This window comes from Stenella coeruleoalba, assembly GCF_951394435.1.
Source record: "Stenella coeruleoalba genome assembly, chromosome: 15".
NCBI lineage: Eukaryota > Metazoa > Chordata > Mammalia > Artiodactyla > Delphinidae > Stenella > Stenella coeruleoalba.
In genome coordinates, this window is record NC_137161.1 from 26,267,077 (window position 1) to 26,326,922 (window position 59,846).

General features: G+C 46.4%; 1 protein-coding gene across 1 annotated transcript; it reads right to left on the reverse strand.

Moving 5' to 3' along the window:
• Positions 1-2,293: 2,293 nt before the first annotated feature.
• Positions 2,294-59,026, reverse strand: TM9SF4 (transmembrane 9 superfamily member 4). Its single transcript, XM_079945752.1, has 18 exons — positions 58,806-59,026; positions 35,308-35,421; positions 30,560-30,659; positions 25,642-25,810; positions 25,413-25,542; positions 24,046-24,169; positions 22,466-22,584; positions 22,252-22,363; positions 20,854-20,924; positions 16,322-16,454; positions 14,816-14,897; positions 14,644-14,719; positions 11,732-11,815; positions 10,014-10,189; positions 9,455-9,518; positions 8,152-8,271; positions 7,251-7,340; positions 2,294-4,229 (listed from the first exon to the last, which is right to left on the reverse strand). The coding sequence occupies exons 1-18, from the start codon at positions 58,818-58,820 to the stop codon at positions 4,080-4,082; spliced, it is 1,929 nt and encodes a 642-aa protein (XP_079801878.1). The 5' UTR covers positions 58,821-59,026; the 3' UTR covers positions 2,294-4,079.
• Between the last annotated feature and the right edge of the window lie 820 nt (positions 59,027-59,846).

The following is a 59,846-nucleotide window of genomic DNA, read 5'->3' on the forward strand; positions in this document are numbered from 1 at the left end:
AGAATGGCTGAAATTAAAAAGATTAACCACAGGAAGTGTCAGAACGTGGAGCAACTGGAACTCTTATATACTGCTGATGGGAATGTGAAATTATACATACAACCACCTGGGAAAACAGCTTGGCAGTTTAGCTTAAACGTTCCCACTATCATATGATCCAGCCATTTCACTGCTTCACTTATTCACAGCAATTTTTTTTTTTTTTCTGCGTTACGCGGGCCTCTCACTGTTGTGGCCTCTCCCGTTGTGGAGCACAGGCTCCGGACGCGCAGGCTCAGTGGCCATGGCTCACGGGCCTAGCCGCTCCGCGGCATGTGGGATCTTCCCAGACCGGGTCACGAAACCGTGTCCCCTGCATCGGCAGGCGGACTCTCAACCACTGCGCCACCAGGGAAGCCCACAGCAATTTTCTTTGTGATAGACAAAAACTTGAGACACAAATGTCTGTCAATAGATAAGTAGATAAACAAATTATGGTATAGCCATACAATGGGATTTCATATACCCTGAAATATAGAGGAATGAACTACTGATATACATAACAATGTGGATTAATCTCAAAATAGTTACGCTGAATGAAAAAAGACAAAAAAAGCATACATATGATTTCATTTATATAAAGCCCTAGGAAAGGTAAACTAATCTGTAGTGACAGAAAACAGGAATGGTGAGAGGCTGGAAGCCAGGATTACAAAGGACATGAAGAAACTTGGGTCGATGAATATGTTCACTATCTTGATTGTGGTGATGGTTTCATGATATATAAATATGTCAAAACATGGGACTTCCCTGGTGGTCCAGCGGTTAAGACTCCACACTTCCACTGCAGGGGTTGCGGGTTTGACCTCTGGTTGGGGAACCAAGATTCCACATGCTACACGGCACAGCCATAAAATAAATAAATTGTACACACACACACACACACACACACACACACACACACACACACACACACACAACAGAACATATCAAATGGTGTAGTTTCTATCAATTATAATTTATATTAAAAATATAAACATAAATACACTTTTTTTTTTTAAATACACATTCTTTTAAAAAAGCAGCTATAGTAGTGTTTGGAAGACCAGGCCTTGGAGTCTGGCTGCTTCAGTTGAGTACTACTCCAGCACTCACTTGCCATGGGACCCCCCCCAGCAGGCTACCTGAACTACTGGTGCCTGTTACCTCCTCCGTAAAAGGGAGGAAAGAACGAATTGATCATTGGACTCTTTCAAATTAAATAACGGAAATTAATTTTTTAAATGAAATAACGGAACATGCTTCAGAGGATCGTATTCAAGATTAAATGGCCTAACACATGGAAAGTGTTTGTAACAGTGTCTGGAACACAGGAAGTATCCCATGAATGGCAACCAGCACCTTTCTCACTGAGGTTTGGCGCTGGAGTGGGTGGGTCTAACAGGCAAATGTTGTTTTTGTTTGCTGTGCATACCCTACTGTGGTTAACTGTTCTTTCCTCATCACCCATTCCACGTGACTCTGGTGGGCTGAAATTCACAGTAGCCAGTACACTTGGGGTATGAACCCTGTAATAGGACTCTATCACCCAGGATGTAGTGATTGGTCCAAGATGTATGAACAGTAACCCAAGCCGGGCCCATCAGAGACCTTTCCTGGGATTTATCAATATTGAGTGTACTGACATAAGATGTCTTTCTTTTTCTTCTGGGCTTTCTAAACTGGCTAATGTAAGCCTAGAGTGACCTGTGCCATGCTCTCCCTGCCTCCCCCACAGGAAAGAAGACTGTTGACAATGGGACAAACGATACAGAGAAAAGCACAGTGGAGACAGGGAGAATCTTAAGGCTATCCTTTGTGCCCCTGGATCTACCCAGACCTGAAGCCAAACCACTCCTTTCCTTGCTGACTTATGAGCTAGTCAATCCTCCTTGGGGCTTTAGGCTGTGTGACCCATTTCCACTGCCTGCAGCTGAAGGTGTCTTACATGACAGAGAGGTGAAGTGAGTTAGCAGCAAAATACTGGAGCTGGAAATCGTTTAAAAGCCAGGTCTCACTGCTACCAAAGCTCACACATGATTACCACCTCCTACTTGTGGGACCAGAGGGGCATGCTTAGTGATTCAGTATCAAGGGGCTAAGCAGATGGCAGAGGCTATGAACAAGCACCAGGCAGGGGAAGAGCAGTGGCCTGGGCCCTAGAGAGCCTTGACACGAGACCGAGCTTTGAGGGAAACCACTCAGCTCAGCACATTTGGGGAATTTGTCTCACCTCAGACCCTTAAAGAGGTTCAAGAGACATGACAACAGGACAATGACATATTTATTTACAATTGGACCAAAAAAAGGCATACAGGCGTCTTTTAATTAAAAATAATGATGATGATGATTTAAAAAGTCAGAAAAATCGATGCTGTTTGAACCCTTTATGAGGAGTCCGTTTCCCCACTCCCCCCAAAAAGAGAATCTCTTAGGGAAAAAATCCAAAATTCGAATGAAGAAGACTCCATTATCATACTCTACTGCTTGGGTTCCCTTTCCTCCAACCTGATTCTTGGTGGACGCCGCCGCTTGGCACTGCGGAGTCGCTGTGAGGCAAGGTTGAGAAGATCACCGGTTTGACTGGTGGAGCTGGTGAGGGCTGCTGGGAGAGTGCGGGGGGAGGGCGGCGGGGAGGGTGGTGTGTTCCTAGCTCAGCCAGCATCCTGAGCTTTGTCTTCCTCAAGGGGCTGCAGCCAGGGTGAGTGGCTGCTACTTGAACCCTAACCCCAGGGTGGGTTTGGTCTCTTGCAGCTTAAGAGCAGACGTCTTGTGACACGCACGGGGGCGGGGGGTGGGTTAGGAGAAGTGGGCGCTGACAGGGGAGCCAGGCCTGCACGTCAGCTCCTCTTTCTTAGGCTCCTTGCCTATTCCTGGGACTCGGGGAAGGAATGACAGAACTTACTTTCCATCTTCCTTCTCGCAACCAGTGTTCTGGGTGTTCCTCAAAGGAGACAAGAACTCAGACAGGAGGTGGAGGGGAGGGGTCTGGCTAAAAGAGCTGTGTATGGGCACTAAGGCTGGGGGATGTCAGGGAGAGTGCCTCTTCCCAGCCACCTAAAGGAGGGGATCTGCGGTCTCCAGGCCTTGTCCCGCCCTGGAAATGGAGGAGAGGGCCCACCCTAGCACACTCTGCAAAGAGCAGCGACCCCCACAAGGGAGGGGCTGAGGAGCCTCCTGTGGGGTGAGGACCCTCAGCCCAGACACACACACATGGATGCTTGGTTTGGCTCTGGAAACACTTGGCCCTGGATCCAGGGTTTCTTGGCACGAAGACAGTTCATTGCAAGTCTCTCCTCCGGTCCAGAAAACTCTCACTGCTCTGAGCAGGGGCAACTCCTGCTGTCCTGGGGCATTTGGTGCCCAGTACTTCCAGGGGATTTCCTTGTAGCAACCAAGACCTGGGCTCCCAGTGACAAGATGACCGGAGGCCTGGCGGGAAGCCCCACCTCGAGCAGCCCTGGGAGGAGGCTGGGGAGGAGAGAAGAGGGAGGAAAAGGGGCTGGAAGAGGCTGGTTGGCACTGAGGATGCGTGTCCGGGCTGAGCTGTGCTTTGTCGCGGCATCAATGGCGAGGACGGGCAGCAAGAGGCTCCGAAATCTCGCTGGAGCCTGGCAGGCCCGGCGTTTCCTCTTCCAGTTAGTCGTGGGGTGGCCAACAGCCCTGAGGAACTGAGGTGGAGACAGTGACCAGAACCCAGTGTCTTGATGGGTTTATCCATCCTGGATCCATTTGTTAAAAAAACTAAGGAAAAAAGTCCAAACCAAAAATAAACCTGAATAAACAGGTCTGAGAGTTCCTGCTGGAGGGATCTTAGCACTGAAGAAAAACAACCCACAAAAAACTCATCCCCAACAGAACTGGAATAAGATGATGAAGAAAAATGCAAGATTTATCTATAGGCCCTCCCGCCCCCTATGCAGCCCCAGGATCCAGGAACACTGTGCCAGGAGTTACATTCCAAACGAGCAGGAGTTATTTTATTTTACGTGCCTGCAGTTCCCCACGCGGGGTGGCTTCCTGTCCGTGGATGGAGTGGGCCAGGCCACGGTCCACCCCCATCAGTCTATCTTCACAGCAGCGTAGATCTTGCGGACAAACATGTAGGCTGCATAGAAGCCGATGGTGCCCGTGAGAAGCCAGAAGGACAGGACCATGAGGGCCGTGTAGCCAAAGTAGAGGAGCGAGGGAATGAACTCGACGATGTCCAGCTGGGGCATGAGCAGGGGAGAGAAGAGAGGGGACACGCTTAGTGCCAGCCTGCCGTGGCCAACTGGGTGTCCCCCTACCTTCTCACTGATCTCGTGGTGAAGCTGAAGACTGGCAAGGGGAAGGGGCCTGCCCCAGGTGGGCAGCGAGGGGCAGGTGGGTCTCACAGTCACGGTGGACCTTCAGCAGTACCAGGGCCCGTGCACTGCCTTGGATGCTCACCACCACCATGGTAGGTTATTAACCCACTTTACAGATGGGGCACAGTTACACAGCCGGGAAACAGAAGGAGCTGGGATTTGAACCTGGGGCTAGAGGGCTAAGAGCCCAAGGCCCAAATCCATTGACTCAGGACATTTCCTGCGGGGGTAGGAGGGAGTGGGAGTCTTCCTGGGGAAGGGCCTGGGAGCTCGCTGGGAGATGGGGCTGACCTCAGGGGCCAGTGCCAGAATGACAAAGGCAGCAATGGCCATAGCTGTCACTTCCTCACTCGCCACAGTCCCCAGAACAGTACAGTGAGACTCCTGGATGCTGGAGCACAGGAAGTGGGGGCAGGAGAGAGGCGTCCAGGGCTCCTGGCTTTAGGAACAGAGAGCCACCATGAGCCTGTCTCAGCCTACAGTCCTGTCCATCTGAGTGCGCTCTGTCACTTTCGTTACTCTCTCATGGGGATTTTTATCTTGCAGCATTTGAACTCCTTTGCAGAGTTCTGAGGCCTGGGCAGGGATGCTAGGGAATCTGGGGTGTGGTGGGGTTTGCTGGGCCAAGTGGAACTAATCTAGGACCTTGGTATTAAGACCTGCCCAGCCCACCAGGGCCTGAGTGGGGCCTGTTCTAGGGCTCATGGGAAGACAAATGGCCACAAAATGCCAGGAGCCCAGAAGAAAACAATAAGGGTCACTGTTTGAGACCGTCTCCCTGAAGTCAAATGTCCTCAAACTAGGGGTGAAGGCCATGTTTTCCAGCTCAACTGCCTATGTCTCCTTTTATGAGCTTTCTTACGGCTGAAGATGGGGTGAAGGTGAGGGGGGAAACAGGGCAGTGGTAAATCCAGTGGTAAAACCAGGAAAGGGATGAGGCAAAAAGGCAGCGCTGGAAAGTTCCTTAGAGTTCAGACAGGCCAAGGCCACCATTTTACAGACAGGGCTCTGGGGCTGGAGGAGGTTTTTAGAGCAGAGAAGAAAGGCTGGGCCACAGGCAGGAAGGGCAGGAGGCTGAAATGTGACCCTTGTGTAGGCGGCTATGGTAGCAGGTTTTGCTTGCCCAACACTGGCTCCTGTCTTCCTTCTTCCTGGTGTCTCGGGTACCCACTCCCTACTTTGTGGTCCTATTGGGGCTGTCGGTCCTAATACAAAACCTAAGCTAGTCAATCAACGTATGCCATCCTACTGGACATGAAGAACAGTGAGGGATGGCATGTAGCCTGGGCGAATGAGTGTCTTCCCTGGGGTTTATAACATAATGATAGAAGAAAGATGTTCTTTTAGTTCTAGAGCTGCAAAGCTGAGAAAAGGAGACTCTAGGGCTGCTATTGGTCATCCTTCTATTTGTGGAAAGATCCTGCCTACAGATTGAAGCCAAGAAAACACACACAGAGCTGAGGAATAAACACAGAGCCCTGATACCATCTGAGCTGCTGGATCTAACCAAGCCTGAAGCTAGAACTCCAACTTCTTATTAAACTTACATCAGCCAAAACATTCTCTTTTTTGCTTAAGCCAGTTGGGACTGGTTTTGGTCACTTTCCATTCAAAATAGTTCTGATTAATAAGGGCTGTAGAGAAGGGAAATTAGATTTGTTCTGCAGGATTCCAGGAACAAGACTGTGGTCTGAAGATGGAATTTACAGGGAGGCAGATTTCAGTGTGACTTAAGGAAGGCCTTGATAATGACAGGAGCTATCCAAAGAGAATGGGAGCATCAGGAGGGAGTGACTTCTGTTGCTGGATGTGCCAGGGCAGAGGTCAGCGAGCTTTTTCTTAAAGGACCAGATTATAAATAGTTTAGGCCACGTGGCCTCTGTCAAAACTACTCCACTCTGCCATTGTAGTGTAAAAACAGCCTTGACCATATGTAAATGAACAAGCGTGGCTGTGTGCCAATAAAACTTTGTTTACAGAAGCAGGCCTGCTGGCCCATGGGCGTACAGTTGGCTGGCCCCTGAGCTAGATGATCACTTGCTGGGATCGCTGGAGAAGAGGGCAGTCCGCAAACTGGAAGCGGGGGTGCGGCACCGCACTCAAATATCTGGACAGTCCTTTCCAACCTGACGTTTTTGGGAAAGGGAATTCCAAGCTTCACCCAGCTGACGTATGCCTCTAGTGTGGGAATACACCCTGGTTATGAGCAGAGGACTTCTCGGTTTGGGGTCCTGGATACCCAAAGTACAGCGGGTAAAACTGTCTTCAGCGTAAGCTCCAGAGGTAACATGGGGTCCGCCAGAGTGACCCCAGACTCCTCTCAATGGCCCATCTGGTTTGTGTTACACACAAATCTAATAAGCCTGCTGTGGGGATCTGTATTCTTACTCTTACGTCACTCTTTGGGGACGGTGAGCTCTGTGAGTATAGCCGAGTTCCTAAATCTGGGCGCTAAAGCCTACTTCAGCAGTTTCTGCTTTTACCTTTATTAACTCTTCTCATTTACTTTCATTCTTTCAAGTTACTGTTCTTTTTTTTTTTTTTTCTGTCATCTTGAGGTGAACACTGTATTAGTCTCTCTTATTTCCTCTTAAAAGCACTGTAAGGTGATATACTCCCTTTAAGTTCTGCTTTGATTGTATCTCACAGGTTTTGCATACAACATTCTCATTGTCATTTATCCTGAAGGCTTTTGTCACCCAAACATACTCTCTTTCCTAAAAAGATTATGTTCTAAGAGCAGTAACAGTTCTAGGATGACTTTGGTCCTCCTCATTCTTGGCAGAAAAGTAAGACTTAGACACTTAGGGTTTTTCCCCAGCACCCTCCCCGCCACAATCCTGCCCTGAAAGGGCTAGGGGGCTCCCTCATGCAGGGTGGTACCTTGTTAACAAAATAAAAGATGGCATAGACCAGGACATAGAATGCAGATCCCCCGGAGACTAGGAAATTCCTCCACCACCAGCGGTAATCCTGAGGAGGAAACAGAGAAGGGTCATAGCTGTCTCCAGGCAGAACCTCTTCCCCAAGTTTCAGAGCTGCCTGAGGAACTAAAGACCCTGGGTAAGAACTGTAATATTTGGGGTGATGCGAAGCTTTTTATACCGTGACTGTGATGGTGGTTACACAACTGTAGGCATCTCTAAAAACTTACAGAACTGTAGATTAAAAAGGGTGAACTTTACTGTTTATAAATTATATCTCAATTTAAAAAAATCAGCAACAACAAAAGAACACTATTAACAACATTAGCATTTCTTGAGCAAACGCTCACCACGTGCCACATATTGTTCTAAGTGCTCTATGTGAATCAGCTCATTGAATCTTCGCAGCAGCCCTGTGAGCTAGGCCCGGAAGGCACACGGAGGTTAAACGACGGCCCGAGATCCAGAGCTACTAACAGAGGAGCCAGCGTTTCAGCTCAGGCTGTCTGTCCCAGAGCCCTTGTTTTGCCCATCAAGAGCTAGTCCCCACATGGAGGGCAGGTCACCCAAACTGCATCAGCTGTTGAAGAAACCACTACTGGAGTGGACTCAGTACGGACGAGTCTACTGTCGTTAGGTCGTGGTGACTTCCCTGCAAGACTATGCAGTGAGGTAGGGATCATTAACTCTAGTCTACAGCTGAACAAATGGAGGCTCTGCAAGGGGAAGTGATGTACATGCCCAAGACCTCATGGCCAGAAGAGGCAGGACCACAGGAGAAACCCAGACAGCCTCACTGATCCAATTCAATACTGGACCCAGCTGCCCCCACCCCAAACTGCCGGCCCAATTCCCCTCACCTCTGCACACAGCTGGAAGTATACCATGACGATGCTGATTTGCGAACAGGACACCACCAGGATGATGAAGACGAGGAACAGGAAGCCGAAAAGGTAATAGAACTGATTCTCCCAGATTGCCTGTGGATATACCGCAGCCGGCCTTCAGGTAGCCTGCCCCCACTCCCCTGGCATTCCCTGCTTGTGCTCGGGAACTCCATCCCTTAGTCAGGACTGGCAGGATTGGAGACACCATCATGACACCACTGGGGCCTGTGAGCCTGGCTCGTGGCTGACTGGTCTCTCCTCCCTGGAGCAAAAGGTTCCTAGGGAGGGGCTGGGGCATGGCTGATCCTGAGATGGGTGGCCCCCGCCTGAACTCAGCAGCTTGCGGAAAATAATGAATCCCACCCCAATCAAAATTACACGGCAGCCGCCATGACCTGGGGCAGCTCACCACGTGCCAGGCATAGTGTTACGTGCTTTACGTACACCACCACGTGTCAGCCTATGAAAGCATGGCATTTTACAGTGAAAGACGTCACGGTTCAGAGAGGCTGGTGATTGGCCCAGTGTCACACAAACAGAACAGATGTAGACTCCCTGCCCAGGCAGCCAACCCGTCCTAGGCAGGGCTGGGTGGGCGAGGGGGTCTCCGTAGGGACAGGCTGGGCCACTCCAGAGGAGTGGATGCTTGTCCAGCACTGACTTATTGCAAGACCCTCCCTCCATGCTAGGCGCTGAGCTGGGTCAGCTGGACTTAGATGGCTCTGAAGAACTGTTCTGCCAACTTTGGCATCTGCCAATCTTGGCATGCCTGGGAGAGGAGTAATCATCATTACAACAGCAGCTACAAGTTAACAAGCATTTCCTGAATGCCAGGCGCTGTGCCTTTTATAGACGTTATCACGTTCCAGCCTCATGATGATCCTGGGAATTAGGCATCATCCCCCCACTTTCCTAGGAGTTTTGAGTAACTTAGGTAAAGACACGTAGGGACCCAGAAGTCAAAGCAGACGCAACAATGATATTAATAATGGTGGTGACTGACTGCAATACTGCTAAAGCAGCCAAAGCAGCTTCTGTTTACTGAGCCCTTCCCACACCAGACCCCGTACATGTGGCACATCTCACGTACCCTTCCAAGCTGTCCCGAGAGGCAGGACTGTTACCCTATTTTAGGGCAAAGAATGGGGGCTCTGAGAGGCTAAAAGGTCTGTCTGAAATGTCACAGGCGGTAAGAGGCAGAGCACCTAAGTGGAGGGGTAGGGACTAGGCTAGTGCGGGTGAAGGTGAGGGGTGGGGAGCAAGTAGCAGTACTCACACTGAAGATGAAGAAAAGCTCGATGAACATGGCGCCAAAGGGCAGGATCCCAGCCATGAGAATGCTGCAGAGAACGGGAGGGTTAACAATGCTGGGAGGCCTGGGCCGCTGGAAGCTTCGGGCTCCCTCCTGAGCCAGCAAGACTGAGAATGCTTCCACTGTCTGGTGGGTCTAAATCTTTCGGCATGCTTTTGTACCATTATAGCCTCTCAAGAGGTGGGCATCATTCTCCCTATTTTATAGATGGGAAAACTGAAGTACAGAGAGGTGGCGCGACTTGCCCAAGGTCCAAGGTAGTCTTTACCTGTCACCCTGCACCTTTCCACTCCACCCCTTCCCTGGCCAACACCGAGTCTGGCTACAACTTGGTCCTCTCTATCTTGGAGTGAAGCTAAGCTTTCAGGAAGTCTACTAGAGCCAGCCGGGGCTGCAGGAGCACCTGTCATAGCCCCCACAGGGGGAGGGTACCCCTGTCCATGTCTTTCCAAGGAGATGGCTCAGGGGAACGTTGGCCTTGCCTACTCCAGAAGCCCCCGCCCGGCCCTTGCCGGAGACTCACCCCACGAATCGGTTCATGTACCACCGCTGCTCAGGGATCTGCCGGGGAATCTGGTTGGTGCGCACAGGGTTGTCATATGGCTGCTTGCGGAAGCCGAAGTAGTAACCCAGGTAGACAAGGGGCAGGGAGATTCCGAACCACATGCATAGCAGGGCCACCATGGTGGGGAAGGGCACCTGTGGGCACAGCACCGTGAGGCTCCACAAGCCCTGAAGCCCAGGCTGGGGTCGTGCAGGGGGAGGGGGGACCTTCTGGGTCCCAGGGCAGGAAGGGCACAGCAGGACCACCATGGTGGGGAAGCTCCTGCAGACACGCCCCCCCACAGGGCTCCTGGCCAGACTGTCCTGGGGCTGACCCCAGCCCCGGGAAAAGCAGAGGGCAGATGGAGGGCCAGTTGAGCCATGAAGTGAAGGAACCACGGCATCCTACAGGAGCTTGTCACCAGGGAGGACGTGGGGAAAGAACAAGGAAGGAGGGGCTGAGAGCATGAAGGGGAGAGGAAGGGCCGGAATGAAGAGAAATTACGTGTGGTCTGTTAAGTGAAAACGAAGGGGAAAATACAGAAGTGCACAAATAGTGCATTCCCAATTTCGCTCAATGAAAACACCACAATATACCACGAAGTGAAAAAAGCAGGATATAAAACTGTATGTAGAGAACTCCATTTTAATAAAAACACCCCAATACTTATATGCATACATGCCTGGAGAGGCCTACACCAAACAGTTAACAGCATTTCCTCAGATGGAGTATGGGGCTTTGGAATTGATTTTTCATTTTTTTTTAAATTCCCCTCTGCACAGTCTGAGGTTTTTACAACTCACACAAAATGGAAGAAATGAATTAATCTTTGTAAAGTGTTCAGAACAATACTTATTCCAAAGTAAGCACTATAAAAATGTTTGCTATTAGTTTATAATTTTACGATTACATTATTCCATTTTAAATATATCTAAAAAGAGGTTAAAAGACTGCAAAAACAGGGAATTCCCTGGCAGTCCAGTGGTTAGGACTCTGCGCTTCCATTGCAGGGGGCACGTTTCCTTTCTAAAATTTCTGCAATGAGTGTTTATAGTGAGCAGCTGGTAACTGGGAGAAAAATGTTGAGAGAGAGAAGGGAGACAGGTATAAAAAAGAGGAAGTGAGAGGAAGAGCATGACCCTGTCTTTCCTGAGGGCAGCTCCCTGGACCGCTGGGGAGGACCCAGTGCTCCGGCAGCCCGGACTGCAAGCCTCACCCAAGCACCTTCTGTGGGCACCTGCCAGTGGAGGGGAGGCCGTTCTCTCCGCTGAGGCCGGGATGGCAAACACCTGCCCCACCTCTCCCGCAGCTAACCCATCAAGACCATCTCCCCACCCCCAGCTGAGTCCACAATCCTCACGGGGGGCTGGTGCTGAGCTCGGGGCAGGGACACTAGGAGGAGAGCGTTGTTTTGGGAGACTGACCTCATCAAGTCATACCAAGCAGCTTTCCCTTGGTTGAGACGAGGGAAATTCCCCAGTTGGCCCCTGGACTGTGGAAATCTCCCTTTAGAGAAGTGAGCTTTGGTCAACTGTGTGAAAGAGCCCACAGGAAGGGCAAGACAGATGGACGCATAGGGATGGAGAAAACGTGGCCAGCCCTCTGGGGCTTTAGAAAAGGGAAGGAAGCAGCAGGAAGTGACCTGCAGGAATGGGCCTGAGCACAGCTGGCCCTCCCTTGCTGGGGAGGGCACTTACCGCCCCTGATGAGTGCTTTCCCCAGATGAAGCAATTCAATACGAAGCAGATGCCAAAAACCACGCCAGGGTACAATGTCGCCGTCTGGAAGCAAGAGAGACCAGGCTGGGGAGCTGTATCTAGGGAGAGCTCCCACCTGCCCCATCAGGGCTCCCCGACTAGAGGTTCTCAAGCCCTCCCTGTCCTGTAGGACTCAGCTCAAGGATAAACCCTTCCAGAAAGCATTCCCTGACCCCCAGACTAAGCAAGCCTCCTGCTCTCTATCCTTTTGGATCCCTGAACCGCACCGTCCTCGCCCTCATCCGTGTTCGTAATCATGTGCTGTTGTTACCCCCACAGACATAAGCTCTTGGGAGGATCAGGTCCTGCTCACTGATGTGTTCCCAGCACTCAGAGCACAGTAGTGTTCAATAAGCATTTGTTGAATAGGAATGATCAAATAAAAGTTTTACTAAACACGTAGGTCTGGGCCTCAACCCAAACTGTCCAGAGTGGTGGGTAAGCTTTCACTGAGTCTTAGGGGCGGTGGGTGCTCGCCTCCACATGAATCCATCATCTCACCCAATCCTCACTACAGGCCTAGATGGGAAGCACTGTCACTACCCCTTTTCAAGAAGAGGACAGAGGCCCAGTAACGTTAAATACCCCACACCCCAACTTCACACAGTCAGTTAAGGGTGGAGCAGAGATTCAAACCCAGGCAGTCTGACTCCAGAGGCCCTGCTCCTGACGCCCTGCGGTGTATTCTATCCAGTCAAGACTTCTGGGGCTGGGGCTCAGGCACTGGGAACCAAAGCCCTAGACCTACAGTGAAGCCTCCTTTACTACTGCGGCTGCCGGAGCACCCAAGAGGGTCTGCCCGTGAGGCCTGAGGCTCCCTGCAATCTGGTGCTCAGCTTCACGGCCAGTTTTATTTACCTTTAGCCTGTAGCCTCCCACACCCACTAACTGGCCACTGCTCTCCACGTCCCTGACCCCGGGCCTTCATGAGGTAGAGTCATCAGCATCTCAGGGATCTGCCGTCTGAGGGCCAGTGCTGAACCAGTGGCCTTCTGTATACAGTCTCCTTCCAACCACACAACGACCTGAGACTTAGGTGCAACCAGTCCCCACTGGAGAGATGGGGAAACCGAGGCTCAGAGGGCTGGTCAAGGTTACCAACCAAGGAAATAACGGAGCCAGGACTGGGATCCCGGAGATTCCAGAACCTGAGGCCTCCTTGCTGGCTGCTTCCATCCAGTTGAAACCCTCCTCTCCGAGGCCCAGCTCAAATGTCATTTCCCCCCTTCCTGTGTGTTCCTACTTTACTCTGCTGTGTAGCAGAGAACTCCTCGTCTGTCCTCCTGGCTGAAATGTATGGACTGAGCACTGTGCTAGATACCAGGAAGAACAGGAAAAATGTTCAGACCCATAAATGGAGAACAACATAAGTGGCACTCATAGGCACAAGGCTCTGCCCAGGCCCCCCTGGGGTGCCAAGGGGGACCCTGAAGTTAGAATCGGTGGGGGAGGAAGAGTGACCCCGGACCTAAGACTTAGCTGCCCACGCAGAGGCTGGAGGAGAGAAGAGCAGTTGTACACCTGCACGGCTGCGGCTGCAGCAGAGGCCCGCCTGTGGAGCGATGCGGAGCTCCACACCAGGGAAGGGTCAGAATCTTGCAGGGAAACTGAGGAGGCCTAGGACGGCCAAGGGCCCAGGCAGGAGGGAAAGATGCCTGAACCTGGGCAGGAGTCCTGGGGATGGAGATGGGAAGGAATTCGTGGACTATCTGGCAGGAGAACCATCCACACTTGATGTATGAGAGGAGGCGGGGGCGCTAGTGAGTAGGAGGAAGAAGGGGAGCCACCCAGGTGACTGCCTTGGGGGCCCGGGTGGATGATGGTGCCACTGGATGCAGGGAGCAGGTTTGGGGCAGAGAGACAGGGTTTGCCGTGGCACCAGTACAGGGAGACTTGGAGGGTATCTGGTGGGAGACCTCATCAGGGAAGTCTCACCAGGTGAGGAGAGGGCTGGGTTTTACAGCTCTGAAGATCCCTGGGTCTTAGCACACAGTAGCCTGAGAAAAACACCTGATGTGTCAAGAATTTAGGAAACTCTTTTTGATCTTTCTAGAACAACCACTGTCACAGCTCTTCTATACTGAGGGCTTATTAACTGCCAGGGGTATTTGCCAGAGCTGGGATAGCCTGAGTTCCCCTGCTCTTTTGATAGCTGTGAGAATGGTTTCAGAAGGCCTGGGTCTAGAGGCTTCTCTGAATTTGGCACCAGGGGTTTCCCTGGTCCTCTAAGGGCTCACTTGCTCTGGGAGAAGGGGCTCAGGGCTCCCTGGGAGGCAGGGTCCACTCCCAGGCATCCTCTGGTTTCTGTGGTCTTTTCTGCAGCCAAGAACTCTCCTCACCACCAGGAGGACAGTGAACACCAGAAGCTGACCTTATTGAAGAGGCACAGAGGCCCCAAAGTCTGGAAAACAGGCTGACGGTGACGTGGGGCCTGGCTTCTCCCGCCCCTGGCAGGTAATTCTCTCCTTACTCTGCTGGGTAGGGTGTTCTCACAGCTGCCCTGCTGATCAGGTTTTGACCTTAAACTTTGACACCTGGGATGGTGTCTAAATCCTGTTATTCTGAATCCCCTATTTCTTCTTGTGCTTGAGCCATGGGACAATGTAGGCTAAAAATCATCTAAGTTCAATTCCCTCTTTTCATGGATGCGGCTACTAAGGCCTCAGAGGTAAGCACCCAGGGGTGAGAGCCCAGCTCTCCTGGCCCTTGGGTGTGCTCCTCCCACCCATCAGGCTGCTGCCCAGCACCTGGCCCTAAACCCCCACCAGAGCCTGCTTATGCTGCTCTCGAGGAGCCCAGGAGGAAGCTTCTTGGCCTCGCAAGAACACGGGGAGGAGGGTTGGGACACTTACACAGAAGGCTCCTTTCTTCCACCGATGGCCTTTTAGAGTGCGGTACAGACGGCCGGCGGAAAATCCACCAAACACCCTGTGGGGAGATGGAAGGGATCCACACCAAGGGGACCTGTTAGCTGCAGTGCAGGCAGCCGGCGCCAGCCCTGGGACCCCACTCATGCACACGTACCCCATGAACATGAAGAGGAAGCAGGCCGTGGTCATGAGAGCTCCCCGGCTGGAGGGTGACAGCATCCCAAGCATGGCCACAACTGAGGAGGGAGGGGCAAGAGAGGGAAAGTCAGGGTCTCTAGGCCCCAAGGCCCCGTCATGGGCTGGCTCACAGAGCCCCAGGGCAGGTGAGGCTAGATAAGGCTCCCTACTCCCTCTCCCTACTTTACTGGAGAAGACTGGGTCTTAGTTGGGGTTCAGAGGGGTGCAGCAGTTGCTGGGCCATGGCTGGCTGCGTCTTTTTCTTTTTTAAAAAAATTTATTTGATTTTAATTTATTTTTGGCTGTGTTGGGTCTTTGTTGCTGCGCGCGGGCTTTCTCTAGTTGCGGTGAGCGGGGGCTACTCTTCATTGCAGTGCTCGGGCTTCTCATTGCGGTGGCTTCTCTTGTTGCGCAGCACGGGCTCTAGATGCGCGAGCTTCAGCAGTTGTGGCTCGAGGGCTCTAGAGTGCAGGCTCAGTAGCTGTGGCGTGTGGGCTTAGTTGCTCCGCGGCATGTGGGAATTTCCCGGACCAGGGCTTGAACCCGTGTCCCCTGCATTGGCAGGCGTATTCTTAACCACTGTACTACCAGGGAAGCCCCATGCATCTTAATGGTAATGGCCAGCCCACAGAGCACTTGCAACCAACCAGGCACTGAGCTGAGAGCATTACGAATGCCAGCTCACTGAATCTACCTCATCAGCCCTCTGAGGCGGTTAGTTCCCACATTCCTTAGATGAGGAAACTGTGGCTCACGAGGTTAAATGAGAGGCTCACAGAAGTTAAATGACTTGTCCAAGGTCACAAAGCTTGGAAGCATGAGGCTGAGACAGAAATTTAGGCAGATAAGTTGCTAAGAGATTAGATTTTGAAAGTTCTCATCACAAGAAAAAAAAATTGTAACTATGCGAGGTGATGGATATTAACTAAACTCACTATGGTAATCATTTTGCAATATATACATATAATATCAAATCATTATTTTGTATACCTTAAACTAATACAGTGTTATATGTCAGCAAAAAAAAAAGTTAAAATGGTTAAAAAAAAAAATTTAGGCAGATTGATTTCAGAACTGCCTGTAACTACTATATATTCATTTTTGGGGGTGTTTTCTGAGAAAAAAGACCTGATTCCAGTCCTAATCCTGGTGCTGAAATGGGTAAGTCACTTAATGCCTGGCTGCAAAAGGAGGCCAACCTCAGAGTGCTGATACATGGCTTCACTGGTGGTGTGGATGTCGGGGGCTATCGATGGTGCTGGCAAGATCTGAGGAGGAGCAAATCACCAGGGCCTGTGGCTGAGAGGACCAGCCCTCTTGCTGGGATGGACGGCTCTGTCTGGCCCAGAGATGTTGACATGCCCCCCTGCCCCAGGAAGGGAAGCCCACCCTTTTCTCAGACTCAGGCCTGTGCTGCGCTGGTGAGCACAGCTCACCCTCCCCAAACCCCCAGCCCACCTCCACCCCTGCCGGGCTTACTCACAGATGACAATGAGGATCATGCAGAAGAGCTGAATGCCCGAGCCCAGCAGGGAGCTGAGGATCATGGGGTACTGGGGGGGCCTGAAGACGTCGCCATGCACTAGCTTCCACCCGGACTCCTCCATCGTGTCTTCCTGCAGCAAAGGGCCAGAAAGCGAGGCTCTTCTTGGGCTCTGGAGAAGGCAGCTCCTGCAGGGACCACCCCCAAGGACCCACATCCTTGACCAGGGCTGAGGGTCCCTCAGGTGTCAACCAGCTCCACTCTGACACAGGAGTATAAGTGACATGAGAACGTATATCCCAGAGAACTGTCACACGGAAAAAGGAGGGCACAAACATGGGCTTACAGCTATACAAAAGGAAAATCTCCTCCCCACATTCCACAAACCAAATGCATGGAAAAATAATGTAAACCAGTACACTAAAATGTTAACTGTGATAGTTTTTGAGTGGTGTCTTTAGAAGCAAGTTATTATTTTTTTAACTGATTATAAAAGTAATATAGGCACACCTTATTTTATTGTGCTTCATTTTACAGCACTTCGCAGATACTGTATTTTTTACAAATTGAAGGTCTGTGGCAACCTGCATCAAGCAAGTCTATTGGCGCCATTTTTCCAATAGCATTTCCTCATTTTGTGTCTCTGAGTCACATTTTAGTAATTCTCACAACATTTCAAAATTTTTCATTATATCTGTTATAGTGTTCTGTTATCAGTGATCTTTGACTTTACTACTGCAATTGTTTTGGGGTGCCGTGACCTGTGCCCATATAAGATGGCAAACTTCATCAGTAAACATGTTCTGATTGCTCCACCAACCAGTTGTTCCCCCATCTCTCTCCCTCTCCTCCAGCCTCCCTATTCCCTGAGACATAACAATATTGAAATCAGGCCAATTAATAGCCCTATGCCTCTAAGTGTGTAAGTGAAAGGAAGAGTTGCCTGTCTCTCACGTTAAATCAAAAGCTAGAAATGATTAAGCTTAGCAAGGAACACGTGTCAAAGGCTGAGATTCCTGAAAACTAGAACTCTTTCACCAAATAATTAGCCAAGTTGTGAATGCAAAAGAAAAGTTCTTGAAAGAAATTAGAAGTGCTACTCCAGTGAATACAGGAATGATAAGAAAGCAAAACAGCTTTATTGCTGTTATGGAGAAAGTCTGAGTGGTCTGGATAGAAGACCAAACCAGCCACAACATTCCCTTAAGCCAAAGCCTCATCCAGAGAAGGCCTAACCCTCTTCAATTCTATGAAGGCTGAGAGAGGTGAGGAAGCGGCAGAAGAAAAGTCTGAAGCTAGGAGAGGTTGGTTCATAAGGTTTAAGGAGAGAATCCCATCTCCATAACATAAAAGTGCAATGTAAAGCAGCAAGTGCTGATGTAGAAGGTGGCTACGCTAAACATCAGATATTCCATGTAGACGAAACAGCCTTCGATTGGAAGAAGATGCCATCTAGGACTTCCATAGCTAGAGAGGAGAAGTCAATGCTTGGCTTCAAAGCTTCAAAGGACAGGCTGACTCTCATTAGAGGCTAATGCAGCTGGTGATTTTAAGTTGAAGCCGATGCTCATTTACCACTCCGAAAATCCTGGGGCCCTAAAGAATTATGCTAAATCTACTCTGCCTGTGCTCTAGAAATGGGGCAACAAGCCTGGATGATAGCACATCTGTTTACAATATGATTTACTGAATACTTTAAATCCACTGTTGAGACCTACTGCTCAGAAAGATTCCTTTCAAAATATCAAAGCTCATTGACAATGCGCCTGGTCATCCAAGAGTTCTGCTGGAGATGTACAATGAGATTACTGTTATTTTCATGCTTGCTAACACAACATCCATCCTGCAGCCCATGGATCAAGGAGTCATTTTGACTTTGCAGTCTTATTATTTAAGAAATACATTTCATAAAGCTATAGCTGCCATAGAGTGTGATTCCTCCGATGCATCTGGGCAAAGTAAACTGAAAACCTTCTGGAAAAGATTCACCATTCTAGATGCCATTAAGAACATTCGTGATTCATAGGAAGAGGTCAAAATATCAACATTAATAGGAGTTTTGAAGAAGCTGATTCCAACCCTCATGGATGGAATTGTGGGGTTCAAGACCTCAGAAGAAGTAATTGCAGATGCAGTGGAAACAGCAAGAGAACTAGAATTAGAAGTGGAGCCTAGGGCTTCCCTGGTGGCGCAGTGGCTGGGAGTCCGCCTGCCGATGCAGGGGACGCGGGTTCGTGCCCCGGTCCAGGAGGATCCCACGTGCCGCGGAGAGGCTGGGCCCATAAGCCATGGCCGCTGGGCCTGCGCGTCCGGAGCCTGTGCTCTGCAGCGGGAGAGGCCGCAGCAGTGAGAGGCCCGCGTAACGCAAAAAAAAAAAAAAAAAAAAAAAGAAGTGGAGCCTAAAGATGGGACTGAATTGCTGCCATCTCATGATAAAACTTCAACGGATAAGGAGTTATTTCTTACAGATAGGCAAAGAAAGTGGTTTCTTGAGATGGAATCTGCTCCTGGTGAAGATTTGTGAAGATAGTTGAAATGAAAACATAGGATTTAGAGTATTACGTAAACTTGGTTGATAAAGCAGAGGCAGAGTTTGAGAGGACTGACTCCAATTTTGAAAGAAATTCTGCTGTGGGTAAAATGCTATCAAACAGCATTGCATGTTTACAGAGAAATTGTCCATGAAAGGAAGAGTCAATTGATTTGGCAAATTTCACTGCTGTCTTATTTTAAGAAATCGCCACAGCCACCCCAACCTACAGCAACCAACACCCTGATCAGTCAGCAGCATCGACACTGAGGTGAGACGCTCCACCAGCAAAAAGATTAGGACTTGCTGAAGGCTCAGATGATGGTTAGCATTTTTAGCACTAAAGTATTTTTAAATTAAGGTATTTTTTTAGACATACTGCTACTGCACACTTAATAGACTGCAGTATAGTATAAGCATAAGTTTTATATGCACTGGGAAACCAAAAAATTTGTTTGACTCCCTTTACTGTGATAATCACTTTATTGTGATGGTCTGGAACTGAGCCCGCAATATCTCTGAGGTATGTCTGTATGTGCTCTTACTTGTGTAATAAGTAAAAAAATTTTTTTGATATATGGCATGATATTCAAATGAACAAAAAGTAGTAAATGAGTATTGTAGACAATTTTTTAAAAATCCAGAAAGACTGAACAAAAAATATAAAACTCATAAACATTCATAGATTAAAAAATAAATCAGAAAGATAGAGAAAATGATTTATATACTTAATAATACCGCTGTTTTGACATATTTCCTTCAGTCCTTTATGTATGTACATGTGCATATGTATATATAATTTTTAACAATAAAATACTGTATTTACTGTGTAACAATACTTTGTTATTTTAAGCTGATGTATGATCATGAGCATTTCCTTATGTCAATAAACACTCTCTACAATTACTATTTTAATGTTTGTACAATTTTTCATTGTATGGCTGTACCATAATATAACCAATCCATTATTATGGAATATCAGGCAATTTCCAGTTTATTTAAATGATAAGAAAGGCTGCAATAAATATTTCTAGACCAAATTTTCTTTTTTTAGACCAAATTTTTGTGGTTTTAATGCTTTCCTTAGGAAAATTCTAGAAGATAGTGTATCAAAACAAGTTAACTAGGACTTCCCCGGTGGTCCAGTGGTTAAGACTCTGCTTCCACTGCAGGGGGTGCGGGTTCGATACTTGGTTGAGGAACTAAGATCCCACAGGCCGCACCAACAGTTAAAAGTGCAGCCACATGTTAAAAACAAAACAAACAAACAAGTTAACTATTTGGCAGTTCATGATATGTGCTGCCAATTAATAACTTTTCAGAAATCTCCTAGTTTACACTTGCACGGGTGGCATGAAAAGGTGCTTATCTCACATTAACCCTGCCGGCAATTAGTACTATGTGTACGAATCTGTGCTAATTTGAAGGTCCAAAACTGTCTTCTCATGACTGTTGGACACTGCACGTTGGGGGCTTATCCCTGAGGTAAAAACAGTTTTTCACATGTTTACTGGCCATGTATGGTTCCTTGTCTGTAAATTTTTTGTTCATTATCACATTAGGGATTTTAGTGGTTTTTTTTTTTAGAGATTTTATACCAGTTCTTTTAACTATCATCTTTTAAAAAATTTGTTGCATATATTGTTTTGCCATTTCACTTTTCTGTTGTTTACATATCTTAACATGCAGGATTAAGGTAAAATTAATCCAGTTTTCTTTCTGTGATTTCTTCCATTGTTTTTACGCTTAGAAATTAGAAAGCCTTATCCCCATCGCTTTGGGTCATTAAACATTTTGTTTTCCTTTTCAATATTTGGTTTACGCTATGAATGATAACACACACACACACACACACACACACACACACACACACACACACACACACACACACACACACAGGCACGTGCGTGCATGTGCGCGTCCTGGTCTGGTAGGCCCAGAGCCCCACTGCTAGACTGCCCTCCCTCTGCAAGTCCATCCCTCCCCAGCCATGACCTCGTACAATGTCATCCTCCTTATTATAGTTGGCGATGTCCTTCCGGAGGGTCCGAATGATAATCATACTCAGGATGCCTGAAACAAACAGGGGCGGGAAGAAGAGGAGTGTCAGCACGGCCATCTGAGTCTTCTGTGCTGCTTGCCCTCCGGGCACACGTGGCTTCCTCTAGTGGGACCTGGCTATGCAGCCGCCTCAGGTTCTCTCCTGGGCATAGCTCCACCCCAGCTACAGGGCAGGGGAAACAGAGGGTCACCCCCCAAGAGGGGAAGAATGAGCTGCTGGGATGGGCGGAGGCAGTCACAGGACACCGCTTGTATTCCAGGGAGAACAGCATCCCAGCTCCTCCAGGGCTTGGTCCTTCCAGCCTCTCCAGCCTCACCTCCTCCCAGGCTCGCCTCTCACTTGCCTCTGGTTATTTGTTGCTTTTAGTTACCAGGTCACAGCCCCATCTCTCTCTCACCTGCGTGCCTGTAACCCAGGCTGTTCCCTTTACCCGAATGCCCCACTCTGTCCTGACTCCTACTCACACTTCAAAACATCTTCTCTTCTCAACACCCCAAACAGCTCAGAGGCACCCCCGTTTGTACTTGCACAGCACCCTGTTTACCTATCTAGGCAGCACAGCGTAGTGGTTGTAGGACCTTGAGCTAACTTAACACTTTTTGGCTTAGCTCACGGGGCTGCGAGGATGGGGATGCACTTAAGTGTTCATTAGCACAGCAGCTGGCCCCTGGGTAAATGTTTAATAAAGACAGCATTATCTTTACTTCTCCTGATACTGAAACGATCAGTTTCATTCTACCTCTGACAACCACCCTCACCCTGCTCAATGCCCTCTTGCCATCTGGCTTCTCACCAAGCCTGTCTCACTGCAGGGCCGTGACCCTTGCTGGAACCGTCTTTCCCTAGGTCTCTGAATGGTGGCTCCTCATTCAGAGAGGTCTTCTCTAAAGCAGCCGTCACCCTCTCCTCGACAGCCATGCATATGCTTCACAGCACTTAGCACTATCTGGAACCCTACTACTTCTGTGCTTTTCTGTCTCTCTCCTGCCACCAGAATACAGACCGTGAGGGCAGAGACTGGGTTGGGCTTGCTCAACACCATATCCAGCACGCGGCATGGGGCCCGAACAGGATGAGCAATGCCGAAACACTGTTGAATGAGTCAGTGAAGGTGTGCGTGAAGAGGCGGCGCAGCCTTCCCCTAGGGAGCTCTCCGGAGTAGAGGGTGAATCTTGTTTACCTCTGTGTACTGATGCCTTGCACAGAGCCCTAATGTCTGTTTTTGACCTATGCTTGGCTCCAAGAACACCCTAGAAGTCTCCTGGGAGTGATGTGACACCTCAGCCCCTCATCCCTCACCCCCTGTCCTCTCCACCCTCCAACCCATAGCTCTCTCACCTGACAGGAAGAAGACCACCACGACGGAGTTAATGATAGAAAACCAGTGGATCTGTACATCACTCATGGTCAGGTAAGTGTCCCAGCGAGAGGCCCATTTGATGTCACTCTCCTGGTGGTGGGAGGAAGCACTTGAGAGTCAGGCCTCCACCTTGATAACTGCTGCTTGGACCAGAGCCCTCCTCCCCTGCCGTGGGCTCCAGCCCCTTCTCACCTCCCAGTGCACAGAGTAGGTGAAGTACAGCTGATTCGCCTTGGTGGGGTCAATTTCTTGGGGCGAGGAGTTGGTACCCTCAGGCAGGGTGCATGAGCTCTTCTCGTCTGTTTTGAGGTCTGTGAGAGACAGAGACTCAGTCTGTTCCTGCAAGGGCTGGTGCCACTACCCAGGGTCTGTTCTGCGGGTGCCCTCAGAGGCAGCGTGCTGCGGAGCAGTGGCTGGGAGAACAGCTGGCAACTAGAGCTTTAAAACTGTGCTCCCTTGGGTGGGGTGGGGAGGGTGGGAGGGAGCCCCAAGAGGAAGGGGATATAGGTATATATAGAGCTGATTCACTTTGTTGTACAGCAGAAATGAACACAGCATTTTAAAGCAATTATAATCTAATAAAGATGAAAAAACAAAAAAAAAAAGAAACAAAAAACTGTGCTTCCCACAGCCCTGACTTTCCAAAGGGCCTTAGGGGCTGCAGAGAGGTGTATGTGGGGAGGGGTCTGAGTCCCTATTTAGTCAAACGAATTCTTCCTTCAATCAATTCAAGCATTCATTTGCTCATTCAATCAGTCCCATTCAACAGGCAAAAACAACACTGACTCACTCTCTCATACGTTCGCTCACTCATTTAGTCCCCAGAGTCCTGGCACTTTAGTAATTCAATCACTCCGATGCTTCCTTCCTTCATTTACACATTTGTTCATCCTGCTGTCTGTCCATTCATTCAACCAACATACAATAAATAAGCACCTACTATGTGCCAGGTACTGTGCTGGAGAGAAAGTGGTGAGAAAAGGAGACAGGGTCTCTAACTTCGAAGGGCCAGTGGGGGAGCAGCTGCTGTCAAACACGCACACAGTAAATGTCAAGCTGTAACCATGACACAGATGGGAGGGGAGGCAGTATGATGCCCCGGAAGGGCAGGGTCTATGTTTTACATAAGACTTCTGCGTATGACTTTGTTTGACTATGAGGTTCCACAGCTTAAAAAAGCTCCAGAAACTCACCACCACTGTGGACAAAAGGCCAGGCATGCGAAATGGAAGTCGCCCTGTGGCGAGCTAGCGCTGCCAGGCAAGGTGAGGCCGACCAGATCCCGTCAGGCCCACAGGGCTGCGCCTGGGCGCCCAAATTCCTGCACAGCTGTTGACCCGGGGCCAATCACTCACACAGAGGAGCGGAAACACTGAAAGCTGCTGCCCAGCAGCTCTGTCGGTACCCCTGCCCCTTGTGCTTCATCCCTTTGCTCTTGAGCTGGCTGCGTCTTGTGATGGCCCAGCAAAGCCCCAAACTGCTGTTTGGTCTTGGCCAAGTCACTGACCTCTCTGAGCCTCTGGTTCCTATCATAATCAGCACATTACCTCCCGGGGTGGCTGGTAAGGTGCTGTGCCAGGCCAGGAGACACCATGTCAGCTCTCCCATTGCCCCCCACCTTCTCTAATGGGAATGTAGTGACTCTACCTTGGCTGGGCCCAGATGCCACACTGGGGCCTATCAGCCATTTCAGGAATCAAGGGTGCAAAGACCCTGGGTGTGAAGCCCAGGCCCGTCCAGCCCTGCCCCTCTGGTCACACCTCCCCACTCACCCTCCAGCCTGATGCTCTGGGGAATCACCTCGAAGCGGACGACGCGGTATGTGTGCTCCTGGTCCTCTTCCAGGTCCTCCCGGTGGTAGTAAAGGATGAACGAGAGGTGATTGTGCAGGTAGATCTAAAACAGCGCAACAAAGAGAACAAAATAGCTAGGAGCCAAGAAACCACCAGAAAAATCACACAGGGTGACCAGCCAGGTATTAGGTCCCTTCCCTCATCTAGCAGACCCAACTGTACCAGTATTCCAAAAACACTGCTCTTATAGCAACCCGCTACTCATGAACCCTCCAGGGCTCTCTGGGGCTTACTAGGTACAAGTTCAGACCCCTTAGGCTGGTATTCAAGGCCTTCTGTCACCCTAACATACCCAGCTGCCGTCACCCTCCCAGACATGTTAGTTCGCCTGGTCTCCCTGGGTCCCTCCCTGCCCCGTGAACAGTCCCCACCCTGAACTCTGTTCACGGCATTCACTTAACTAGAATGCTGTCCCAACTTCACTCAGCTCAAGCCTACCTATTTTTCAAGGCCCACCTCCTCCGTGACAACCTGCCTGCACATTAGCTCCCTCTGAACTCTTCTGGCCCTGACCGTCAAAGCACTGGCACGGTCAGGATTGGGACTTAAGATCCAGGATCTTACACTGTCAGTTCTCTTCCCAGTTATGAAAAAAGCCCCTGGAGGACAGGGACTGTGCCTCAAAAGAAATGCTTTTGTTCTTTATTCCCTAAGTAATATGTGTTCAGTTTAGAAAATGACAAATGTAAGAGAATCACTGTTACAATCAACGCCATTAGCATATTTCTCAGTGGCTGTGCTGTAAAGTGCTTACACAGATTATCTGACTTACTCTGCGTGACAGCCCCAAAGGCAGGCATGGCTGCAACACACATTTTACAGATAAGGGACCCAAGGCTTAGAGAGGTGAGAAAGGTAGGCTTAAGGTCACTCACCAACTAGTAAGTGGTGACGGCAGGATTCAAAACCCAGGGAACCTGCATGCTCTTGACCACTGCTGAGCTCTCTCTCTTACATACTGATGAAGTTCCAGACTTCCTTTTTTTTTTTTTGCGGGGGGGGGGGGGGCGGTGGTTAATCTTATAATCCATATAATCATATATTTATGTGGAATCTGAGTTTTTAGGCACTGTGCCTTCCACCTCCTGTGTAGCATCTGCCAGAGCCGGGCCCACAGCACTCAGATCTGACAGGCCATGGCCAGGGGCACCAGGGGGAACTTGTCTTGGCCATCCCCACCTTTCCTAAGCCTAGAGCTACATGTTTCCCCCTCCTCTGTGGCCCCAAGTGCTCGTGACTTTGGGGAGTGGCTCCCCCAGCCCTCTGAGCACATCAAGACACTCTACCTTGTTGACATCCGTGAAGCCGAGCCGGTAGCCGTGTTCAAACTGCACGTCCTTCTCCTTCTTCTTGTCATCGCCGTCGCGGTTGGAGTAGAGTTCCAGTCGGGTGGCCACAGGCAGGTTGTCTGCAATGCTGGAAACCCAAGGCCCCGCTCAGTCCCTCAGATCGCCTCTCCCTCAGTGCCCTCCCCTATGGGAACTCGAGGCTGGCAGGGAGCAGAGGACAACTCACAGGTGGACATAGTAGTCCTCTGAGATCCGCTCGGCCACGAGCCGGCTCTGTTCCACGGTCAGGGTCACTGGCTTGTTGGACTGGCTGCACAGAACCTCACACTTCTTTTCACTGTTCATGAGAACCTGGAAAGGGGTGTTGACAATCCGGTCCCCTCTCAGCACCTCTCCTGCCATAAGAGAGACAGATGGAGCTCAGAGCTTCAGCCCTGAGGTTGCTGAGGTCAGCAGAGACACAGGGCCCACCTGCAGGGCCTTCAGCAGTCCTGCAGCCTGGCACTCAATGCATTACCCTGCCTGTTCAGGCCAGGCTTGCCCACCTGACGCCCCCCTGTTGTCCCTCCTCTCCCTTTGTGCTCTAGCACCACCAGACTCTTCAGAGCACATCAAACATGCCACGTCATTCTGTGCCTCTGGGCCACATGTCGTTTCCTTTGCCTGGAGTGCCATTCCCTGCCCCGTGTTCCTGGGAAACTCTTCCTCACCCTTCAAGCTCAGCTTCTATTCCACTCTCCGGGAAGCCCTTCCTGACCGCCTTAGGACTGAGTTTGTGACTCCCTCCTCGGATTGCCCTCTGCACAGAGGCAGCATCGTACAGTGGTGAAGAGAGGGCTACTGAACCCTGGCTCTGCCACTGACTAGCTTAGCAGTCTTGGTAAGTACCTTAAGCTCAATGAGCCTCAATTTCCTCATCTGTAAAATGGGGATAATAGTACGCATCTCACAGGGTTACAGTGAGAAATAAAGTACCAGGCATAGAGTGGGAAGACAACAAATACTATTTTTATTACCAGCATCACTTCTGCACCTTTTCATATGTCAGTGATGTGACTTTGCACAATATGTTGATAGGTTAAGTTTCTGCCCTCATACCTCATTATGAGCTCTTTAAGGGCAGATAATGTTTCCTCTTTATTTCTGCATCTTCAGATCCTGGTTCAGGGAGGAAGGGAGGTAGGGTAAAATCCAGCACCTGAGATTTTCAGCCAAAACATCTTTTTAACTTAACAAACTGGCACACCCCTTGCATGCCTACTGCCTCAGAGAAACCTGCTGCCAGACGTTCCAAGAGCAGGCACCGAGCAGTCAGGGCCTGTCAACTAAACCCAATGGTGCTTTCCTTCTGAGCCATTCTAACACTTCTACTGGGATGAGGTGGAACTGGGGCAAGCTGAAGGAGACCTACCAAAGCCCACAGGCGGCACTAATGCCCACATACGCCTGGTCTAACAGCTGCCTACCAGTGTGGACCCACTTGATGTGGGACTCTTGGCCTAGTCATTCATTCGTTCATTCATTCATTCCTTCCCAAACATCCACTAGATATTGGTTATGTGCTGGGCTCTGAAGAAATAATGTTGAACAGACATACGGAGCTTATGGTCTAGTGGGAAGACAGACTGATTAATCAGGATAACGAGAAGGTATAGTACAATATGAGGAACTTGCTCTAGGTGTGGGGGAGTAGGTCTAGGACAGCTTCTCTGAGGAAGTAATGCTTGAAGTGAGCTCTAAAGGAAGAGAGCCTTAACTAGGCAAAGAGATAGGGGAAAACTATTCTAGACAGAAGGGAACAGCACGCACAAAGGCCCCCTGCCTGGTTGGGGGGCGGGGGGAAGGCAGGGGGATGACGCGGTAAATGTAAGAGGCCTGTGCGGCTGCAGTGCACATGGCAAGGGTGACTTGAGGCACGCTGGAGAGACGGGCTAGAGCTGGACTTCAGGGGGCCTGTGGGCCAACGGGAAGTTTGATCTCTATCGAGAGAGCCACAAAAACCAATAAAGGGTTTCTAACAGGGGCGGCAGAAGACATTATCCAATTCTGGTTACAGATCACTCTGGCTGTTTTGTGAAGAAAATATCGAAGATGCACGGAACTGGCCGGGGGCGATGGCAGTCAGCTACGCAAGTGGGCGGTGACGGTGGCTGGATTAGAGGGTATAGTGAGGGCGGAAACAAGTACACAGACTCAGGAGCTACTGAGGAGGTGAAATCTAGGGGGGCTGGTGCTGGCTGACAAAGGGTGAGTGAGGAGCGGTGCATATCGGGAAGACCATGGGGCTTCTACAACCAAGTTCCAGTTGGGGGGAAAATGGGAAAAACAGCAAATTTAGACTGAAGGCATTTTTTCAGTTTGCATATGTCAAGTGGCTATGTCAAGCAGGCAGTCAGATATCCAAGTCTGAGGGTCAGAGGAAAGGTCAGGGCTATAGATAGAAGCTGTGAGTTGTTGGGATACAGATGGTAAGTGGCAGGGCCACTAGCTTTACCACAGTGGGGAGAACCACTCAGCTGTGCAAAGTAGCACTCTGACAAGAGTGGATGAGGCCGCTCAGGAGGGGGGGAGGGTGAAAAGGCGCCTGGATGAAGGTCTCTACACCTCTCCCCCGCTTTCCCCCTCTTTTAGAAGGCTAGTTATGCAGGTGAGTCTGCAAAACCCAGGGAGGGACTGGCCAGTGGGAGGCCAAGAACACCAATGAGATATCTGCATGGTCCACTGCTGAAATGATCTGGGTCATCCTCTGCCATTTTACATATGACAATGCTGAGAACCAGACCCAGATAGTGACTAGCCTATGACAGTGACTGTGGTAGTGCTAAGCCCCTGGGCTCTTTCCTCTACACCATGCCTTACCACTCACTTCTTTTCAGGAAGGTCAATAGGGAATTCACTTGAGGAAAGGAAGAACATACAGAGAGAGGAACAGGGCTGAAGATCAAGTAAGGTGGGTATCACTTCTTGATATTTAGAAATTATTGATACATTTAAACCAAGAAAGAGGACACACTGGCCTGGAACAGCTCAGTTCTAATACAGAAGTATTCATTTTAATTTTTAAAGCTGGGAGCACACAGCCAGCCACACTAGACGAGCAACACGCTGAGTGGACCCTCTAAACGAGTCTGATGTCATACTCCAGTACAGCTGCCGCAGACATGCCCCCACCCCCCCGCCACGATATGAATCTCCACCAACATGATAATCGGGAGCACAGCCCTTGGACAGCCCAAATGAACCTTTCTGGAAAAGGCAGTCTGGACAACAGAAAGAATTCTGTTTTTAGAGTTAAAAAACCTGGGTTAAGATCTCAATTTCTCTACCCATTGACCATGTGACCACAAGCAAGTTTTTCAAACCTCTGAAGCTGCTGTGCCCTCTACTATGGCATGGGGGCCATCATACCTGGCTTTGCTGAGTTACAGTCGGAACCAAGTAAGACAGTGCGCAGAGTGTACTGCTTAAGGCTATGGACCCTGAAGCCAGAGTTCCTGGGCTCTGCCACCAACTCGGCGAGTGACCTGTAGCAAGTGACTTCACCTCCTGTGCCTCGCTTCTGTTATCTGTGATAAGGGGATAGTAAGAGTAGCTACCTCAGAGGGCTGTTGTGAGAATTAACTAAGGTAAGCACAGACGTGCTTAGAACAATGCCTGGCTCACTGTTAGAGCCCTTTAAGTATTAACAGTGATGATGATGAGGACGTAGAGTACAAGGCTTGCGACCCAAAAGGCATTCAATCAAGGCTGTTTCTGCTCCACTCAGGGAGGACAAAAACTTTTACTGAATGACAACTATGTGTCAGACACTGGGTCAGAAGTGGCAGAGAGAGACACATGGAAGACATGATCCCGCTGCTCAAAGAGCCCCTAGGCCACAGAGGGAGGCACTACACAAAGCTGGAATGGGATACAGTGTGGCAGGATAACTTCTGTACATGGAAATTTCCATTTCTACGAGGCAGGAACATTCCCCAGCTTCACGGAGGTTAAGGTCACGCAGTATCACACTGAGGTGTGCCCAAGTGCTCAGCCTTGGGCTGTAGATGAATCCGCACCAGCTCACAGGGGGAGGGAGGAGCTGCTGTGAGGGGTCTGGAGGACACAGCAGGTCAGGCTTCCCAGCAGCGGCAAGGTGGCCGGAGCACGGCATGGTGTGGAGAGAAAAGAAGGGAAAGCGGCAGGCAGCAAGAGCAGCCCAGGCCCCGAGACCGACCTCCGTCCAACTGTACAAGGCGAGACTTCGGGACTGGCGGTGCTGCCTGCTTTTGGTCGAGGCCTGCCCCAGCTGGTCTGGGACATCCAATACCTGGCAGTAGGTACACCTGTTGGCTAGGGGTTCTGGAAACATCTGAGCCATGGGTAGCCCTGATGGAGAAGGCAGCCCTTTCAGGGGACTGCTCAAGAGCCAGTTCTCTCCTTTCCCCTCCCTAAGCTATAAGAGAACAGGAAAGTCTCTTAAGTTCCTTGAAGTCAGGGAGGGCATAGTTCTAAGTTTTTATCTCCAGGACTTAACACTGAGATGGCAGAGTAAGTACTAATAACCATGTCCTCAGTAGAGGCCACCAAATGCCTTTTCCTTTCAGCCTGAAATTCCACCAAATGAAGAATTATTTGAATTAAAATAAAATGGCTGCTATTTATGAACACATATGCCAGACACTGCACTGGGTGCTTCCCACATTATTTGAGGCAAGGCCTGCACAGCTTAGCAAGAACTATGGTGATGTCCCTGATTCCATTAGGGCCAGAGATAATCACTCATTCTTTTAATTAAAAGCAGAGCAGGTTACAGAAGCCACAAGAAACAGAAGGGGCTATCTAGAAATCAAGGAGAGCCAGTCGGAGCAGTAGCCAAGGGCTCCAGCTCTGAAGCCTGACTACATGGATTCCAAGCCCAGTTTAGCCATTAATTAACAGTATAACCAGAGGCAAATCACTTACCCTGTAAAATGGGAATCAACACCACAACTACCTCCTTCGGGATGTTATGAGGATTAAATAAGCTAATCTGTATATAAACTATGTAGAATGGTGTCCAGCACACGGTAGGTGCTATATAAGGGTTAACTGCTATTAACATTATGAAGAGATCCGGGTTCCTCTTTGGGATAGCGTGACAGCAGTGTGAGAGAAGAACTTACCCAGATTCTCTGCCTTGTAGGTTATTTTGCTGGGCTGGCAGAAGGGCAGTGAGTAGTATTCATAAGGCAGCTGGGTGCGAGAGCTGGTGAGCTTCACAGCCTAGTGGAAGAAGGGAGGCCATTATTCTTCAACCCAGAAATCAAGATGACTGTTTCAGTAATCCTCCCTGGTACCCACTCATCTTTAGTATACTCGGCATTATTACCTACTAAGCAAACTAACCGCAGCAGACACAACTCTGGTATACTATACAATACAATTATTTCACAGTTCACTAGTTTTAGATTACATTATAGATTTTGTTTAAAATCACAACCAAATCCAATATATACTCAGAGTCCTTAACATGCTGACATCCTTTGACCCTATAATTTCACTTCTGGGTATCTTTCCTAAGGAAATAACTCCAAATAAGGGAAAAAACTTCAGGAACAAAGAGCTCACTCCTCATTCCTAACCACAGTGGTCTTCTGCCTCTAGTTCCTTGAGCCTGACCAGCGCTCTCCTGCTTCAGGCTTTGAACCTGCTCCTCTCTGCCCGACTCTCTGACTCCTTCTCACATTTGGTCTCAGCTTAAATCCCCTCACCTTCGAGTCCTTTCCTTATCATCTTATCAAAGGAATTCCCTCATCTTCTGTATTTCAACACTTCTAGTTATCTTTGTAGCATGTCTGATAAAATGTAATTATTTTATGTTTTTGTTTTCTTTTTCCAGAGAAATCAGCCTCCCCTACTAGAATTTAAGATTAAACTCCATGAGGGCAAGGACCATATGCGTCTTGCTTACCTATGTAACCACCGTGCCTAGAGATCTAGGTACATAGTAGGTGCTCGATAAATGTTTGCACAATGAAAAAAGAGAAAAAAATGGAAAAACAGCTAAAAGCTCCGTAATGGGAAATTGGCCAATAAACCACAATATATTCGTTCAATTAAATATTATGCAACCATTAAAGATGAAGTTTAAGAAGACCATGAAGAAGAACATTTAGGAAGTGATGCAAGCACACAGAACGCAGCTCTGGAAACAGTGACAGCCACAGACAACTCCCCAAAACATGGATAAAATAGAACCAGTCAAAATGTTGCAAAAAAAAAAAATTAATTAATCAATTAATTATTTTAAAGTTTTTTTTGATGTGGACCATTTTTAAAGTCCTTATTGCTATTGTTACAATATTGCTTCTGGTTTGTTTTGGTTTTCTGGCTGCGAGGCATATGGGATCTTAGCTCCCCGACCAGGGATTGAACCCACAACCCCCTGCATTTGAAGGCGAAGTCTTAACCACTGGACGGCCAGGGAAGTCCCAAATTTTAACTTAAATGCAACTAAAATTATCTTTGCTATTTAAAAACTATTAACCATTCCTCATACACCATCTGAAAGTATAAATAGTTTTTAGAATCCAGATCCACAATCCTTACTTAAAATTCTTGCTTTGGAATTAGGATTTTTAATTTAATTTTAAAAGATTTAAAATTTAATTTAATTTAATGACTGTTTCAGTAATCCTCTCTGGTACCCACTCATCTTTAGTATACTCGGCATTATTACATTAATAATTATTACATTACATTACATTATTGCATTAATTTATAAATTAATTTAATTTAATTTAAAAATTTTTCCAATTTTAAAAGAGCAATGTGGTATATTATAAAACCATGGGTTTTATAACACCCCCCAGCTGGGTCTGGAGCAGTACCCCACATTCAATGACAAGGAAATGCAAAAATATTCATACTAAGTGGGAAAAATAAAGTTAATAAACAGTTCAGGTCAGGTCTCGCCTACAATGAGTTTAGAAAAACTCTAAGTTTCAGAGCTTTTTAGATGTTGAATTGAAGGACGGGGGACCTCTATTAAGCATTTCATGAACTGCTTGAGGCGAAATGACCAAAAAGTTATTATCTGTTATAACAGCCTGTTATTCTGTGTTTCTTAGCATTCTCTCCTTCTGGACAATCAAAAAAGAAGCCACATTACAAAGAAACTGAGTCTCACCTTTATGTCCCCTCCCGCCCTCTCCCTTCCCACCCAAGGTGTAGTTCTCACATGCCCAGCTTGGCAGGACTGAAGCCAGAGCCACCCTGTCCTCCCCATGCCACAAGCTTTGCTCTGGTGGGGGCTTCTGGCAGAGGCACTGGGAGGAAGGGTACCGCGGCGGTTAAGAGCCGGGCTCTGAACTAACCCTATGTCTCCCTCACAATGTGACCTTGGACAAGCAGGTTCACTTCCTCGGGCCTCAGTTTCCGTAACTGTAAAATGTTCAGTAAATCTCTAAAACATACAGTATCTGCCTCAGAGGGCTCTTAGGGGGCATCTTGAGCTAAGCCATGCATAATGCCCGGCATGTAAATAATCCTCAATAAAGGTGACTTTAATTATTGTTCCCGAAAGTTACAAGTCTGACTTCTAAGGAAGAGGGATGCTCACAGTAATGCAACACATGGAATGGTGCATTTGCTTGTTACTACTACATGGTTCTAAATGGAGACACTTTCTAATAGTCATTGATCATATGTATTTATCCACCCTGCCAGGCTATGTACTAGGAGCTGGTGACACAGCAGTAACCGAGAAAGATAATATCCCAGCCCTTGTAGAACTTGATTCGTGGTAGTTTTCGTTTTTCCACAAATGTATTATATTTTTACCCTCTAAACTGGTTAACTCCCCCTGGATAATGAAAAGTTGCTTGCATCTAATGCCCCAAATAAGCATGACATGTAGCAATTTATAATTTTGCAAATGCCCAAAATGTGGTGGCAAACAAAGGCACATGTACATGACAGCATGTCAGGTGGATGGCCCTTTGTGATTTTCTGGGCTTCTGTTCCCCCTTTTGAACACTGTGATGCTTAGGACAGGATAAAAACTTTATTTTCACACAATCTCACTGCTTTGCTTTTGCACAGACCAGTAAAGATGTGGTTCCCATCAACAAGAAATGTACATTTTAGGAGCAGAATTTATTTTCATTGCTTTATAAGTTTTGCTAGACCTTTGTACAGAATCACTAAGGATTTGAAGGACTACTTAAAAACTTCAACTCTACGTTATTTTGCCTATGGGGGACCAATGTGGTAGTCAAGAAGCTGGGGGTTTACGGAAGTGTGAGAATGCCGAGTACCCTACACTGTAAACACTGCACAGAAAAAAAAGACTAAGAAAAATAACCCAAAGTATTAAGAGTGGTTATATTTGGGTGATGGTAGACAGGAGTCCCTATAGCTGGGAGCTCTGGAACAAGGTCACACCCCTTGTCCGGTGGCCAGTCCTCTCGCCTCAATGTGGGAGAACTCTGCAGCTGGCCACTCCAGTTCCGGAGCCTTCCATAGGACTCTGTTTATCACAGCTTAATATCTCCCTCTGCCCAGTCCTGCTTCCAGGACTGGGCGCCTAGTCAATAAATCTCTTGCACCAAATCTCCACCTTAGAGTTTGTTTCCTGGGAAATGAGATCCAAGAAGATCCACCACCAACCCTCAGCCGTGTTTAGGGCTCTGAAAATGCCACCAAGAGTCCGAGACATTAGCCAAGGTGCCAGTCTGCCCACTGCCCCGATCAACCACATTTTAAAGGACTCTCCCATAACCCTGTCACAGGTGACTGGCCCACAGGTGGGCATCTAGGCTGACAAGGTGAGGTGGCCCAGCTGGCTGTTCTTCTGGACTCTGATTTAGGACAATGCTTTCAAATCCGAATCGCTCATGTACCAACTTGCTCTATCTACTTACCATTTATTCTGCTATTTTCTTGGATATGATTCATTTTTAGGTAAATACCTTTATTTAAGAAGCAAACATTTTGGGCTTCCCTGGTGGCGCAGTGGTTGAGAGTCCGCCTACCGATGCAGGGGACGCGGGTTCGTGCCCCGGTCCGGGAAGATCCCACATGCCGCGGAGCGGCTGGGCCCGTGAGCCATGGCCGCTGAGCCTGCACGTCCGGAGCGTGTGCTCCACAACGGGAGAGGCCACAAGAGTGAGAGGCCCGTGTACCGCAAAAAAAAAAAAGAAAAAAAAAAAGAAGCAAACATTTTAACACTATTAAAAATGGAAACCCAACAATGACAGCCATGGAATCATGAGTTGAAGTAATGGCTATATTTTCTAGTATAATTAAAAGAAACCAGCTATTAAAATAAAACATACATGTCAGCCACTTAAAATCATCTCATATACCACCACTCAGATATGCAGTGCACCGTTTGGAAATACTGAACTGGAGAATCCTGGCAGAAGTTAAAATTGAAAAAAAAGGCCATAATAATCATGCGTATACATAGATGATATGAGTTATGCAGAGAAAGCCGGTAACATAGAGGAGGATGGAGAGAGGCAGAGATGTCACAGAGAAGGAGGCAGGTTGAGAGAGATGGAGACACAGAAAGAGGTGGGCACAGAAGCGAGCGAAAGTGAAAGAGAAACAAAGACACAGGAAGAACCAGAAACAGAGACAGAGCCAAAGAGAAAGAGAGGGAGGGACAGAGAGAGAGAATGCACTCATACAGGGGGAGATGCAGAGACAGCCAGAGGCGGAGAGAGAGGAGAGGCGGCGGGGCCAGAGGGACACACCACTTCTGCCCCAGCCATGCGCAGTGAATCCTCTTCCTCCCAGGCTGAGCAGCACTGGTCTGGGTTCTCTGCAACCACAGGAGGGACGTGACCAGCTCGCAACAGTCCTCTGGCCAGGCTGCCCAGCAACTGGGCAACAGTTGGCTCCCACAGACCAGGAACGCACTTACCTTGATTTCTACAGGGTCGTTCTGGTGGAAGTTGATTGGTGCGACCCCAGGAACGTAGAAGGCCCCGGTATCACACGTGAGAGAGAGAAGCAGCAGGGACCACGGCAACCAATCCTGCTTGGAAGAAGAGAGGTGGCAGTCGGAATGGGGGAAAGAGGTGAACAGCCCTCTGGGGCACCGTCACATCTGCTTTAACTGACGCAGTCTCATCCCCACTCTGAGAAGCCTGAGGCCCCCCAAAGGCTACCCTCTAAATGCCCCCAAGGGTGCTATGAGGCACTGATCCTGCACTTCCAGAAATGGGCCCCAAACTGAGCGCAGTAACTGACAGCAGGGCAAAAGGGCAGACTAATACAGGAGCCACGGCTCCCCACTCTTCGAGCAATGTCCCTTTCATCATGTCACATGTATCACTGTCCTGTAGGGCCAGCAGGAAACAAAGCTCCACAGTGTCCCATTAATTCCCATTTCTCCACATAGCAACGGGCTTGCTTTGTCAGGAAGCTCCTATGGTACCAATACATTTTCCTACAAACCGCCTCCAAAATTGTCCTGACCCCGCCGCCTCCCATCCTCTGCCTCCTCAGCTCCGTTCACGCCGGCCTTCGTGTCTCCTGACAGCAAGTCCTTCTCCACCCCCTCAGGGCCATCACCTTCACTGCTCCCTCCGTCAGAATGCCCTTCCCACAGGTGCCTGCCTGGCTCACCCCCTTATTTCATTCAGGTCTCTCTCAGATGTCACTTCCTCAGAGAAGCCTCCGCCGACTAGCCCGTCTAAATGGCCTCCTCAGGGCTCCTATCACCCATTCTCCAACCCCTTACTCCACTTCTCTTCATGGACTCAGCTAATTGGCATGGGCATATGTATCTGTTTCCTTGTGTATTATCTGTCCCCCTTCATTCGAATGTAATCTGTGTGGGAGCAGGGACTGTGTCCCCAGTGCTTGGCACCTGGGAATCAAAGGCAAGAAAGGTCAATTACCCACCTCAAGAAGTACCCCATCAAAGCATCTCTGTCCCTCCATTAATATGCTTCGCCCCCTCAAGGTACTAGAAGAGCTTCTTTCCCTCTGCCTGTCTTGAACAAGGAACTTTGTCGTCCACACACCTGGATCACGAACTCAATTGCGCGGCTGCATCTGCCTTCTCTCTCCACCCCTTTTACCGCTGTGGCATTTCAGACCCTCATTTACTCCCATCGGACACTGGCCACAGCCCCCTGATTACCTTGTCCCCGCATCCTTCAAGTCACCATCACCACCATACACACACACACACACTCTCTCTCTCTCTCTCTCAGACGATTCTTTCTGGAACTCAGTGTTACAGGGAATCGGAATCACTCAGGGGGCTTGCCAAAAATGTAGACTCATCTGTGTTTTTACCAGGAGCACAAGTTGAGGAAAACTGGCTTTCAAAGTTTAAGGTTCTGAGGTTGTGCACTAGTTTAGATACAAAGCCTGGTCAAACTCTTAAAAGCAATATATTCATAGAGTGCTTTCCTCTGATCTGCTGTGATGTTTATAAGTATCTGTCAGCTGATGTACATTATGAAATATGAAATAATAGTCTGACCCCAACAAAAACAGTGAAAAATGGCTAAGACAGTTGTATTGAATCTGGTAATCACAAAGTCAGCAGAATTAGGGGTGAAAGCAAGATCTTTAAAAGAAATGACAAGACAAAAAGGTGGAAAAATGTCTCATGGGGTAGGATTCTGTATAGGAAGTCAGTATGCTCCCCGCCTCTGTCATTTTTTTAAACTTTTTATTTTTAAATAAATTTAGATTTACAGAATATACTATGAGAGTTCCCATATACTCTTCACCCACTTTCCTCTAATGTTAACATATTACATAACCATGCGTAAGAGAGGCTTTTAAAAAAATAACTAGGTTAAAAAAGTTTTGAAAAAGCAAAACATATACAGTAAATATTTGCAAAGATTATGGGAAAACCCGAACAAACTTTTTGGCCAATCCAGTAACTCAAACAGTACAAATGGGTATAACCATGAAAAATAAATCTTCCTCCCTCTTCAGCTCCCCACAGACAACTGCTAGCACCAGTTCCTTGAAAATCCCTCTGGAGATGTTCCATGCACATACAAAGAGAAGCCTTTAGTAGCATGGGTTTGCCTTGATACAGCAACAACAAACAGAGTTTTATTCTTTCTTTCTGTGAGAGAAAGCCTACTGACTGTGGGCTGGTTACAGCTTCTGATTTCCTCTCCATCAAGTGGAGGATTTCCTCCACTTGACCAGTCATCAGAAGATTCTAGCCCTCTCTCTTCGCTAGGCCTCACTGGGCAGTCCTTAGATTGAGTGCTTTGTGTGAGAGAAATAAATCCTGTCCTTTGTTTTCCTCAAATTCCTCTTTGAACCTGAATTCCAGTTAACTAAATGCAAGGAAGACAAACCCTGTACTACTGACGTCAAATGTCAGCCAGAAGTCATTTAAAAATAATAACCCAACTCTAAATTTTTGAAAAATGATACAGAAAACAGACAATTCTCACACATAGATACTATCAACAAATCACAAATCCATTTATCTTACAGGAAGGATCAACAGATGAAAAATGGCAAAGAATTATTTCCACAATATGCTAGAATTTTTGAATAATATAAGTTGGCAACCAAAAGCAATTCAGAAGTTCAGTTTAGAATTAATGACTATACCAAGATGATACTGTTAGTTTTAGATATTAAAATGTCACTGTTTCGATATTTTCATATGGCTGGAGGGATTATAAACTGAAACATTTCTGGAGGGCAATTTGACGCTATCAAAATCCTCCCCCCAAAAAAGTCCCCCAGAAGTGCATACTCTTTGACCCTGCAATTCTACTTCTAGACATGTTAAGAAAAATATGACAAATATGCCAAAATGTACATAAAAGGATGTTCACCACAGGGTTATTTAAAATAGTGAAATAGTTCACAACTTACAATAGTAAAATGTCCAATATTAGTGGAATGGGTTAAATTATGGTGTAACCACTTATCCTTTTATGTAGTCATTAAACATGATGATATACTTCTTGAGTAGGAGTATTCAAGCTTTAGATTTATGTAGAAAAAGCAGGGGATAGAACCCTGCTCAGCAAGGTATGCCCCTCTTTTTTAAAGTTATGTTTGAGAAAATGAGGTGATGTTTTCCTTTTTTGCATATCTGTATTTTCCAGTTTTTCTTTGGGGATTATACATATTTATACCACTTAAGAAAAATAATAAAATAAATTAGGCAAAAGAAAACATCACTGTTCTGAACGCCTAGGTTAGAGCAATTCTAGCTTGGTATGGAACGAACTCTACCTGCTGGCCCCAAGATGCCTTTCCATCAGCACCTCCCACCTCTTCTTTCTAAGCCTTCAGGAAGACCCCAAGTTTGTCTCTGCCCTTGGCAAGCAGACTTGCCCAGGTGAGGCTGCCTTCAAGGCCTTTGCTCAGGCTGTTTCTGACACTTGCCCTTACCTAATTCAAGTCCTACCTACACTTGGAGGTCCAGTTGAAATGTTGCTTCCTTCAAGAACCCCTCAGACCCCCACAGGAGGAATTATCCTCTTTCTTCTTTATTTTTCAAGGCAGTTGGCAAATATCTCTATGATGACACTAGAGGCAAGAAATTTGAAACTACCCAACACCCAAATGAACTTTCACATCTATACATGTTCAAAGACTGCTGCTTAAGTTATCTGACAAGTATTTAAATCTGTACTTGTTTAAGGCCCTACTATAGCACTTTTCATGTTGTATTATGGTTTAAGTAGCTGCCATCTCTCCACCTGCACTAATCACTTGTCTGGCTTTGGTGATGTGAGTACTCAACAAATCCTTATCGAACAGGCTAACAATAAGCATCAACTAACCTCTGATCTATAAAAATGTAAAATCATACATTCGCATACAGGTTGAATACTATGGTTCTTAATCTTTGCTATATCCACTTGATAACTGATTTTCTTCAAATCCTCAAATTTAAGGAGTTCTTGACATCTCCCAGCTCTCCAGCTGTCCAAGGACCTACTGCGAGAATCCCTGAGACATCTATTACCTCTATACCCTATCTGTACATCTAGGATACTGGTTCTCAACCCTGATGCACATTAGAATAACTTGGGGAGTAAATGGATTAAATTCCCAATCAAAAGACATAGAGTGGCTGAATTGATAAAAAAACAAAATCCAGTGATATGCCACCTGCGAGAGACACATCTAAAGACACACACAATGAAATTGAAAGGATAGAAAAAGATGTTCCATGTAAACAATAACCAGAAGAAAGCAGGAGTAGCTATACTTATATCAGACAAAATAGACTTTCAGTCAAAAGCTGTGCCTAGAGAGCTTCCCTGGTGGCGCAGTGGTTGAGAGTCTGCCTGCCGATGCAGGGGACACGGGTTCACGCCCTGGTCCGGGAAGATCCCACATGCCGCGGAGCGGCTGGGCCCGTGAGCCATGGCTGCTGAGCCTGCGCGTCCGGAGCCTGTGCTCCGCAAGGGGAGAGGCCACAACAGTGAGAGGCCTGTGTACCGCCAAAAAAAAAAAAAAAGCTGTGCCTAGAGACAAAGAAGGTCATTATATGATGACAAAAGGGTCAATTCAATAGGAAGATAAAATAATTATAAATATATATGCACCCAACATCAGAGCACCTAAATATATAAAGCAAATATTGACAGATCTGAAGGGAGAAATTGACAGCAATGCAATAATAGTAGGAGACTTTAATATCCCAATTACAATACTGGATAGAACATCCAGATAGAAAACTGTTAAACAGCTGACTTGAACAACACTACAGACCAAATGGACCTATATATATAGACATATATAGAACCTTCCACCCAACAGCAGAAGAATGCACATCTACTCAGGTGCACATGAAACATTCCCCAGGACAGACCACATGTTAGGTCACAAAACAAGTCTTAACAAATTTGAAAAGAGTGAAATCATTCCCTGTATATTTTCTGACCACAAAGGAATGAAACTAGAACTCAATGACAGCAGAAAATGGGAAAACCTGCAAATAGGTGAAAACTAAACAACACCCTCTTAGATCAAGAGGAAGTTGAACAAGAATTTTAAAGGTACCTTAAACAAAAGAAAAAAAAATGCCAAAATTTACGAAATGCAACAAAAGCAGTACTAAGAAGGAAGTTTAGAGTGATAAATGCCTACATTAAAAAAAAAACAAACCCTCAAACAAACAACCCAACTTTACATCTCAAGGGACCAGAAAAAGAACAAACTAAGCCCAAGTTAGGAGAATAAGGAAATAATAAGATTAGAGCAGAAATAAATTGAAAAGAGAATGTGAAAAAATAGGGAAAAAAAAACCAGAACTGTGTTGGTTTTTTGAAAATACTGACAAGCCCTTAGCAACACTAAGGAGAAAAAGACTCAAATAAATAAAATGAGAAATAAAAGAGGAGACATTACAACAGATGCCTAAGAAACAAAAAGGATCATAAGGGTCTATTGTGAACAATTATAGGTCAACAAATTGAATAAAAAGGAGACTGAATCAGTAATCAAAAACCTCCCAACAAAGAAAAGTCTAGGACTAGATGGCTTTAAAGGTAAATTCTAACAAACATTCAAAGAAGAGTTAATACCAATCCTTAAACTCTTCCAGAAATACAAGAGGGGACACTTCCAAACTCATTTTATGAGGCCAGCATCACCTGATACCAAAATCAGACAAAGATACCACAAGAAAAGAAAACTATAGGCTAATATCCCTGATGAACACAGATGCAAAAATCCCCAATAAAATACCAGCAAATTGAATTTAACATCTTGCTAAAAGGAGCATACACCAAGATTAAGTGGGATTTATCCCTGGGATACAAGGATGGTTCAACAAATGCAAATCAATCAATGTGATAAACCACATTAACAAAACGAAAGAAAAAATCACATAATCTTTTCAATAGACACAGAAAGAACATTTAACAAAGTTCAACATCCATTCATGGACTTCCCTGGTGGAGCAGTGATTAAGAATCCACCTGCCAATGCAGGGAACACGGGTTTGAGCCCTGGTCCAGGAAGATCCCACATGCCACGGAGCAACTAAGCCCGTGTGCCACAACTCCTGAGCCTGTGTTCTACAGCCCACGAGCCACAACTACTGAGCCCACGCTCCACGACTACTGAAGCCTGCACTCCTAGAGCCCGTGCTCCACAACAAGAGAAGCAGCTGCTATGAGAAGCCCGCACACTGCAGTGAAGAGTATCCCCTGCTCGCCACAACTAGAGAAAGCCTGCGCACAACGAAGACCCAATGCAGGCAAAAAAAAAAAAAAAAAAATCCATTCATGATTTAAATTCTCAAAAAAAAAGTATAAAAGGAACTTACCTCAATGCAATAAAGGCCACGAATGAAAAGCCCACAGTTAACATCATTATTTCTTGCTAATCAAAAATATATGTGCTCTACCTCCTACGCTGCTGGTGGGAATGAAAACTGGTGCAGCCACTATGGAGAACAGTATGGAGGTTCCTCAAGAAACTAAAAATAGAGTTGCCATATGACCCATCAATCCCACTCCTGTGCATATATCCAGACAAAACTATAATTTGAAAAGATCCATGCACCCCTATGTTCATAGCAGCACTATTTACAACAGCCAAGACACGGAAACAACCTAAATGTCCATCGACTGATGAATGGATAAAGAAGATGTGGCAAATACATACATGTGTGTGTGTGTGTGTGTGTATCTGTGTATACACACACACACACACACACACACACACACACACACACATATACACAAAATGGAATATTACCCAGCCATAAAAAAGAATGAAATAATGCCATTTGCAGCAACATGGATGGATCTAGAGATTATCATACTAAGCGAAGTAAGTCAAAAAGAGAAAGACATATACTGTATGATATCACTTATATGTGGAATCTAAAATACAACACAAATGAACATATCTACAAAACAGAAACAGACTCCTCACAGATATAGAGAACAGACTTGTGGTTGCCAAGGGGGAGGCAGGGTGGGGGAGGGAAGGATTGGGAGGTTGGGATTAGCAGGTGCAAAGTATTATACATATGATGAATAAACAACAAGGTCCTATTGTATAGCACAGAAAACTATATTCAATATCCTGTGTTAAACCATAATGGAAAAGAATATGAAAAAGAATATATATATATGTATAACTGAATCACTTTGCTGTACAGCAGAAATTAACACAACATTGTAAATCAACTATACGTCAATAAAATTTTTTTAAATATATATGTGTTCTAAATTTCCCTTCCTAGGAAGCCAGAGTCCAGACTTTTTGCCTTATCTGATATGTGATGTGAAGCCAGGGCAGAGGATTACAATCTCTTATGGTTATCAAGCCAATTAAATCTAAGAAGTTACTCCAGTTCTTTTGAAACAGAATCCTCCAATCTTAGCAGAGAGACACTGCCCTGGGGAACTCAAGGGCTCCATGAGAGCTCAGGTTGCAGAGGAATGAAAAGCAAATCCTGAAAGACTTCAATACCCTTTTGTTCCAAAGTCTCAAACCAATGGAGCAAGTAGACACAAAAAACAAACAAACAAAAAGACATAACAACAAAGAAAATACTCACCCTAGCGGAAAACAACATTAAAAAGTAACAAGAAGCCACAGAGTCACTGAGCACCTAAAAGTAGGTACAAGGCACTGTGGCACAAACAGTCCCTTCCTTCCATTTACCAAGTCCCTGCTTTGTGCTAAGCACTTTACAAACACTGACTTGCACGATTCTGGCAACTATAACTAACTACCTGGGGATTTCTATCACCATTTCCCAGATGATTGCCAATTAACCTGAGACCCTGAGATTATATAACTTGCCCAAGATCAGAATGTACAGGAACAGGTATGCTCTTTTCAGGCAGGTGAGTTGCATTAAAAGATGATAACAATGGCAGCTAACATTTACTGGATACCGATTATGTGCCAGGCACACTTCTAGGTTCTTTTCATGCAATAACCCAGTTAATCAATTAATCTTGACAACAATCCTATGAGATAGAGACTCTTACTATTCTCATTTCAGAGATGAGGAAATTGAGGCTCAGAGAGGCGGTATAACACTAGTTGGGTCAGGATTTATACCCAAGCAGTCTGACTCCAAGGCCCATGCTCTAACCAGTACAGAAATCAGCTCACTACATTGAACACCTACTATATGTCAGGCACTGTGCCAGCCTCACAGAATGCACACCCACGAGGAGCTTTCAGCCAGCTGGCGGACAGAGACAAGTCATCAGCCAATGGCAATGCTAGGTCCCAGATGCAGATGCTATGGAGGGCCTAGTCTCTTGTCCTATCAGTTAAGAGGCTAAGAAGTACACAGGACCAGCAACAAGCCCAGTCTTAGAGGGATGGGGTGCAGATCTAAGAACTCAAGCCTACCCAGGGCCTGAAGGGAAAGGAGAGGGAAGAGAGAAGTGTTCCAGAAAGAGCAAAACACAGGCACGAAGGCCTGGGGCAACCATAAGGGGTTTATGGCAGGTGAGGTGTAGGCTGGTGCTTCTCAAACTTTACTGTGCATATAGATCACCTGGAGGGCTTATTAAAATGCAGAGTCTGATTCCGCAGGTCTGGGGTGGGGCCTGAGATTCTGTATTTCTAACAAGCTCCCAGGTGATGACAACATTTCTAGTTCACGTGAGTAGCAAGCATGAATAGGTCTGTGTAGACAGGAGACTGGAAAACGGGTAAGGGATACATCACACAAAAGTCACACTGAGGAGTTTGGGCTTTCTCCTTAGTGCATTGGGGAGACACTGAAGAACTTTAAGTAGGAAAGAGATACATCATATCTGCAGTTTTAAAAATGACTCTGGTTACCAAGTCCACGTGTGTATGTGTTCGGGGGAAAGGTGTGTGTGTGCAGCACATTTCTGCTCCAGAGACATAGTAATATCCAGCCCTAGAGAAATTACCTATAAATTCTTGGTCAGATGTGAACAGAAGCAGCAGCCAGGTGGGGAAGCAGAATGGGAGGCAGTGGTTCTGAAACTTGAACAGGCAAGGAAATCACCAGGAGGGATTATTAAAACAGATTCCTGGGTCTAACCTGGAATTTCAGTAGCTCTGGAGCAGGGCCTGGGAATCTGCACTTCTAACAAGTCCGCAGGAGATGCTGGTACTGCTGGTCTTGTCTTGGGATAACACTCTGAGAACCACTGGTGTAGTGGAAAAAGCACAGGCTTTGGGGGCCATACAGATATGAATTCAAAGCCCTGACCCACCACTTCCTAGCTGTGTGACTTTGGGCACGTTTTTTAAACTCTTTGAGTCTCTGGTTTCTTATTTGTAATAAGAAAATAGTAATACTAAACTCATGGCAGGGTGGTTGAGTGATGATGCTGGTAAGGATTAAGTAAAGTACACAGAGTGTGTGCTTGATAAGGCAGAGTGGCTTTGCTCTGGGTTGCATCGGAAGGCAGGACCAATGAGTGCACTGCAAGGAGGGAGATATATGCTCAATCTAAGGAAACTTCCAACAAGAGAGTTATCTAGCTAAGGAAAAGGCCATAACCATGAGCAAATCAGAGAGAAGGAGGTGACCAAGGAAGGAGGTGAAAGGGGATATCCCTACCCTAGTGAGGAGAGTGAACCAGAAGCCTCATTACCTCCCATAAAACTCAAGAAATTCATGATTCCCTTGAAAATATGGGACATTCCATCAACCCAAGCAACCTAAAGGTTGAACAAAACAAGGCAAAGTTCCACCCAGAGTTGGGTTCCATAAAGACATCTTTTGGAACTTCCCTGGTGGCGCAGTGGTTAAGAATCTGCCTGCCAATAGAGGAGACATGGGTTCAAGCCCTGGTCCGGGAGGACCCCACATGCCGCAGAGCAACTAAGCCCGTGCGCCACAACTACTGAGCCTGCGCTCTAGAGCCCGCGAGCCACAACGACTGAGCCCACGTGCCACAATCACTGAAGCCTGCGCGCCTAGAGCCCGTGCTCCGCAACAAGAGAAACCACCGCAATGAGAAGTCCATGCACCACCACGAAGAGTAGCCCCCGCTCACCACAACTAGAGAAAGCCCGTACAGCAATGAAGACCCAACGCAGCCAAAAATAAATAAATAAATTAAAAAAAAAGACACCTTTTGAAGAACCTCAGAGTCAAGTAATCCAGGAGGCCAGAGAGGGGAAGTGACGTGTTCACACAGCAAATTATCTGCAGAGTAAAGGAAGTCCAGCTGTACCAAACCTGGCAGAGCTGAGTGATCAGAAGTTTGTCCCCACTGTGGGAGCCAAGCTGGGAGATAATTTGGATACCTCATGATTAGAGGTATCCAAAGAAGAACCTGATGGCACAGATTAATTGCTTTTTGTCTCCCTTTACCCTCCCTCTCTAATTCTTTTCCTCTCCAATACTTTGTCTTCCTTGCCCCTCCCCCAATTCAATGCTTTACTGCCAACAAACAAATCACTCTAGTCAGTTTCACACTTATCCTTTACTTCAGGATTATTTTGAAAAGAAAAATAATGAAGGCATACTAGTTCTACTAAATATTAAAATACAGAGCTATCCAAACTGGTATTGGAGAAGACAGAAAAGACTTCAACGTAGAAACTGAAATAAGAGCAGTATCAGAAGAAAATATAGCTATACTTTTAAACAATCTTGACATGGAAAGTTTTCTAAGAAGAAAACAAAATCCAGAAGCTATTAAGAAAAAGAATATAAAGGAAGAAGGAAGAAAATGAAAAAAAAATCACCATAGAAAAAGAAAAAGACAATTTGAATAAAAATATTTCCCACACACCTGACAAAGGGCTAATTTCTTCAATACACCAAGAGCTCTTACAAACCAATAAAGGACAAATAACCCATAAGGATAAGAATGGGCAGTTAAGGGCTTCCCTGGTGGCGCAGTGGTTAGGAATCCGCCTGCCAGTGCAGCGGACATGGGCTCGAGCCCTGGTCTGGGAAGATCCCACATGCCGCGGAGCAACTAGGCCTGTGCACCACAACTACTGAGCCTGTGCTCTAGAGCTCGTGAGCCACAACTACTGAAGCCCGCGCGCCTAGAGCCCATGCTCCGAAACAAGAGAGGCCACCACGGTGAGAGGCCCACACACCACAGAGAAGAGTAGCCCCCGTTCGTCACAACTAGAGAAAGCCCACACGCAGCAATGAAGACCCAACACAGCCAAAAATAAATAAATAAATAAGAAGTATTAAAAAAAAAAAAAAGAATGGGCAGTTTAAAAGTTCAAATGGTCAGACACAAAAAGATGCTCAACATCATTCATAATCTAAAAACTGTAAATGAAAATAATGACATCTTTTCACCTTTCAGAGTCAAAGTTTAAAGAAAATCTGAATACACTAGATATAGGTAAATTTGGGGAGGGCAATTTAGCACAATATATACTTAAATGGAAGGTAGAATTATTATTGAAATACTGCCAACATAAGATATTAAGTTGAAAAAAAAAGATGCACAGCAGTGTATGTATAGCATAATATCATTTGTCTAAATAAATTTGTTAAAAGAATGTACCAAAGCCAAAGACATCACAAGAAAAGGAAACTACAAATACTCCTCAGGAACACAGACAGAAAAATCCTTCACAAAATATTAGCAAATTGAATCCAGCAACATATAAAAAGGTTTACACATCATGGCCAAGTGGGGTTTAGCCCAGGAATGCAAGGTTGGCTTAATATCTGAAAATCAAATAATGTAATACACCATATAAATAGAATAAAGGACAAAAACTATACAATCATCACAACTGATGCAGAAAATGCACTTGACAAAATCCAACACACATTCATGATAAAAACTCTCAACAAACTAGGAATAAAAAAGAACTTCCTCAATCAGATAAATGGTAGCTTTGAAAAACCCATGGCCAACATCATACTTGATGAAAGACTGAATGCTTCCCCCTAAGAAGAGGAACAAGGCAAGGATGTCCACTTTTCCCATTCCTATTCAACACGGTTCTATAAATGCAAATAATGTGCACTAAAGCTAATAATTAAAGTCATCCAGATTAAAAGGAAAAAGTAAAAGTGCTTTTATCTGCAGATCACATATCTTGTATCTAGAAAATCCTAAGAAATCCACAAAACAACAACTAGAACTAATAAACAAGTTGAGCCAGGTCACAGACTACAAGATCAATATATAAAAATTAATTGTATTTTTACACACTAACAACAAACAATCCAAAAATAAAATTAAGAAAATATTGCAGGGACTTCCCTGGCAGTCTTAACTACTGGACCAGGTTTGATCCCTGGTTAGGAGTCTAAGATCCCACTTGCTGCACGGTGTGACCAAAAAAAGAAAAAAAAAGAAAAGAAAATAGCTCCATCCACAGTACTTCAAAAAGAATAAAATATTTAGAAGTAAGTTTTCAAAAAGGACTTGTACACTGAAAATTACAAAACATTGCTAAGAAAAACAAAAGAAGATCTAAACAATTGGAGAGACATTCCACACTGGATTGGAAGACAATATTGTTAGGATGGCAATTTTCCCCGGACTAATCTATAGATTCAGTGCAATCCCTATCAAAATCCCAGTAGGCTTTTTTGTTGAAACTGACAAGTTGACCCTGAAATTTACCTGGAAGCACAAAGGACCTAGAATATCCAAAACAACTTCAAAAAAGAACAAAACTAGAGGATTTACACTACCAATTTCTAAGCAATTATAAAGCTACAGTAATCAAGACAGTGTGGTAAGGATAAGCATAAAACCCACTGGAACGTGGACTTCCTTGGTGGTGCAGTGGTTAAGAATCCGCCTGCCAATGCAGGGGACATGGGTTTGAGCCCTGGTCTGGGAAGATCCCACATGGCGTGTAATACACTAAGCCCGTGTGCCACAACTACTGAGCCTGTGCTCTAGAGCCCGCGAGCCACAACTACTAAGCCTGAGTGCCACAACTACTGAAGCCCACGCGCCTGGAGCCTGTGTTCCACAACGAGAAGCTACCGCAATGAGAAGCCCGTGCACCGCAACAAAGAGTAGCCCCTGCTCCCCGCAACTAGAGAAAGCCTGTGCGCAGCGACGAATACCCAACACAGCCAAAAATAAAATAAATTAATTAAGTAATTTTTTTTGTTTTGTTTTGGTTTTGTTTTTGTTTTGCGGTACGCGGGCCTCTCACTGTTGTGGCCTCTCCCGTTGCGGAGCACAGGCTCCGGACGCGCAGGCTCAGCGGCCATGGCTCACAGGTGCAGCCGCTCCGCGGCATGTGGGATCTTCCCGAACCAGGGCACGAACCCGTGTCCCCTGCATCGGCAGGCGGACTCTCAACCACTGCACTACCAGGGAAGCCCTAAATAAATAATTTTAAAAAACAAAACCAAAAAACCCCAATGGAACAAAATTAAAAGTCTAGAGATAAATCTTTGCATTTACAGTAAATTGACTCTCAACAAAGTTGCCAAAGCAATTCAATAGGGAAAGGATAGCCTTTTCAACAAATGGTACTTGGACAATTGGGTAACCACGTGCAAAAGGAACCTCACATCTCATACAAAAATTAACTAAAAATAGATCATAGACCTAAACATAAGCTAAAATGATAAAACTTCTAGGAGAAAGTCTGTGCCCCTGGGTTAGGCAAAGATGTCTTAGATACAAAAGCACAACCTATATTTTAAAAAACTGATAAATTGAATTTCATCAAAATTTAAAACTTTTATACTTCAAAGATATCATTAAGAAAATGAGGACTTCCCTGGTGGTGCAGTGGTTAAGAAACCACCTGCCAATGCAGGGGACACGGGTTCGAGCCCTGGTCCAGGAAGATCCCACATGCCGTGGAGCAACTAAGCCCATGCGTCACAGCTACTGAGCCTGCGCTCTAGAGCCCACAAGCCACAACTACTGAGCCCACGTGCCACAACTACTGAAGCCTGTGCGCCTAGAGCCTGTGCTCTGCAACAAGAGAAGCCACCGCAATGAGAAACCCGCGCACCACAACGAAGAGTAGCCCCTGCTCGCCACAACTAGAGAAAGCCTGCGTGCAGCAACAAAGACCCAATGCAGCCAAAAATAAATAAATAAAAAATAAATTTATTTAAAAAAAAAAAAGGCTTCCCTGGTGGTGCAGTGGTTGAGAGTCCACCTGCCGATGCAGGGGACACGGGTTCGTGCCCTGGTCCGGGAAGATCCCACATGCCGCAGAGCGGCTGGGCCCGTGAGCCATGGCCGCTGAGCCTGCGTGTCCGGAGCCTGTGCTCCGCAACAGGAGAGGCCACAACAGTGAGAGGCCCGCGTACCGCAAAACAAACAAAAAAAAAGAAATGAAAATGAAAAACAGGCCACAGACTAGGAGAAAAACCTTTGTAAATCACATATCTGATAGGGGACTTGCATCCAGAATATATAAAGTTTGGCAGTATCTTTAAAGAGTTAAACATAAACTTACCATACTATCCAGTAATTCCAATCCTAGGCATTTACCCAAAAGAAAAGGAAATACATGTCCATACAATGACTTGCACATGAACGTTCCTAACAGCTTTGATCACCACAGTCCAAAATTGGAAACAACCCAAACACCCATCAATTGGTGAATGGATAAACAAAATGTAGTATAGCTGTACAATGGAATACTATTCAGCAATAAAAACTACCAATTCATGTTACAACATGGATGAACCTCAAAAATATTATGCTAGGTAGAAGCCAGATGTGAAAGTCTATGTACTACATGATTTCACTTACATGAAATGCCCAGAAAAGGCAAATCTATAGAGACAGAAAGCAGATCAGTGGTTGGCTGGCTGTGGGAACAGTGTTATTGGCTGCAAGTGTCAATCCCTTGACTGTAAGGGAATTTGTTGGGGTGACAGAAATGTCTAAAACTTTGTGTCATTATGAAGATGGTTGTATAAGTCTATATGAAAAATTATTGAACTGTACACTTAAAATGGGTAATTTTATGGTGTTAAATGATACCTTCAAAAACCTGAAGAAAAAAAAATCAACTAGGGGGAGGTATAGACAAAACAAGTTTGGCAATATAATAGCAATTGCTGAAGTTGGGTAATGGGTTACAGAGGTTCTTTATACTATTTCTTCTACTTTTGTGTATGTTGGAAAATTTTTATAACAAAAGGTTTTTAAAAATAGACGTTTTATGTGCATAAAGATGTTCTGGAGAAACATTTTTTTAAAAATCAAAGACTACACCTGATGAATGGATGGTGGGGTAGCTGAGTGACTTTCTTTTCATTTATAGCTTTCATACTTTTTCCCAAGTATATGGATCACCTATATTCAAAATAAATACATTGACACTTTAAGAAGGGGAAGGCTGCCTCTGAAAATACATGGGCAAGTTCCCCCAAAGATGTGCAGAAAATGGGAGCTACAAGGTAAGAATGATGCAGAGGAGATTCTGAAGCCAGGTGTGTGGGTAACCAGACCAGATCAGTAATTCTTAATCTTGGGAAAGTGTTGCAAATCCCCCTAAGAATCTTAAAAAGCTACAGACGCTGCTCCCAGAAAAAAACACTCCGAAATGCAGAATCTGATGTATGATTCCAAGAGGATCAAAGGACCTAGAAGTTCACGGGCCCTTGATAAAGACCCCTGTACTGGATCCCATTCCAACTTTTGTGATTATCTGACTTAATTACCTCTGTAGCCCTGATAGCCTCATAGAGGATGTTTGACCCATATTTCATTTCTGTAAGGAAATTAGGGAGAAGCAAAGTACCTGCTTCTTGGGAAATTCCTTTATATCTTCCTTTAATTTTTAATTGATCACCACAGGAACTCTCACATGAGGTTCAGTTTGAAAAGCCAATTAAGTATTTAGGAAACATCTGCTGCAAGTTCAGAGCCATGAAAGGAGCAGAGTCCTAGGAGAGGTGAACCAGTCCATTCAACGTTATTTTGCTTGACTTGGTTTCCAAGTCACAAGACTGCAAAGGCAGCATGTCAAGGAACAAGGTGATGGCAATCTAGAAGCCCTTGTGCTGTAATCTAACACCCTATCACTGGCAAAGATATGGGTGACCTGAAAAGTTATAAAGCTCGAGAGGCCTAAGAATCAAGGTCTTGCCCTCCCTATCTACTTTATTCTTGGGGGCTGGGCACGCAGAAAATTTTCTCCGAAACAACAGCCCAATGAAGGACTACTAGGACCAAAAATCACCCCTCACCCCCCGCCCAAATTTGCACCACCCAGTTTGAAAGGTATGAACAATTAACTTCTTCCAAAGAAAATAGGAAGTTTCCCCTGAGAACTGAAAATTATTTCATTCACTCATATTTCTCTGTGGGCAGAAGTTAACCTTTTGTTTTCTGGAGCCCTCTGCCTTACAGTCGTCTTTCCCATAAACAGCATCACCTAGAGATAGAGTCTGGCCAATCTGAACAGCCTTCCTGGTTTCTATTCCATGCCTTTCCCGCTGCAAAAGCAGCACCTTCCCTTAAGAGTAAGCTAGATTCTTCTTTTTCCTTTTTAAAGATACAGTCACCATTTTAAGATTGCTCAGTAACTGCTCCCCAGGGCTGCGAAGAACAAAGAAAAAGGCTTTGGGGCACAGTTTGCAAACAGTTAACTGAAATCAGTTACCTAATCAGTTAAAGCTCCCTAAGAATTCAACCACACATGAAGGACAGCTAAAGACCTGAGGAAGAAAAACAAACAAATGAACCAAAACAATCACACAAGCAAAAAAACCAAACCAGAACCAAATTAGCCACAGGAGACTGAAAATGTAGCCTTTATTTCAGAGCCCAAAGACACAGAATAGCTGTTGAGCAGAGACACACAAAAAGACTCAAAACTGTTCTTTGGGGGTAGGGAACAACCCACAGCAGGCTGTGGAAGTCCAGGTGAAACTAGTAACTACCCTCACCAAGCAAAAGACAACCAGACCCAAACCTTGAGGCTAGCAAGTGCAGAAATAAAACATAAAAAATGCACTGACCTTCCCTCTCCCCCTGGGTATTTGTAAAAGGACTCTCAGTTAGCCCAAGCAATAGGCTTAGATGGTTCGTCTCCTAAAGACTTCAAACCATGGAGTAGGAAAGTTACAGAGAGCTCTCTTTGCGCTAGGCATGTTCATCTCATATTTCATTTAATCATCACAACAATCCTTTGAGGAGAGTATCATCCTCATTTTAAAAATAAGGAAACCGGGCTTCCCTGGTGGCTCAGTGGTTAAGAATCCGCCTGCCAATGCAGGGGAGGTGGGTTCGAGCCCTGGTCCGGGAGGATCCCACATGCCGCAAAGCAACTAAGCCCGTGTGCCCCAACTACTGAGCCTGTGCCCTAGAGCCTGTGAGCCACAACTTCTGAGCCCACGTGCCACAACTACTGAAGCCCACGCACCTAGAGGCCGTGCTCCACAACAAGAGAAGTCACTGCAATGAGAAGCCTGCGCACTGCAACGAAGAGCAGCCCCCGCTCGCCGCACTAGAGAAAGCCCGCGCGCAGTAACGAAGACCCAATGTAGCCAAAAAAAAAGGTAAAAATAAGGAAACCGATTCGGATGAAAAAGTTTTTTGTTTTTTTGTTCTTTTTTTTTTGCGGTACACGGGCCTCTCACTGTTGTGGCCTCTCCCGTTGCGGAGCACAGGCCCCGGATGCGCAGGCTCAGCGGCCATGGCTCACGGGCCCAGCCACTCCGCAGCATGTGGGATCTTCCTGGACCGGGGCATGTACCCGTGTCCCCTGCATCGGCAGGCGGACTCTCAACAACTGCGCCACCAGGGAAGCCCGGATGAAAAAGCTTTAAAGATGTATGGTGGTGACAGTTGCACAATAATGTGAAGGTACTTAATGCCACTGTACACTTAAAATAGCTAAAATGATGAATTTTATGTTATGTCTATTTTACCACAATAAAAAAATGTTTTTAAAGTAACAGGTTTAAAGAAGCAAATAGTTTTACCAAAGTCATAAAACCAATCAGAGTGTCAGATTCTAGCCCAGGTCCTTAGACCAAGCCTTAGTTTCTTCATTTGTAAAATGGGCTTTTGTAAGGATTAGACGGAATAATGGATCAGCCTATGGTTTATCAACTGAAATGTATCTTGTGAGCAGAAATCTCCCCTTCAAAGTTAGGTAACATAGGGGATTACCACACCTTTTCATATTGCTTTTGAATCAGAATGTCAAAATAGGAAAAATGTTATAGAGACCACCTCATTCAGGGGTTGCAAGTTCAACCACCTAGAGGGGCCAGGCAAGTTACCTAAATGGTGAAGGAAGGAACAGGACACGAGGGAGTGGAAGAGAAAATGACAAACTGGGTCCTGCATGGGGAATGCTCCTGACGAGGGACTTGGGCCCAAATTTTCAAGAAAAAATGAAACTTTAGAGTTTTTGTAATGTGAAATCTCCCAATTATTAAATATTGGCAACTAATTAGAAAACATTTAAAGTCCTGTGCCTGCCAATCTCCATCCTCCACCCCCACCACCCCAATCAAATCCATATGAAGATGCGGTCCATAAACTGTCTATTTATAGCATCTGATCTACTTCATTAGAAACTGAGGCCCAAAGACGTTAAGTGACTTGCCAGGACACCCAGACTCCCTTCCAAACTGGCTTACGAATTCAGCTCCAATTTGTGATTTGATTTTGTTTTTTAAGAACTGCTAGTAGCATTTAGCATAGCCTCTGAATACAAAACCTTCAGACTTCAACCCTGGGAGGTCTGTCAGTTTAATGTTCGGGCATAGGTGAGAAATCATGGTAGGGGGCAGAGAAGGAAGCAATGAAGAGGAATGAGACGGAACCAAGAAGTCGCAGTGTCCCCAGCCGTGCCCCACTTGGGAACTACCAGTGTCAGCAAATGGTTCAGGGATCAAAGCAGGTTTGGGGTGGTAGGTGGCTCCTACCATTCGTCTACGGCCAGATGGCCCTGTTCATCCTGGGTCCTTCCCACCTTCCTGCCAGTGCCCAGAGATCAAAACTCAACCTTCTCCAACATTCTGTGACCTGCTTCTTTAATGCTGAGATCAAAGGGGAACTTTTGTCCAAGTTGTAAAAGAGAAACCAAGAGGCAACTTAATGCCATCTCTGCCTTCTCTGGACTTCCTGAGGGGATTAAGGGCACTCCTTTAAAGGGATTCCTCAGAGAAACACATTTGTACCAAGGCCTGGTGTCGGCGCCTCAGCTCCAAAGACGCAGTGACTCCTGCAGAACATGTGCCAGGTGGAGCAACTCGAGAGAGCAGACAACACAACCAACAGACAGCCGCTTGGGAAGACCACAGGGATTATGGTCATGAAAAATAAAAATCAATCTGATTTTATAGGCATATTAGCAAAAATCACCTTAAATACAAGTACTGTAAACCACAAAATTTTCAACCAAGACTTTAGAAATCCTCAAGTCTAAATCTTAATTTCACATATGACATGTGTTGAAACAAACCAAAAAAGCCAAAATAATCTGCCCCAGGCTACACGGTGGATCAGTGGCAGTGCTGGGACTAAGCTCCGGCTGCTGACTCCTGCTCCAGTGCTCTTTCCTCAATGGGCTGATGCCCATCCACATGTGAGGCCCAGGGGAGACAGCAACTTGTCACACACAGGACTGGTAGCAGAGTCCAGGCCTCCTGCCTCTTGTTCCAGGCCTCTATCATCCAGATTCCACCACTAAAAACGGCTCCTGTGCTTCTGACTGGGTTGGGGGGGCCAGTGCGGGATGGGACGGGGGGCGGGGGGGAACTGGCTAGCACTGCTTCCATCTGCTCAAAGGAACCTTGAGGTCATTCTGGCCATTCCCCTGCCTCTGGACTGGATCAAACCCAAGTAACCTCAAAACAGTGAGAACTGAGCCAGCAGTTCCACTCCTAGGTATATACCCAAGAAAACTGAGAACCTATGTTCACGCAAAAACTTGTACACAAAATGTTCATACCAGTGTTATTCGTAACAGCCAAAAAGTGGAAACGATCCCAAAGTCCATCAACGGATGAAAGGATAAACAAAACGAGGTCTATCCATACAATGGAATATTATTTGACCATAAAAAGGAATGAAATATTGATACATGCTACAACATGGATGACGTTTGAAAACATTATGCCATGTAAAAAAAAAAAGTCAGATACAAAACACCACATATTGTTTGATTCCATTTATATGAAATGTCCAGAAAAGAAAAATCTATACAGACAGAAAGTATATTAGTGGTTGCCAGGGACTGGTGGGAAAGGGGGAGTGGGAAGTGGCTGCTAATGGGTTTCTTTATAGGGTGATGAAAATGTTCTGGAAGTAGATAGCAGTGAAGGTTACACAACTTTGTGAATATACTAAAAACCACTGAACTGTAAACTTTAAAAGGGTGAATTTTATGGTATATGAATTATATTCCAATAAAAAGGGAAAAAGATAAAACCCCAAACAGTATAAACAATGATTATGTGAGAGAAATACACAGAGTTTTATTCTCCAAATGGAGGTTTCTAGACTCCTGAGATGCCTACAAATGCATTCAATGGACATTTCCCAAGTTCCATGAAAATAATATTCCCCAAAGCATATTCCATATGATCAAGAGTTCCATAAGGAGTGAGACATGAGCCTGCTTCTCACCTCAGACCCAGCTAGATCAACTCAGTATCCTGTAACTTTATAGAGTCGTCTAAATCCAGGGCAGGAGGAAGGCAGGAAAACTAGAGAGCTTCAGTTTACACCAGCCACCTACTCCTATGCTGCAGGAAGTTCAGGAAACCCCATTGTGCTAACACAGACCTGGGAGGTGGCAGCCAACCCCTGGGGAAGAAGAACAAATCACTAAGGAGGGGAAGGGGGAGAAACACATAAATACCACTTGAAACTTGCGTCCACAACCCTAACTTGCAAAACAAAAGAATAAACCAAAACCCAGCATGTTCCCACGGTCACTGAATCTATTAGCTCACTTCCTCTTTCCTTGTATGACTTGCCTCAAAACCCAGATACCCCAAAGCAGATCCACACACTTCCATTCCCAACAGCTGTGCAACAACCTATGTGTACGAGGGTGTGGGGACTGTTCTGACTTGCGTGTAATAAAGTGCTTAATACAGACCAAGCTCAAGTCCATCTGCCCACTCTGCCTGTCACACATATCCCCCTGTAATAAACTTGCTTCCATGCCTTTTCACCATTGCATCAAACGTGAAGTTTCTCACGTGCACTCTTTAAAATGGCCTCTGTGGGTCACTGTATACATTACATCCTCAGTTTCTTGAAATCAGTTACAGTATTCATGAAAGCACAGGACGACACTCCCAGGTGACACTACAAACATGAAATCACTGTGCTTTCCACTGTCCTTAGAATAAAATCCAAACTCCTTTCCATTGTTTCTCTGCAGGCTGAGAACAAGCCGGCTCCCTTAATGTAACGTTCTGGAGAGGATGGGAAGGCGAAGCACCTAACAGAACAGTCTTTCAAAATGCAGTCCACAGACTGTAAACTGTAGACTACAACCCACCACAATTATAGGCATGCTTCTAGAAACACAGCTCTTCCTGCCTCTCTGCCATTTCCTCTTGTATCATTCTCTGCACCACACCCTGACTCCTCACCATGTTTCAGTCCCTCCAGCCTTCTATGTTCCTCAAACATACTCTTTCCCACCTTGGCCCTTTACGCTTGCCATTTCCTTTACCTGGAACACTCTTTGCATTGCTAGTTCCTTCTTGTCAATCAGGTCTCAACTCATGTCACTTTCTCTGAGAAGACTTCTCTGACCACTTAATGCAAAGCAGGTGCATCACCCTGTCATCCCCAATCACTACCATTTCACCTTGCCATCTTCACAGCACTTACTACTACCTGACACTACCTTGTTCATCTATTTGTTTACTTACTCACTGCCTGTCTCCTCAGACTAGAAAGGCTCCACGAAGGTAGGGACCTTGACCCTCTAATTCACCAGAACATCTCTAGGTCTTGGCACAGAGCAGGCCCTCAAATATTTGTTGATTAAATAAATGTGTACCAGAAATATGTTAACTTATTACCTCTTAAAAACCTCAGAACAGGGCAGGAATTTCCCAGTGCAATGCAATAAATGCCATTTTATTGAACTTTTGTAAAAGCGGGTGTGACTTTTCCTGTTAAGTTCTTATGCCATTCTTGTTCTGAATGTGGCCCAGAAAAAAAATGCGTTTCAACATACCACTTTGGGGATTTTTATCAGGCAAGACTGTGAAGACTTTTACCTGACCTCTGAGGTTCTAAACAAGGAATCCCTTTATTAAACAAAAAGGATAATTTATCAGTTGGTTAACAGAAGGAGGGAAATTTGTTATCAGCCAATATCCTACCCTTGTTTGGAGAAAATCAACACCAAAGAATTTAAACAACAATCTTCTTTACTAAAGTCAAATGCCCTTTGTGTGCACTCCCAGGATGCAATTATCTGCTGAGGAAGCAACATACAGGAACACCCAGACAATCACTCTGGACTAAGTGACTTAGTTTTGGTTCTGGTCTCTTGACAAGCAGAATGTGAGCCGAGCTTCTGGAAGAAGAAAGGGCCAGTCCTTCATAGATCTACTTCCAGCGTTCTGTACCAGAAGCCAGCAAGTTCTGACCCACTTTCCAGGCACAGCTTATCCACATACCCTTATTCACACACAGGCTTCATCCTGTAGGGGCACGGGAAGGGGAGGGGGGCAGGCGGGGCTGGTACAGTGTTTTTCGAAACGTAGTTACAGACCATCTCGATCATAATCGCTACAGTGCTAATAAAAGTGCAGATTCCTGGGCATCATCTAGCCCTAAAGAATTAGAATCTTTGGAAACTGCATTTTTAACAACCTCCAAGCACACACCCCGAGTCTTATGCACAGTTAAGTTTGAAAACCAGTGGGATAAAAGCTCCCTATGAGAGAGGCAGGGAGTTGAGAGAAGACAGGAGAAATGATTAGGGAAGAATCTGGGGATGGAGGATGGGGGGGGGGCAAAGGCATGCTTCCGGGTATCGGCAGTCAAGACAAGTGCGCGGTGGGAACAGCTGAGGGTACAGGTGAAGACAGGGCTCTGGAAAAGATCTGACACAGTATTTGGGCTGGAAGGTTGGTCAGAGGTGAGGACGTATCCGCGGACTGGTCAAGACAGTGGGGAGGCGGAGAGAGCAGGGTCTGGACGTGAGAGGGAGGAGCGAAGGTGGGAATAACTGGGGGCTCTTCAGAGAGATCAGGGCTGGAAAGTGAAAACTGGGAAATGGGAGTCACAGGATGCGGAGACCAAAGCTAGAATAGGAACCGACGGAGGCGGTGTTTGAGACCTTTCCTCCGACCCAGTGCCTCCCCCAAAACTTCGGGCCTTGACAAGACTGAGTGCGGGGCAAAGGCCGGAGAGGGGGAGTTTGGGGGAGTCAAGTCCTGTCAGGGATGTCCCTCAGGCCTGCACTAGGAGTCCCTGAGGTGGCTCGGGCCAGGCATGGGACGCCGGAAAGTCCTGGGATCTCCCGGAGGGCCCCGCTCCATCTCCGGCTCCCGGAGCCTCCTTCACTCACCATCGCAGCCGCCATCTTGGATCCACGTGTCGTCGTAGTGACGTCAGCGGAAGTAGTGTTTCCCTGGTTACGGAGTTAAACTCCGCAAGGTGCTGCCTGCCTTCAGTTGCTCCTTTCGTGGCGGTGAGTGGAGGGGCAAAGAAGACTTAGCTGCTGATCGGTAGCTTGGTCTGGGGAGTCAGGTCGCTGATTAGGTGAAAAGAGAGAATGGTGTAACTACGGGAGCCATGTTAACTCCTGGCAGAGCCTGCTCCTCCCACTCTTGACACTGCATTGTGGGTAATAGAGGTGTGAGTAAACGCACTTGTTTTGTGGACTCCATTTTTACTATTGGCAGGAAGACCCGTTGCCAGGGTTACCTGAGGCCCCTGATATGGGTGAGTGGGATGGGTACCAGGGCTCTATTAGCAGAATAATTTGTAATTATATATTTAATTACTTGCTTGAATATCCTATATCCTCTCCAATAAAATATAATTCCTATGTGGGTAGGATCCTGCCTTTTATTTAACCTCGCTCTGCCTCATTCTTATCTGTGAAATGCAGAGGGGATGATTATAATACCTTCATCATACGTTTATGATGAGGATCCAATGACATAATGTTACATACTATTATTCAATAAATAATTGTCATTAGACTCTTATGTATACTCCTTCTGGCATATGTTAGGTGCCCAACACAATACACTAATTAAATGAATGAAGGAAAAGCAGCATCTTTAATGGAGGGAAACATCTTTGAATGTGGACTTAACCATGTGCTACTTACCTAAGTGTGGGACTCGAGGCAAGTCACTCATCGTTCCTAAGCCTCAGTTTCCAGTAGCTGGAAAAGGAGACCCAAAGAGTTGTGGAGTTAAAATTGGGAGAGACCTGAAAGTTCTCTTGGTCCATGTATCACTGTAAGGTGGATACAGTACCAGTGCTATCTGCAACTGTTAGGAAAAGTTGTAAAAAAATAATAATGGTGGGACTTCCCTGGTGGCGCAGTGGTTAAGAATCCACCTGCCAATGCAGGGAACACGGGTTCGAGCACTGG

Excerpts from the sequence above, each read along its gene's own strand:
- TM9SF4 (XM_079945752.1), bottom strand. Across the intron at positions 22,585-24,045 it reads CCAGAGCATCAGGCTGGAGG|ACCTCAAAACAGACGAGAAG; the intron begins GTGAGTGGGGAG and ends TGTCTCTCACAG. Across the intron at positions 14,898-16,321 it reads CATGATCCTCATTGTCATCT|TTGTGGCCATGCTTGGGATG; the intron begins GTGAGTAAGCCC and ends CTCCCTCCTCAG.